At 40.2% G+C, this 72089-nt stretch overlaps 2 protein-coding genes and 1 long non-coding RNA gene across 3 annotated transcripts; 1 reads left to right on the top strand and 2 right to left on the bottom strand.

Annotated features, from left to right (window-relative positions):
• Positions 1–15094: 15094 nt before the first annotated feature.
• LOC104244039 (monothiol glutaredoxin-S11-like) lies at positions 15095–15683 on the top strand. The gene has a single exon (XM_009799338.2). It carries the CDS (start codon positions 15221–15223, stop codon positions 15524–15526), a length of 306 nt encoding a protein of 101 aa, XP_009797640.1. The 5' UTR covers positions 15095–15220; the 3' UTR covers positions 15527–15683.
• Positions 15684–44050: 28367 nt separating this feature from the next.
• LOC138877076 (uncharacterized) lies at positions 44051–45477 on the bottom strand. Its single transcript, XR_011402389.1, has 2 exons — positions 45056–45477; positions 44051–44281 (listed from the first exon to the last, which is right to left on the bottom strand). It is a non-coding gene; the product is annotated as an uncharacterized lncRNA (long non-coding RNA).
• Positions 45478–46647: 1170 nt separating this feature from the next.
• Positions 46648–51131, bottom strand: LOC138877756 (uncharacterized). The gene is made up of 4 exons (XM_070157392.1): positions 50779–51131; positions 50316–50679; positions 49893–50036; positions 46648–46677 (listed from the first exon to the last, which is right to left on the bottom strand). The coding sequence occupies exons 1-4, from the start codon at positions 51129–51131 to the stop codon at positions 46648–46650; spliced, it is 891 nt and encodes a 296-aa protein (XP_070013493.1).
• Between the last annotated feature and the right edge of the window lie 20958 nt (positions 51132–72089).

Below are 72089 nucleotides of genomic sequence, written 5' to 3' on the forward strand. Positions count from 1 at the left end.
CCGCTCACGTGAATTTCATATAGCAAATAGGTCAAGGGTCCCTAATCCCTCGAGTCATAGTTAGACACGATATTTACCTTGCTCCACGGGCCATAAAATGCGCAATTACCACTTTTCTTCTAGTATCCACCTCCAACCACTCGTATCTAGTCACAATTAACTCAATAACATCAATTATTGCTAAAGGAATCAACTACAATGCATAAATTTAGATTTCCAAAACTTTTCCACAAAAAGTCAAAAACCGACCCCGGGCCTACTTCCTCAAAACCCGAGGTTCGGACCAAAATTCATTTACCCATTCACTTCCGAACCTGGATATATATTTGATTTTGGAATCCAACCTCAATTCGAGGTCTAAATCCCCAATTTTCCAAATCCCTAGTTTCTACCCAAAAAACCCCCAATTCTACCATGAACACTCTAGATTTTAGGTTGAAAATTTATGAAATTTAATGGGTAATTGAAAGGAAGTGGATTAGAATCACTTACCAACACTTTGGGGAAGAAAGTAGCTTGGGAGAATCGCCTCTAGGCCGTCTAGCTTTTGAAAATTTGAAAGAATGGCTTAAGTCCCGTATTGGGACTGTTTAATAGCTGGGCGACAGTGTTCATAGCGTTCGCGTGGACACTGTCGTGTTCGCTAAGAGCAGAGCTTGCCAAGCTTACGCGACCACGAGTCCCACATCTTTACGAAGGCTAATCCCTTCCTGGCCTTCGCGTTTACGATAAATGAATGATTGACCCCTCCCCCAGGTCCCAATGTCTTCGCGTTCGCGTTGAGCTGGTCGTGTTCGCGAAGGGTAAGGCCCCCATCGCTCCGCGTTCGCGACCTAGCCTTCACATTCGCGAAAAAGAAAAAAACCAGCCATCCTAGTTTCTACTTCGCGTTCGCGAGAGTGCCTTCGCGAACTCAAAGAAGGAAACCAGAAGGCACCTGAAACTGCAAAAAAATCAGAATGAATTGAACACCAAATCGAATGAAATTTTCAAGAAAGATTTAAAACTTCTATTTTCTCAACCGGACGTCCGAATCACGTCAAACCAATTCCTTTCTCACCAGACGAGTGGCATTTATGATAGCTTTTTTGGGTTTCGTAATATTCCCAAGGAAAGATGGCAATATTGATTTGAAAATAGCAGGCATCGTCAGTACTTTGCAAACCATGGGGAAAAGCACTTTAGCACCTATGATTGTGGCTGATATCTTCAGAGCTCTCACTGCATGCAAAGCTGGGGGCAAATTGTTTGAGGTATGTAACTTACTGTTACAGATGTGGATGATTGAGCATTTGTGCCCACGCTCTCAGTTATTGAGTTATGGTTCGGCTGAGAAAACTTGTATAGGGGAATTTTGTACGAGAATCAAAGGGGCCAGTCTACCTGAAGGAGTCACGGCTTGGGCATTATTATTTAGGAACCTCAAGGCTAGCCAGATACAGTGGGTGCTTGGGTGGTTGTCTGTCGAGGAAGTCATATATATGCCAGCAGCCCGACCGCATTTTTTGTTAATGGGACTCAAAAGCATACAACCTTATGCACCGTATCGGGTTCTGAGGCAACTCGGTAGATATCAAGTAATACCAAGAGATGAAGATTTGAGTACCCAAGTGGTCGAAATTAGTCCTGACGGTCGATTCCCCGAGGAAGAGGTTCGTCAAATTTGGAGTGAGTGTCAATATCTGATGGCAAACACTTGTGTGTCTGATAGGGTCAAAGGGGAAATTGCTCCAGGGTATCACGAATGGTTCAGAGGTGACGTGGCATATGGGAGACCGGCTAAAAGACCTCATCTCGAAGATTTTGCTAAGTCATCCCAAGAGCAGTGGGATTGGTTAGCAAAGGAAGAAAACTATCGAGTTGAGATTGGTAAATTAAAGCAACAAGTCGAGAGTCTGAAATTCGAGAACAGTGTACAGGTTGCCGCGGATCAAGGTGAAAAGAATAGACTAGCCAAAGAAAATGAAGCACTTAGGGCCCAGATCCGACAGTTAAAGATAACCATTGATAAGCAACCCAGGAGCCGGTCCGATGAACAATTGGTAAAAATATTTGAAAGCGAAGTCAGAGAACAGCGGGATGAGTTAGGGAAATCTGAAAAGGCCATGGCAGAACTTAAGGCCCAGTGGGCGACAAGAACCGAGGAGCGTAGCCAATACTTGAATCAGTTGAAAAGGGACCATGAGAAAATTGTTGCCAATTTAAAGAGAAAAGTGGTTGCCCTTGAGGGTAAAGCGGTTAGGCAGGCTAGAGACTTCGAAACTGAAAGCGGACATTGTTACAACTTGTTGGCCCAAATGGAGGCAAAAGTGCAACAGCTGCAAGACCAGCACTTACAAGACTCCCGAGCTTTAAAGACATGCAGCGATCAAATAAGACGCTTGCTCATAGAAAAGAAGCAGACAAAAGACAGGATTAGAGCCATTGCTCATGCTATTGTCAGGAGATGTCGGGTTTGTGAAGACATGACCCGTACCACTTTTATCTCAGCCGTGATGATCTATGTGAAGCGAACCATGAATGAGTTAGAGCAGCTTGAAAGGGATTTAGATCCTAGACCCGCGGTGAGGCCGAACGACGCCCCGCGGATACCTAAGTTTGAAGCACTAGAATATGCATAGTCCGTGTCTGTAAGTGTTTACCATTTCGAGTCAGTCTTTTGTACGTCCGTTACCTCTCTGAGTTGAGTATGTTTGCAGGTTTAGAGTTTTTTTGTCTGGTTTGATGTCAGATTACGTTTGTTAGTTTCTTTCCCAAAACAAAATGTCGAGTTTGTAAGAGTCTGTTTATTAATGAAATCGAGCATTTTATTTCCACCCTTGTCTTTACATTTATTTACACAAACTACGCTTGGTCTGATTCGTGCAGGGTCACGATACATAGGCAATCTCCATAGGATTCGACCATAACCAAAAGGAAAACAAAAGAATAAAAGGAAAATAGAAGAAAAACCGAAAAAGAGAGAGAGAAAGAAAGAGTGGAAAAACAAAAGAGGAGGAAAGAAAGAGCGGAAAAACAAAAAGGGGAAGAAAGAAAAGAGCGGAAAATCAAGAGAGAGAAAAGGAAAAGCACAAGAGAGGGATAAGGCGAAGAGAAGAAAAATGAAACAAGAAATAAAATGACCGGGATGACGCATGCAATCGAGCAAACACATAATAAAAAGGATTAACTGTATAAGTGCATTCATGCCAACGTGTGGTTACTAAATCTGTTAAGACCTAATCGCTAACAAAGTGGTTGTCTAAATGTGTGAGTCCCAGGCAGGTGGTTAGTTGATTGGCAATTCTGGCAACTCATCCATACAACACCCGGTCGAAAGATCAAGTAAAAATGACAGGGTAGGATTCGGAAATCAGCATTGTAGACCATTCGAACGAGGTTGAGGTAACAGATGTGGGTGCTATGAAAGAAGAGATGAGGAAATTAAAGGCACAAATGGCTGAAATGCATCGGGCATGGTCTCAAGGACATCCGGTACCACTATATCCTGCTAACCCATCTTACATCCCACCCCTGGCTCAAGCTCAGGAGCCTACCCCGCCCCACGCATCTTCAGCTTTCCCTTATCAGACCCAGGGTTATGGTACTACATCATACGCTCCCCCAGCTCCATCCTCTAAACAGAACCCTCCACCACCCATGGTTCCCGTCTTTGTGGCACCTCCCCCAGCTCCACTACATAGATCATCCAGTGAGCCGCTATTCCAAGCTCACAACACCCAGTATTACCCTCCCGAACCCACCTTCAAAGCGCCTGAACCATATACCTACTCTCCCCATTTTGAAATCCCGGGAGAAGTTGAGAAACCAGTTAAGAATGCAAAACAAGAAGAGGTGATCCGTAAAGTCAAAAGCCTGGAGCAATCCTTGAGGAACATGCATGGTTTAGGAAATCAAGTTAGTGTCGCATACAAATATTTGTGCCCTTTTCCTGATGTACAGTTGCCTGCGGGGTTTAAAATGCCGAAGTTTGACTTGTATGAGGGGCACGGTGACCCAGTAGCCCATCTGCGTGGTTTCTATAGCAAAATGAGGGGTGCCGGGGGAAAGGATGAGTTGTTGATAGCATATTTCGGTCAAAGCCTGAGCGGGTCAGCACTAGAATGGTACACAAGGCAAGATCCTGGCCGATGGTATACATGGGATGATTTGGCCCAGGCATTCATTGGCCATTTTCAATATAACCTCGAGATAGTCCCGGATCGTCTGTCATTGTTGAAACTAGAGAAGAAGCCTGGGGAAAGTTTTAGAGAATTTGGTTTCCGCTGGAGGGAACAAGCTGCAAGGGTTGACCCTCCCATGAGGGAGAGTGAGATGGTAGATTATTTCTTGCAAACATTGGAACCTACCTATTTTGGTCATCTAGTGACATCTGTCGGAAAGTCGTTTAATGAAGTGGTAAAGATGGGAGCCATGATTGAAGAAGGGTTGAAATCTAACAAAATTTTGAGCTACTCGGCGTTGAAAGCAACCACCCAGGCCATCCAAAGCGGCACTGGTGGTGTGCTGGGGAAGAAGAAGAAAGAAGAAGTTGCTGCAGTTGAAGCTAATGTTTGGTCCAGGCACAATAACCACCCACCCTACTACAACCAACCCAGACCCCACCACCCAAACTATCAATATACCCTATATGGCCCACCGCAACACTATTATCCACCACCAGAACTACACTTTTCTATTCACCACGCCCAGACCTACACTCAGCCCCAGTGCACTCGCAATGGCGTGCACCGAACCCCCAAAACACACATCCACCCCCACAAAACACCTATCCACCTCCCAGGGCTAACAAACCAGGAACCAACTTCCGCCCAAACCAAGCTTTTAGAAATGAGAAGGCCCTAAGCCGAAAAACATTTACTCCACTGGGAGAATCTTACACTTCTCTTTTCCACAGATTAAAACAGTTGGGGATGCTGACCCCAGTTGAATCCAAAGCACCAAATCCTCCTCCCAGAAACCTGGACCACTCTGTTAGTTGCGAGTATTGCTCAGGGATGTCAGGGCACGACACTGAAAAGTGCTGGAAATTGAAAAACGCAATCCAAGAGCTCATTGATAATCGCCGTATTGAGGTACAAGCTCCAGAGGCCCCAAACATCAATCAAAATCCGTTACCAGCACATTATGAGGCCAACATGATTGAACTGATACATAAGGGGACGGATCCTAAGAAACCTTCGCAGGTGGTTATGATAATCCGTTCTACGGAAACCAAAGAAAAGACAGTGAGTGCAAGGCCAGAGGTTCAGTTAAAAGCAATAAAAGACAAGCCAGTGTTAGTAATGGGGAAGGGACCGTTTGTGTCTGAGAAAAAGCAGGAGCCAGTCAAGATAGTGGTGCCAGGGTCAGTATCAGCGCCCGTGGTGGTTGTGAAGGGAGCTTATGTAGAACCAGTTGTCATAAAACCGGTAGTCCAGTTACCTGTGGTTGATAGCAAAGCCATACCGTGGAAATATGACAAGGTAGTGGTGATATACAAAGGAAAGGAAATTGAGGAAGAGAGTTGTGAAGCACAAGGACTAACCCGGTCGGGACGTTGTTTCACTCCCGAGGAGTTGAGAAAGGCTAAGGGCGCAAAAGACAATCCAGTGCCAGTTAAAAAGGCTGTAACGGAAGAAGAGGCAGAAGAGTTTTTGAAAAAGATAAAAGGGCAAGATTATTCCATTGTTGAACAACTGAGAAAAACACCGGCCCAAATCTCGCTGTTGTCGTTATTAATTCACTCTGAGGAGCACTGCCGAGCTTTAATGAAGATATTGAATGAGGCTCATGTGCCTGACAAAATTTCAGTGAACCATTTGGAGACAATTGCCAACAAGATCTTTGAAGTGAATAGGGTAACATTTTCTGACGATGAATTGCCTATGGAAGGCACAGAACACAACAAGGCTCTCTATTTGACGGTCAAATGTGAAGGTTCAATGGTTACTCGGACACTAATCGATAATGGGTCAAGCGCTAATATCTGCACGTTATCCACATTGAACAAGTTAAAGATTGATGAGGATAGAATCCGAAAAAATAGCATTTGTGTTCGAGGGTTCGACGGAGGAGGAACAAACACGGTAGGGGATATTGTACTCGAATTGACTATTGGCCCAGTCGAATTCATGTTGGAATTTCAGGTGTTGGATGCTGCAGTATCATATAATCTGTTGTTGGGTCGACCATGGATTCATGCAGCAAAAGTCGTGCCCTACACACTGCACCAAATGATCAAATTTGAGTGGGACAGACAAGAAATTGTGTTACATGGGGAAGATCCCACATGCGCCATGAATGACGCCATTGTACCCTTTATAGAGACCAAAGATGATAAGGGTCCATAGGTGTATCAGATCCTCGACACGGTTCCGGTGAGCAGGGTGCCTGAGGGTAAGAGCGTGCCACGTCCCAGGGTGTCAGCTGCGACCGTCATGGTAGTATCAGAAATGCTGAATAACGGGTTCGTGCCCGGGAAGGGTTTGGGGGTCGAACTTCAGGGCATTACTCAACCGGTGTCTTTGCCTAAAAATCTGGACACCTTCGGGTTAGGGTTCAGACCAACAACAGTAGATGTCAGAAAGGCCCGTAAGTTGAAGAAGAAAGCTTGGGTGCTCCCTAAACCAATTCCTCGATTGTCCAGGTCTTTCGTCAGGCCGGGTATCAAGAAACAGTCATTGGCAAAAATATCAGGTTCGTTAATCGAGGCGGAGGGGAATTTGGATAAGGCGTTTGAGAAAGTCTTTGCTGAAGTAAACATGGTTGAGACCGGGGAAGGGTCAAGCAGAGCAGACATACAGTACATCGGACCACGTGCTAACATCAACAATTGGGAAGTTATTCCTCTTCCAGTTCGGAGGGAGTCGTGGTAGTGGGTTTTGTTTTCCCTTTTGTCACCTGGATTATTCCAGGATGTGTAATCCAGTTGCTATGTTCCGTCCGTTTGGATGAGTTAAAACCTTGTTGTCTTTATGTTTAATGAAATGCAATTTTCTTCGTCCCTAATTCTCTTTCCATTTTCTTTTCTTTTCTTTCTTTGTACAGTTCTTTTTATGCTGATATCAATAACATGACATGCATGAGGAATCTTCGGCCCAGTGTTAAAAGCCAATCTAGTGCAGAAGTAATAATACAAGAGATCGAGTATGATGATGGGCTGGATTGTAACAATGATGAAGCTTACGAGGAAATTATTAAAGAATTAAGTCATTTTGAAGAAAAACCCAAACCTAACCTAAATGACATAGAAGTGGTTAATCTAGGGGACCAAGACAATGTACGGGAAACTAAAATAAGTGTTCATTTGGAGCCACAACTCAAGGAGGAGATAATTAAAGTGTTGCATGAGTACAAAGATATTTTTGCATGGTCATATGATGATATGCCGGGTCTAAGCACCGATTTGGTGGTTCATAAGTTGCCCACTGATCCAGCACTTCTCCCTATCAAGCAGAAGTTGAGAAAGTTCAAAACGGACATAAGTGTGAAGATCAAAGAAGAGATTACCAAGCAGTTTGAGACAAAAGTCATTCAGGTGACACGGTGCCCCACCTGGTTAGCTAATGTCGTGCATGTGCCAAAGAAAGATGTCAAGACCAGGGTGTGCGTCGATTATCGAGACCTTAACAAGGCAAGTCCAAAAGATAATTTCCCATTGCCCAACATCCATATACTGATCGACAATTGTGCCAAACATGATATTGGCTCTTTTGTGGATTGTTATGCGGGTTATCATCAGATTCTAATGGACAAGGAAGATGCAGAAAAGACGGCATTCATCACGCCGTGGGGAACATATTGTTATCGAGTCATGCCCTTTGGTTTGAAAAACGCTGGGGCAACTTATATGAGGGCCATGACAACCATCTTCCATGATATGATACATAAGGAAATTGAGGTATACGTGGATGATGTGATCGTGAAGTCTAGACAGCAATCCAACCATGTCAGAGATTTGAGAAAATTCTTTCAAAGGCTTCGCAGGTACAATCTTAAGCTCAATCCTGCGAAATATGCTTTCGGGGTGCCATCTGGGAAGTTGCTGGGATTTATAGTCAGCCGGAGGGGTATTGAATTAGACCCGTCAAAGATCAAAGCTATTTAGGAGTTGCCACCTCCAAGAAACAAAACCGAGGTGATGAGTTTGTTAGGACGATTGAACTATATCAGCAGGTTCATTGCTCAACTCACGGCAACTTGTGAACCAATTTTCAAGTTGTTGAAGAAATATGTCGCGGTCAAATGGACGGATGAATGTCAGGAGGCTTTTGATAAGATAAAGGGGTATTTGTCAAACCCACCTGTGTTAGTTCCGCCAGAACCAGGGAGACCTTTGATTTTATATCTGACAGTTGTGGACAGTTCATTCGGCTGTGTACTGGGGCAGCATGATGTTACGGGCAGAAAGGAGCAGGCTATCTACTACCTCAGTAAGAAGTTCACATCTTACGAGGTCAAGTATACTCATCTGGAAAGGACATGTTGTGCCCTAACTTGGATAGCACAGAAATTGAAACATTACTTGTCATCCTACACCACTTACCTTATATCTCGCCTGGACCCGCTGAAGTATATTTTTCAGAAACCCATGCCCACAGGAAGGCTTGCCAAGTGGCAGATCTTACTTACAGAGTTCGACATTGTCTATGTGACACGGACTGCCGTGAAAGCACATGCATTAGCCGATCACTTGGCGGAGAACCCCGTCGATGAAGATTATGAGCCTTTGAAAACTTATTTCCCTGGCGAAGAGGTGATGCAGATTGACGAATTGGAACAAGCTGAGAAGTCGGGATGGAAACTTTTCTTTGATGGGGCTGCAAATATGAAGGGTGTAGGAATAGGAGCAGTACTTATTTCGGAAACAGGTCAGCATTACCCCGTTACAGCTCGGCTTTGTTTCTACTGTACAAACAACATGGCAGAATATGAGGCGTGTATATTGGGATTGAGATTAGCTGTGGATATGGGTGTACGGGAAGTCTTGGTCATGGGTGACTCGGACCTACTGGTACACCAGATTCAAGGGGAGTGGGAAACACGGGACTTGAAGCTTATACCGTATCGGCAGTGTCTGCATGAGCTTTGCCAGCATTTTCAGGCCATAGAATTCAGGCATATCCCGAGGATTCATAATGAGGTTGCTGACGCTTTGGCTACTTTGGCGTCAATGTTGCACCATCCAGATAAGGCTTACGTTGATCCGTTGCAGATTCAGGTCCGCGATCAGCATGCTTACTGTAATGTGATAGAAGAGGAAATCGATAGAGAGCCGTGGTTCCATGACATCAAAGAGTACATCAAAGCGGGAATATATCCAACGCAGGCCACCAGTGATCAGAAAAGAACAATTCGACGGTTGGCAAGTGGGTTTTTCCTTAGTCGAGGGGTACTGTACAAAAGAACGCTAGATCTCGGTTTGTTGATATGTATAGATGCACGGCAGGCCACAACTATCATGACTGAGGTGCATTCCGAAGTTTGTGGACCGCATATGAGTGGGTATGTTCTAGCAAAAAGATTCTCCGAGCGGGTTATTATTGGCTCACGATGGAGCGGGACTGTATCAGTTTTGTGCGTAAGTGTCATCAATGCCAAGTACATGGAGATTTGATTCATTCTCCACCATCAGAATTGCATACGATGTCCGCACCATGGCCTTTTGTTGCATGGGGCATGGATGTTATTGGGCCAATTGACCCAGCAGCATCAAATGGGCACAGGTTTATCTTGGTAGCTATAGATTACTTTACCAAATGGGTGGAAGCCAAGACATTCAAGTCTGTGACTAAGAAGGTTGTAGTCGACTTCGTGCATTCAAATATCATCTGTCGGTTTGGGATCCCGAAGGTAATCATCACAGATAATGGGGATAATCTTAATAGTCATTTGATGAAGGAGACATGTGAGCAGTTTAAGATTGCTCACAGGCACTCTACTCCGTATCGTCCCAAGGCAAATGGTGCGGTTGAAGCGTCTAATAAAAACATAAAGAAAATACTCCGAAAGATGGTTGAAGGATCTAGACAGTGGTATGAGAAATTGCCTTTTGCATTGTTAGGATATGGCACCACCGTGCGTACCTCAGTAGGGGCGACTCCTTATTCGTTGGTATACGGTACCGAGGCAGTAATACCCGCAGAAGTGGAAATCCCATCTTTGCGAATCATTGCAGAGGCTGAGATCGATGATGATGAATGGGTGAAAAGCCGTCTCGAGCAGTTGAGTTTGATCGACGAGAAAATATTGGCATCAGTATGTCATGGCCAACTGTACCAGCAAAGAATGGCGAGAGCATACAACAAGAAGGTACGTCCAAGGAAATTTGAAGTCGGGCAATTAGTACTGAGGCGGATCTTGCCTCATTGGTCTGAGGCAAAAGGAAAATTCGCACCAAACTGGCAGGGACCATTTGTAGTAACCAGAGTGTTGTCTAACGGAGCATTGTATTTGACCGATGTGGAAGGAAAATGTGTAGAAATGGCCATCAATTCCGACGCGGTCAAAAGATATTATGTATGATTTCTTTATTTTTCTGAATGTGTCTGTCTGTATTTGGCATATCTTAAAGATTGAAATGATGAAGGCATTTTGTCCTGCTATCCAAACACTCTTATCCTTTGTTATCCCCCTTCGAACCTTATTTTTTTTTTATACCCCTCTTTCGGAATCAGCGGCACTATCAGAGAACACAGGTGCCAAACACAAAGGAAAGAAGAGAAAAACAAAAGGAAAATAAAGAAAAGAAAAGAAAAGAAAGGAGAGAAAAGAAGTAAAAGAAGAAGAAGAAAAAAAAAGAAAGAAGAAAAAATAAGAAAAGAAGAAAAGGAAAAGAAAGAAAGAAAAGCGAAAGAAAAGGAAAGAAAGAAAATCACAACGACAAAGTTGAATACAGTGAACTACGTTTGACTTGATCCCCGAAAGGGTACGTAGGCAGCCTTACTCCGAGGTTCAGTCATATCAAACAAAATCCAAAAATCCCCAAGCAAGAAACTGGGGCAGAAATTGTGATTGTTATGAAAGTTGGATTCCGAAAGTTGTAATTTGAACCCAGTCGAATTGTTTTGAGCCTTTCATACCTTTCTTTCTAACCCAATCCAAAAGCCTACATTACGGTCCAAAGAAAGACCTTCTGATCAATTTTTGATAAATGCCAAATCGAGCAGGTAGCGGTAATTCGTGGCAACGGCCACACTCTGGTTCAAGCAAGAAAGAACGAAAGCAAAATGAGAGAGTCTTATTGGTGAAAACTCTCACGGGCACCGTAAGGCGACGAGAGCTGAGAGAAAAATAAATGAGAGAGTCTTATGGGTGAAAACCCTCGCGGGCACCTTGAGGCGAAAGTGAGTTGGAAGATAGTTAAAAGGCAAAAGGTTTGTGGGTGGAAGAATGTTTCGAGGTACCGCAGGAAAACAAGGGTAAGGTCTGGGTAATTCAAGCAATTGATGGAAGTTTCTGCGCAGCAAAGTATGGCAATTGAAAATTGGACATTTGGACAGATTGGGCCGGTTAATCCAAAATGCATGTCATGACCATGGGTACCAGCTGTCTCGCTCAGATAAATTTCTTTTCCTTCTCTTCCTAAAAACAGTCATCTGGTTTTGGATTCTTCTTATCCTTAATTCAAAAATCGTTGCATTTCATTTTCTATTGAGGGTCTTCATTTAGCAGAGATATTCCAGTACTAGTTTTGGCCAAAGCGGGCAGAAGGGACTTCAAAGCTCACTACCATCTTCCGAAATTGTAAAGCACAACGTGGTCAGAGCATGTCAAAAACAACATGATGTAAATGGAATAGGGGAAGTCGCCGGAAGTTGCATTGGCAGAATATTTGGGAAATGTTATGGGAAATGTGAAGGTTCATGCAAAAGGGTCGGAAAGATGAGACAACAATATGGGTATAAAAACATTCAGGTGGTCAGAAATCGGGGAATTAACGGATGTCTTATCGGGGAAATGATTGGGAAAACAACAGCATAAGGGGTGTAAAACACTTAGGTCGCTGGATGACGGGAAATTTTAAAGTTGGTCAGAACGTCAAGCGGTTCAGAAACAGCATGTGGAAGTCAGTCAACACAAAGCATTGCAGGGGAAGAGTTTTTCAGCAAAATGCCATCAACTAACCACCATTTTAAACTAACGAAATTTTCTTTGATTGTAACAGGGGCAGAAAGTTAGTCATTGAAAAGGGAATGGCAAAGGGCGGTTTGATTGAACACAAGGTAATCTTGAAGGCATAAGGGGAATCAAATTGGATCACAAAGTTGGCATGATTAAAACAAGTGTAAGTTGTCAGGACCTTCCTGGATAATAGGATGTAGGTCAGATACCCAAAAGTCAGGAGTCCGCCTGGAAAACAGAGACATGCATTTTTTAATTTTAGCAGTCAGGAGTCCGCCTGGAAAACAGAGACAAACCTTTTAATTTTTGGCAATCAGGAGTCCGCCTGGAGAACAGAGACATACTTTTCAAGTTCGAAGTCAGGAGGTCCGCCTGGAAAACAGAGACATACAATTTAATTTTAGCAATCAGGAGTCCGCCTGGAGAACAGAGACATGTATTTTTGAAATTTAGCAATCAGGAGTCCGCCTGAAGAACGGATACATACAGTTTTAACTTTAGCAATCAGGAGTCCGCTTGAAGAATGGAGACATACAGTTTAAATTTAGCAGTCAGGAATCCACCTGGAGAGCGGAGGCACACAGTTCAAGTTTTGGGAAGTCAGGAGTCCGCCTGGAGAACGGAGACACGTATTTTGAATTTCAGTGGTCAGGAGCCGCCTAGATAATAGAGGAGTAATTTCAATTTTAAGTTCGGAAGTCAGGAGCCCACCTGGATAATAGAGGAGTAGTTTCAATTTTAAGGTCGACAGTCAGGAGCCCGCCTGGATAACAGAGGAGTACATTAGAGTTCAATAAGTACTCGTCATCTCACATATACGCCGCTCACATGAATTTCATATAGCAAATAGGTCAAGGGTCCCTAATCCCTCGAGTCAAAGTTAGATACGACACTTACCTCTCTCCACGGGCCACTAAATGCTCAATTACCGCTTTTCTTCTAGTATCCACCTCCAAACCACTCGTATCTAGTCACAATTAACTCAATAACATCAATTATTGTTAAAGGAATTAACTACAATGCATAAATTTAGATTTCCCAAACTTTCCCCCAAAAAGTCAAAAACCGACCCCGGGTCTGCGTGGTCAAAACCAGAGGTTCAGACCAAAATTCATTTACTCATTCACTCTCGAGCCCGGATATATAATTGATTTTGGAATCCGACCTTTAATTCGAGATCTATATCCTCAATTTTTCAAATCCCTAGTTTCTACCCAAAAACTCCCAATTCTACCATGAACACTCTAGATTTTTGGTTGAAACTTTATGAAATTTAATGGGTAATTGAAAGAAAGTGATTTAGAACCACTTACCAACACTTTAGGAAAGAAAGTAGCTTGAGAGAATCGCCTCTAAGCTGTCTAGTTTTTGAAAATTTGAAAAAATGGCTTAAGTTTCGTATTGGGACTATTTAATAGCTGGGCGACAATGTTCATCGCGTTCGCGAGGACACTATCGCGTTCGCGAAGAGCAAAGCTTGCCAAGCTTACTCGATCGCAAGTCCCACATCGCGTTGGCGAAGGCTACTCCCCCCTGGCCTTCATGTTCGCGAGCTCTTGCTCGCGTTCGCGATGAAGGAATAACTGACCCCTCCCCCAGGTCCCAATTGCTTCGCGTTCGCATTGAGCTGATTGCGTTCGCGAAGGGTAAGGCCCTCATCGCTTCGCGTTCGCGACCTAGCCTACGCATTTGCGAAGAAGAAAAAAATCAGCCACCAATTTCTACTTTGCTTTCACGAGAGTGCCTTCGCAAACGCGAAGAAGGGAACCAGAAGGCACCTAAAAATGCAGAAAAACTAGATTTTTCGAAGTCCAAAGCATCCCATAACCTATATGAAACTCACCCGAGCCCTTGAGGCTCCAAACCAAACATGCACAAAAGTCCTAAAACATCAATTGAACTTGCTCGCATGATCAAATCGCCAAAATAACACCTAGAACTACAAATTGAACACCAAATCCAATGAAATTTTCAAGAAAGCTTTAAAACTTCTATTTTTTCAATCGGATGTCTGAATCACGTCAAACCAATTCCGTTTCTCACCAAATTTCACAGACAAGTTATAAATATTATTTTGGACCTGTACCGGGCTCCGGAACCAAAATACAGACCCTATATCAACAAGGCCAAACATCAATCAATTCTTAAAAACCAATAGATTTTCAGACTTTTAATTTCGATATAAATTCATAATCCAAGCTAGGGACCTCGGAATTCGATTCTGGGCATATACCCAGGTCCCATATTTCAATACGGACCCACTGGGACCGTCAAAATAGGGTCCGAGACCGTTTATTCAAAATATTGACCGAAGTCAACTAAAATTAACTTTTAAGGCAAAAATTCTTGTTTTTATTAGTTTTTAACATAAAAGCCTTCCGGGTCAATAGCCGGACTACGCACGCAAATCGAGAAATGCTAGAATGAGGTTCTAAAGGCTTCGAAACACAGAGTTTAATTCTAAAACATAAGATGACCTATTGGGTCATCACACCTAGAATAAGCAAATAATTCGTATTATATCTCTATCTAATAGTTAGATGAAGCTTCATATAATTTAACATAGTATTAAAGCACAGATTGGCGCAAAATTCAAATTTCACCATCGAATCATTCATCAATGATATTATATTCGCGTGTTTGTTAAACAAAAGAATCACACTCTCACGTAAACATGGATCACTGGCAAACTTATAATAAATTAGTAAACTTTATTCAATTAACAGTAGCCTCTGACCCCACCAAATATTTTATTCGAAAAACGTGCATGACCACACAGAATATATGTATCGTCCAACTTGCTCATTGTGTGGAACGAAATAGTGAGTATCAATTTTTCAAAAAGTTACTTTTGCTCAATTGCAGTCCAGTTTTCGGGAGCATCTAAATAAAGCTCACAATCTTTTGAATGTTCTTTTTCTGGTCTAGGCTTGTTATCGTATCTTTTCTTTACGTATAAATAGACTCACCATGATCACCCCCATTTTCAAGCAACCAGCTAGCTCTGAGTTTGGAAAATAATTGAACCCTTTAATTTTTCCAGCTCTTTCTTGCTAGCTAGTTGCTTCTTGTACTCCTTAACGTACGATCATCAAGTTGAGAGTTCGAGTTATCAATGGACAAAGTACGACGCTTGGCAACAGAACATGGAGTAGTAATCTTCAGCAAGAGTACATGTTGCTTGTGCTATGCAGTGACAATCTTATTCCAAGATCAGCTTGGAGTAAGTCCATATGTTCATGAAATAGATCATGATCCAGAAGGAAAAGAAATGGAAAAGGCGCTATTGAGGATGAGTTGCAATGCTTCTGTGCCGGCAGTTTTCATTGGGGGAAAATTGGTTGGTTCTACCAATGAAGTAATGTCACTCCACCTTAAAGGCTCTCTCATTCAACTCCTCAAGCCTTACATGCCTAATTAAAATTAAAACCCTCCATTTCAAAGTTTGTCATTAATGAATATTATTAACTAGGAACAAAGAAATAACTAAGATCATTTTCTTGGTCGACGAAGTTGTTGTCTACAAATGTTATATGTAAGTGGTTGTGATTATGTGTAATGTTATTTGATTTTCGTTAGTGATCTCTTATTAGATAGAATAACCATTTGTCTGCGAAAATGTGGTGTGTTTTCCCTAGTTCCAAGAATGCATTACCATTTGTTTCCTCAATTGAAAGAAGTTATTACTAACATTATATTATTACTTTAGGATAGTTTTCTTCTCAGAAACTCTATTTCTTGGGGTGAAGGATCAACATCACAAGAGTATGTAGGAATCAGGATATGAATGGAGAATCCTTCCCTGCACACAATTAAAATATATATATATATATATATTAAATAAAAAATCCTAATTCCTACACGAAAACAAGCAATACCCATATTATATGGGTAATGTAATAATAGCACTTTAATATTCACTTTATTTAGAAAAAAGTACGGGAAAAATAAAATAATTTATAATCGGTTTTGATCAAAAGGCAACTTGGTCTGTAATTGGCTGAAATTAAGTGGTTATATTTGAGGAAGATCCTTTGGGCGGTTATTGCTACTATTAAAAAGTTCAAAAATATCATGATTCACTCTGTAATACCGAGAAATATCACATTAATTGAACATTCTTTTGAATATAAGCCTTATGTTATTCGACGTTGATAAATAGACACCACTTTCGCTAGCACTTTGGATGCACCATCATCCTCTGCTGACGCCCTGGATATACCGCCGTAACACAGTCATTAAAAAAATGACCTCTATTTGAAAAGAGTAAGGTAAAGAAAAGAAAACCATGATAGACTAGTTGGAATATCATAGGGTTGGCATTATAATAGAGCAACCAAAATAAAAAGACGCACTTTAACATAAACTTCACTTATACTTTTTGCTAGCAGCCCTAAATTTTCTATTCCAATGTACATTTTCTTCCATAAATCCTCGTTTTTATACTAATGTTTTTTTTTTTTGGATCATCACATGGTATGTGTATATACCATCTATAAATGCATAGTTCACAAAATGAAACTTCCTAGTTTTATAGGAGATGTCCTTGATACATGCACCTTTTTATAAGGTGCCTAAGACCAAGATCGAGGAATTTTAAATGCACTAAACAGGTCCGGTGGGATGTAGAGCCAACAATCAAATGCGTGGAAAAAATTGTATAGCTACAACATCAATTGCAGTATCAAGGAGAAGTGCAGGGGTTAGATAGGGATTGCAAACGGACGGTGGAGGTGCTTGGCGGGGTTTCTCTCCAGAGTGACTAAAAGAAAATTTTATATTGGTTCAAAAAAAATCCATTTTCTTTAAATAAATAAAAATAATGAAGAATTTCATGACTTTATTGACTTGATCATGAAAATAATTTTTTTTATTTCTTATGACACTTCTAATTGTTAATTGGATGAAGTTGAAAAGGGTATGAATGGACGTAGATGCTTACTTTATGACATGCTCAATTATCACTTAATTTAAATATGTTAGGCTCTTTAATCATTGTTGTAAGAAGCAATTACTAATTCATGATCTGGTATGTATAAAATAAAAACTTCATTCTCATATCCTTTCATGTGAATTGTATTAACTAAAGTGTTCTAAATCCAAGAATTGAAATAAAAGTTATATGTACGGTAATTATTTGGATTGAATATTTTATGAAACTTTCAAATATTTTAAGGTTTATCACTATTGAACATGTATAGAAACCTAACAATAAAGTGAAGAATATGTAATTTACGAAATTATTAAATGTATTTTATCTTCATTTATTATGTATCATTATTTATTCTAAATCATATTATTCAAGATGTTTGTATCACAAATTTAAAGTTATAATGTTTTTGTTTCATACAAATGTTCTTCGCTGACCACAAGATTTGTTTTCTTTAGTTTCATAAATTGTTGGTTCTTTGGTACATTATGGTGAGAAGTAAATTGACAAATGCAATTTTATTGAAATAATTAGATTTTAATTCGTTCAAACAAGTAAGATAACAATTGCTATATATAATTAGTTTCCGTTAAAATTAATCGCACATTGCATCTCTTCTAATACTAGTTGACTAGGATATGAAAGGAGAGAAAACATAAAACAAAAAATCCTCACATCTAAGCTAAGTTTAAAACAAGCCCATCCTCACTTCTTATTCTAATCGTTTACAAGGGTTACTTGACTTGTCTTCATTAATTGAGAATGTGGTAAGTGTGTTCTTTCATACGGTTTAAACATTTAGGTGGGATGATAATATAATTCAACATGATATTAGAGCAGATAGAAAATTTGAGTTCAAATCTCAGTGTCACCCCAAAAAGTAAAAACATACTCGTATTTCACATGGTTGACTCATGAAGAAAAGGAGATGTTTTCCTTAGTCAAGCCTTAGTCTAAATCGGCCAACAGTACGCCATTGTGTTCCCCTCTCTCTATATAGATGTAAATAAATGAAATTTCTAATTGTTAACCATATTCAGTATACAAAGCACCAGAGATAATTCCTGCAAAGTAGCATCCCATTGCTTTATCAATACTTGCACCAAAAGTAATGAATCTGATTCCACGATCACTCTATTATAACCATTCACCATGCATTTTCACAAAGCTATTATAACAGCTCAGCTCACTAATATATTCATGTTCAATTCGAGCATAGGTTCACACATCTTTAAAATGTATCACTAAAAGTTTAAGGCTATGCCCGCACTAACCCATGCTTATGCAAAACCCCACTAAACCCCGGATTACCTCTAGTTAACTTTGTTGGCATTAGGTTAATTAGTCCACTAATCAACTTTGCCAGTGGTATTAATTTCCAGAATCTGCACTATCATGTAGTAGTATATATACTTCATAATGGAAAGAGTACACAGAATATTATCTCAACGTGCGTGTAAGACAAACTGATGCTTTTGGCTTTGGACATTGTTGCTCCATTTGCTTCAAGTTGGAAAAGGAAAATAACAATGGTCCACTTTTTCGAGTATTCTTTCGGCAAGTCGTACTCGTACTCGTACTGTCAAAGTAAATTGCTTTTTGCATCAACGGAGCAAAAGAAAATAAGGGGATTTTTTTTTTTTTTTGTCAAAAGGCTTTTTGCTGTGATATTACTTTCCTTACACGACCATTTCGTACAGTTTAATTGGGTCATTGTGATTATGGGTTGGTTCAACTTGGAAAATGAAAAGATTTATACAAGTTATTTATACATATGGTCACCACTTTGTGGGAAATCTCTAAGTAAATTGTAGTTTTGTTTTTCACTTATTCTTTATTTATTTTCTCATCCGTACTTTTTGTTGTAACTTTAAAGAAATAAAATATTCCACTTTTGGAGTATTTTATAAGGAAATATTTATTCTTCAACTAATTTGCTTCCAATAGAAGGAGAACCTTAAATAGTTGATCTTCACTTCGTGCCCCTTAAATTTTGTTTACATAATTAAGTTAAATAATCATTTGAAAATGATACTACAAGCCAGTTGGCTAGCTAGAACTGCTGGAATCAAACAAGCACAAAAGATATATAGGTCCCCTCCCACCGTAAACGTGAATAGAAAAAGTTTATTGTCGCTAATATATTACATTTGAGTCGGAATATTAAGATGCAACCACTTTCAATCTAGTTTCTACTCCAATATAATTTTTATCCTCTAATCCCAAAGTCTACGCATATAATAAGTATATATAAACATCTTGTTTCGAAATATAGGTATAAATTATTGAACTATGAGTTTTGCATGACTATTGTATATCAGTTTAACTCATGAGCAAACTATTAATTTATTCGATCTCTTTGATGTGTCTTTGCATAATATATAGTCATTTGCCAATCTATTGTGTTGTCTCCATAAATAACTACAATTAAATATGTTAGATATTTGTCCTGATTTTCTTATCATAATTGGGTTTTCCTATTCCTTGAAGTAAGGACAACGTATTTACCATAATTGATTTTATCTTTACGAAAAAAAAATATAATTCTTTCATATTTGGCTAATCCCTTTTCTTGGAGGAAAAAGTTTCGACTTTTACAGATTAAAGATCCTTCCTTCTCATTTAATAGCATCCACAATGTAGTCATAAAGGGTTTGAGAGTCTTATTTGGTATCAGAGCGAGGTTCAAGACAGGTTCATCTAGGCGGGTTTAGTTCTAGCTGCAATGTATTTGACAGTAATCATGATTTTTGTTTGAGAAATTCCATCCGAGTGCTACTCATGTTGAGAAAAATTTCGTGGCAGAGATTTGGAGATGCGACTTGCTGAAGATTATGTGAAGAAGGTGGATCAAGTTTATTTTCTCAAAAATATTTAGGCCAAGGGAAGAATTATTAGATGTTTGTCCTGATTTTCTTACCATATTTAATTTTCATACCTCGTCATGCACATTGCCTGTGCTTGTTATTTCCCAACAAAATAGGCATTTGTTTTGGTATACAGTAACACAGTTTTTGGCTGGGATCCAAAGAAGAAGTATTTGAGTGGGTGGAAGCCGTGGAACTAAACGCGGAGGGATAAAAATTGTTGTCTTCTTTCGCGAAGGAGATTAAACACAGAGAGGAATATACCTATGTTTAGTTGTGGTTATAAGAAGTAAGAGAAGGATAACAGGTCATTTCTCCCATTTAGTAAGGAAGTAATACTTGAGAGTTCTTTCAATGCTATCTGATATCGTAAAGAAAGAAGTATATATGTTTAACTTATATTCAAAAAAATATATATATAAAACAATCTATATACAATTGATGTAACTTAAACTTGCTGCACAAAATTGATTGTGTTATTCTTTAAATTACTAATTTCACTAATTAATGAGTATGTTACCTTTAATTTCTTTTAATTAGTATAGTTGTGTAAATTTTTTACACTTTCATAGTAATTTTGTCACGACCCGAAATTCAACTAGTCATGATGATACCTAACCCAACCCGCTAGGTAAGCCAACTAACAATTATCCAATTCCAATAAAATCAATAAAACAATTAAATAGAGGAGTTAACTGAATCTTATACATCCCCAAAGAACTTGTTGTACAAATCATGAGCTTCTAAGAATAGAATTTACAAAGCCGGTATAAAATAAATACATCATCTATTCAAAAAGTACATAAACAGTCTTTATGAGTCTAAGGCAACCAGGAACAAGAGGCAGCTGCAACCGGAACGCATATACGTCTTCAAATCCAGCTCCAGTCGAACACAACAACATCAACAGTCAACATCTGCACGCAAGGTGCAGAAGTGTAGTATGAGTACAACCAACCCCATATACTCAATAAGTAACAAATCTAACCTTAGGTTGAAAGTAGTGACGAGCTGGAACAAAGGTCCAACACTAATAGCCAACAACAGTTCATAGCAATGTAAAGCACGTAATAAAAGAAGTAACTCAGAATTTAAAATGCTCAGCTTGTTCATAATCCCGAAAATAGTTCTGCTCTTCAAGTATATCAGTGAAAACCCAAATCCTCTACGAAAACGTCGAAAAATATGAGATAGTTTGAAAACTGTAATTTTTCTCAAAAAAATCCTTTCAACAGTAAATATGATGTTTCATTTTCTCTCTAGGTAGCAAGTGTAAAATACCTCTCGATGCCCATATGTCAATATATGTGAGAAGTCATGAATGGAGTGATACCGTGCAGCATGAGGAAAATGCATCTCTATGCTTGTATGTCATGTGCATGTCAAATGCAATGCGGCTCAGTGATGAAGCCATATGCATACTCTCAGAGTATCAATTTACTCAGTCCTCCCAGTCACTTATTCCTCACAGCCACTGAGTCATCACATTCACTCAATCCCCCCATTCACTCGGTACTCGGCACTTACACTCAGTAGATACATGCGCTCACTAGGGTGTGTACAGACTCCGGAGGGGCTCCTTCAGCCCTCAGCCTCACTTAGTCATCAATCTCTCCAGTCTCTCGGGCTCTCAATGCCATGAAATATCAGCCCAAAAATAATTATGTGATATATCTGTAAATAGTAACAGAGACAGAGATATAATATGCATATGAATGCGTATGACTGAGTATATAATGCAATGAAAGCAGGTAGCTTAACAGCAGAAATGACCTCAGTGGGTCCCAACAGGATAAGCATGTAGCCTAGACATGGATCACATATCAATAGCTCAAGTACTTAGAAATTTCATGGTTACGGGTAAGATCAGGTAACCACACAATACCACAAAAATAACAAAGTCACAATTCACACGGTATACGCCCACACGCCCGTCACCTAGCATGTGAGTCACCCTAATACCAATCACATATCACGTAATTCGGGGTTTCATACCCTCAGCACTAAGTTTAGAAGTGTTACTTACCTCGAACAAGCCAATTCCAATACCGAGCAAGCCAAGAGATGCTCCAAAATACTATCTGGCGCGTACCGACCTCGAACAACTCAAAAATAGCCAAAAGCAACTCAAATACATCAAATAAAGCTCAAGGAAATAATTTCAAATGATAATGATCAAATCCTTAATCAAAACCCAAAACTGGCCAAAAGTCGCACTCAGGCCCGTCCCTCGGAACCCAACAAAACTCACAAAATCCGGCAACCCATTCAATTACGAGTCCAACCATACTAGTTTCACTCAATTCTGACTCCAAATCGATGTTCAAAACTCAAAATTTATATTATGAAACTTAAGCCAAAACCCCTAATTTTCTCTTTAAAATTCACAATCTTGTTACTAAAAATGAAGATAGATTCACGAAATATAATCAAAACTGAGTAGAGAACTCTTACCCTATTTCATATGGTGAAAATTGCTTCAAATATCGCCTCAATCCGAGCTCCATAGCTCCAAAAATGTAAAAATGGCCAAAATCCTCGAAATAGAGTACTTTATACTTCTGCCCAACCATCGTCGCATCTGGGACACACTTGGCTGCTTCTATAGCGTCGCTTCTGCGACAAACATTACACTTTTGCGGCGAAGCACAATAGAAATGGACCTCGCACCTGCGGAAAAATATCTGATCCTTCGACATCGCAGGTGCGACACAAGGACTCACATCTGCGCCAAAGCCCGCTCCCGCGATCAAATCCCGCATCCGCTCGCACGCAGGTGCGTTACAAAAATCTGCTTTTGCGGTCTTCCTCACCCAACTCTGACCTTGCATCTGCGATGACCCTACCACTTTTGTGGCTCCACACCTGCACTTATGACTCCGCATGTACGGTTACACCAGAACCTCTGCCACCAGCCTTAGCCAAAGTATCCAAAATGCTCTGAACCTCATCTGAAACTCACCTAAGCCACTTCGGACCCCGTCCAAGTATATCAACAAGTCCCATAACATAACTCGGGCCTACTCTAGGCCTCAAAACACACATAAGAACATCGAAATGATGAATCACACCTCAATTCAAAATCAATGAACTTTGAAACTTCAAACTTCCACAACCGATGCCGAAACCTATCAAATCACGTCCGATTGACCTCAAATTTTGCACACAAGTCACATTTGACATTACGGACCTGCTCCTACTTCCAGAATTGGAATTCGACCCCAATATCAAAAAGTCCACTCCCGGTTAAACTTTTCAAAAATCTAACTTTCGTCACTTCAGGCCAAATTCAACTACGGACCTCCAAATTACAATCCGGACACGCTCCTAAGTCCAAAATCACCCAACGGAGATAACATAACCATCAAAACTCCAATTTGAGGTCAAATACTGAAAATTCAAACTTGGTCAACTCTTCCAATTTAAAGTTTCTTAGTTGAGAATCTTTCTTCCAAATCAATTTTGAATAGCTTGAAAATCAAAACCGACGATTCACATAAGTCAAAATATATCATACGGAGCTACTCATGCCAGTAAACTACCGAGCTAAGTACAAATGCTCAAAATGACCAGTTGAGTCATTACATCCTCCCCCACTTAAACATACGTTTGTCCTCGAATGTGCCCAGAGTTGTTCCCAAAGCTATCAAATCGGCGTGTAACCTTACCATGCACATACCCGGGGGTGATTCCATGTCACCCTACCCCATATAGGTTTGATAAGACAATATAACTGAAATTTCTTAATTCAACCTAGCCCATAAGCCTTAGAATCCAATTTCTAACATCCGAAATTTTCTATAAGATCAGAATCTTGCATCTACACTTTGTATAAGTCTAAACAAGTTGTACCAAGCCGTAATCATAACCCAAGATGCAATCGCATGATATACCACATAGCTCAAATACTCGTAGTAATGATTTCTAATCATAGTAGCTGCTTAAAACCACCCAATACCAGTAATAAGCCTCATATCAAACAAAACCTCGTTCTAAAACCTTTGTACTCTACCGATGATGAGAGAAACATGTAGAAACTCTTAACTACTCATCAGATCAGCAAGTCATGGAGCTCCCTCTCCTTCGATAAGAATTATAGCAAACTTCTAAGCCGACTTTCGATATTATCCTTCCAAATTGTCACGACCCAAGTTCTCCCTCCGTGAACTGTCGTGATGGTACCTAGTCTCTGCGATTAGGTAAGCCTAACAAAAACCTCGAAAATGAAATAAAAATACGAAACTAACAATTAACAGGAAAAAATAATAAAGGAGTTTAAAATGTCGCTCGACAATTTAAGGTAATAACACTCTCTCAACTAAACATAACACTCCCAAAACCCAGAATCTCATGAAATCACAAGCTACAGAAAGTACGTAGTGTATCTAATCTCACGAAAGTCTAACAACTAAGAAAATATAGGAATGTTTGTAACTAAAGGAGGAATAGAGAGGGACTTCTAGGTCTGCGGACGCGGCAGATATACCTCGAAGTCTCTGGATCGCCTCGCCTTACTGGAATTATGGCTGAGAAGTAGAACCTGGATCTGCACACGAAAAAACATATGTAGGAAAGGGAATGAGTACACCACAGCGGTACTCAGTAAGTGCCAAGCCTAACCTCGGTCGAGTAGCGACGAGGTCAGGTCAAGGCCTTACTGGTTTTATTTATATGTATAAAGATAAGCAGTATGAAATATTATAGAAAAGAAAATTCGCTAACAGTCATTGAATGAAATCACAGGAAAAGTGTAACTCAATACACAGATAAAAGCAGCAGGGGATCTCCCGGGATACCGTCCCGTAGTCCCAATGTAAATGTACAGAGGATCTCCCGAGATACCATCCCGTAGTCCAAATCATAAATGTGCAGGGGGATCTCCCAGAATACCATTCTGTAGTCCCAAAGTAAATGTCCAGTACAAGGGGATCTCCCGGGATACCGTCCCATAGTCCCAAATGTAAACATACAACCAGTCAATACACATAACAGTCTCAAGAAAGAAATCTACAGTTCTATTCAAGTTCTTATCAAAGAGACAAGTAAATTCTACCCTAAACATGTTTCATAGAGTCCAAGTAGGCAGTTAAAGCAAATAAGGCAGTTAAGGCACGTAAACATGCTTTTTTACACTAAAACAAGAGGCTGCAAATATTAATATTGCTCAATTTACAGGACAACATAGATATTTACTTAATAAAAATGGGAATTTTTCAACAATTAGCACGTGTACGAACTCAACACCTCACGTACATGGCATCCATATAACAATAGTACCAAAATCCTAAGGGGAGTTCACCCACACAAGGCTAGGCAAGCCACTTACCTCGAACCAAGCTCAAAATCAATCTGATATCACGTTCTTGCCACGAGTATCCAACTCCGAATGGCCCAAATCTAATCAAATTAATTCCATAACATAAATATAACTACAAACAACTAATTTAGCTAATGAAATCAAAGCTAAGGCAAGAAAATAGAAAAACGCCCAAAAATCCTCCCCAGGTCCACATCTCGGAATCGGGTAAAAGTCACAAATTATAAACACTCATTCGCTCACGAGTCTAACCATACCAAATTCACTCAAATTCGATACCCAAATCTCGATCAAAATCCCAAAATTCAGCCTAAGAACTTTTCTCAATCTCCCCCAATTTTTCACCCCAAATCCGAAGTTAAATGATGAAATTAAGCTTAGATTAATGGGATATAATCAAAAAGGAGTTAGGAATCATTACCCACAAACTTCCTTCGAAAATCTCTCCAAATTTTTCCTTCGAACGAGCTCTCAATCAATTGTTTAAGTTATGAACTCAAACCCTCGTTTTGAACTTTAAATTCTGCCCAGATACGACCTTAATCGCGATCTCGTAAACTCCCTTGCGATCGGTGAAGAATAACTTCGCTGGCTCCCAGGCTTGTGCTACGCGAACGCGTAACTCCCCACTCGAACGCGATGCCTACACTGCTCAGTCCTACGCGACCCCGGTTGACTTCACGCGGTCGCGAAGAGAAACTCTCCACTCCACTGCAGCCTCGCTTCTTCTTCGCGAACGCGGCGTAGCCCACGCGTTTGCGTTTCACCCTTCCACCACTACTACGCGTTCGCATACCACTTCCCGCAAACACGATGAACAAAACTCCCTCTGCCTCAGCTAAACCTACGCGATTGCGAGCCTCCTCACGCGATCACAAAGAAGGATTGTTTACAACAGAAATATCAACAAATCTGCCAACTTCTTTAGTCCAAAAATGACCCGTTGAGCATCTGAAACACACCCGAGGCCCCCGGGACCTCAACCAGGCATTCCAACCAATCCTAAAACACTTTATGGACTTAGTCGAGCCCTCAAATCACACCAAACAATGCTAAAATCACGAATAACCCTCAAATCCAAACTTAATGAACTTTAAACTTCAAAATTCTACAATCGATGCTGAAACCAACCAAACCACATCCGATTGACCCCAAATTTTGCACACAAGTCATTTAACACTACGGACCTATTCCAACTTCTGGAATCGAATTCTGACCCCGAGACAAAAAATTCCACTACCGGCCCGAAACTCCAAAAATTCAACTTTCACCAATTCAAGCCTAAATGAGCGACAAACCTCCAAAACAGAATCCCCTAAGCCCAAAATCACTCAACAGAGCTAACGGAATTGATGAACTTCCATTCCGGAGCTGTCTTCACACAATTCCGACTACGGTCTAAATTCTAAGGCTTAAGCTCTCATTTAGGGACTAAGTGTCCTAAAACACTCCAAAACACAAAACGAATCATCCCGGCAAGTCACAATAGCATAAATAAACACGGGGGAATCAGTTAATACGGGATCGGGGTATAAATTCTCAAAACGACCAGCCGGATCATTACACAAATATACCACAATCAAATCCGATAGTACCCATCCTAGATCCATCGACCTCGTCTTATCAAATACCATCTACTCTATAGACATGTCACACCAATACAACCTTAAACCACAAACCGTGCAATCCGTGTACCAATACGAAACAATTCGATGGTATTCAAACATGGAAAGATGTCTCAAATAAGAGAACTGCCGCGCAAGCTCAACAAGTACCGCCACAATGCAATGCTAAAAACCCATCACACACCGTAGAAGCATAACACACGAATCCAACACAAAATATCATATCTCAACATAACTCCGCTACAATGCGTAACCCCATCCAAACACTAGTCCATATGAAATATCTCAAGCCACCCTGCTCACAATCAATAACCACACGCAATTCGATATCAAGTACCCAAAGTACATTACCACAACTACGGAGAAGTAGATGACACAATGCCACACAAAATCCGTAAGAACATAATCAATATACAATCGGTCATGACCCAAACCGATGGGCCGCAACGGGCACCCGCTACCTTACTCAACCGAGTACCTACATAACGTATCTTTTCATGGCATACTATCATAGATAACCGAGCCGGAAGGCTTCTATGAGATAAGTAGAATGCAACATGTGATACCAACTTATACACAAGACATACGGGCCTATAAGACCAAAATAACCACTCGTACACTAAACATAGGCCGACAAGGCCATACAATATTTTATGTACATGACGTCTGTCTACAAGCCTCTAAGAATACATAATTTTAATAAAGGTTGGGACAAAGTCCCGTCATACCAAACAATACACGTCTAAATCATACTAACCAAACAAGCAACTCCGAAGCAAATGGCGCGCACTAACATCCTACTTGGAGGGCTCTCAACCTGTCTATCGGGACCAGCGGGCATGAAACACAGTGTCCTCGTAGTACAAATAATGTACCGAGTATGTAAGGAATGAAAATCAGTAAATAATAGCATGAGAGAAATATGGAGTAAAAGACTCGACATGTACGTTTGCACAGCTCTGTGAATCACTTAATATTATAATGTCATGCATATGCATATAAATGTCATACCATGCATGGGTATATATGTTCATAACATCATCAAGCCTCTGAGGGCATCCCATCATATCATCTCGGCCACTATAGGGAAATCATCAACGTATACCAGTTAATCAAGTGGTGGTGCGTATATAACGCAGTAACCTTTTCCCATATCCTATATACATATAATATACATATATACGCGTATATAACGCCATCTGGTCATGGTTCAATGTACATGAATGCAATGCATGAAAAGTACGTCAATAAAATCTTTCGAAGTGTCATAAGACCATTATCAATTAGGTTGCCACCTTTCCATTCAATTGTAAGAGTCATGAAATATGGACAAGGCCTTGCTGCCATGTGGGGTTGGGGTGGGGAAATTTTAATCTTATCCTATAATCAATAATTAATTAGGTAATATCCCGTTATCTGGTAATTAACCAATTACCCGCATAATTCAGAATTATCTCAAATTACTTAAAATTTTACTTATTTCTAATACACTTTATACACCTTACTATCATAGACATGTGGTACCTGGTACTAATCCATAAATACCTGGTATTTTAGCACGGGTCGTATTTTATACCAAAATGAATAATTTCGACGAAACTCATTTTCCTCGATTTGCTTACCCTCTCACCTTCACGAATTTACTTATCCCTTGTTTGAAATAGAATAATACCTGTAACCTCAAAATAATCTCATTCTCGTGCTTGCATCGATTAACTTTACGATGAAACCTTAACGTCCGAAAATGCGGGATGTAACATCTTATTCCCGAGCTTCTATCAATTTACTTATATCGTACTTTCACGTACGAAAACATGGGGTGTAACATCATTTTCCCCCTTTGGAACATTCGTCCTCGAATGTTGATTGATGCACTTATTATTCTCATAGCTTATGTCTTTCAAATACTTTTGTACTTTCCTTGCCATCTAGGCAACTGTTCTGAGAATAATTCCGAAGGCCAAGGCGTTCCCTGCTTTAAGCCTCTTTCTCACATCACGACTTGTGGTCAGAATCCTTTCAATCTCGTAATTGTTGCTACCTTTTTATCATGCAGTCTATACGACTCTGACCTTTAAATGTGCCTATGCGAATCTTCTTCCCTTTTTCCTCCAGTTTTTAGCCAATCTCTAAGCCTTTCACTTTCTGAACATATACATAACTATAACAAGGTGCTCCTCTGGGAACCTATAGGTATAGTGAAGTTCTTCGCTCGATACTTTGTTGAACTTGCTAATATTACTATATCTTGTTTCATAGCCCCGGTTATCCATCCGTATGACTTTACTGCATCAAGGTAGGTTATACTATATCATAACTCTTACTTCAATTATCATTACTGAGGTGTGCTACCAAACTCCAGGTTACTTTTATTGCTTATCCTATATGTATAAATCTCAGTCCTTTAATGCTTCTTCATTACCGTTCATATTAAGAATGATGGCCTAATCTCATGTCATACTTTGTAAGTTTTACCCATCCTTTGTTTATATACCTTAATACCAATAACTTGACCTCTTATATAACACTGCCGCTAGGGCTCACGTCTCATCAGGGAACATCCACTTGGGGGTGATACCATGCTTCCATAGTCATACTTCATAGCATCCCAACATGATTCATCTTATAGGGGGTTATTCTAATCCCGTGCCATCTGTGAAATCTTTTTTTTTTCTTCAAATCATTACTCAATCGAAGGCCCAAAAACCATCCTTTATTTATTACAATTACACCCTCATTCTACTATCAGCGCAACATTCCATTTCTTGTCACCTTCTTACTCGCCCTTTCTTGTCCTTACTCCTGTCCTCTTAAAACCTTGTCGCTTTACCATACTTTAGCTTGCGACTCATACATGTCTATTTATACTACTCGCAACCTTCCTTCAACTTACTTGTGCCATAGATTTCCTAATGTTATTTTGGAACATCAAGCGAGACATCACATTGTCTCTACCTCTTCTTTACTCTCTCTTAACTAGATCTCTCGATACCTAGAAACCATAGGCCAGAAGATATTGCACTAACGATGCCGCTATTATTCCTGGATACTGAATCCCAGCACTTCTAGACTTTTATCTGAAGTATGGGTTATTCACAATCTTCTACACCTGAGTATCTCGTACGTTGTTCACCTTTACTTTACTTACCTTAAAATCTCACATCACATCTTCTATCTCTTTCATGACCTCTCTTCCACATAGGTATAATTCGCATCCCCAACTTGAACTTCTATTATAATACATGCACCTCTTTACACAATCTCGTGAGAGCTTCATACTAACTTCTTATGAGTTTGGGCACTTCCAACTGGCTTTATTATAGAGCCGTTATAGAATATGGCTACTGTACTATTTCTCTTGTACCTCTGATATTAAGAATGATTCTACAATGTTCTCAATCATGATGTCTGTAACTTTCTGGGTCCAATAAGTAGACTGCTAATTTACTTAGTTGATGTAACTCTTTAGTTTCCTCTTCCTTCTGATTAGCCTTTATATAGGCTTAAGCTATCTTCCGATCTGTGGCTCATGGAATTTAGTTATTACCTTAGCCTTTTATGGCGCTATGGAGAACCATGATATAATCTTCTAATGATTCAATCCTTTGTCTATGACCTGGACCCAATTCCTTCTTTTAACTTATACCGGAGTCTTCTATGGCTAATCATTAATCGAATAATTCCTTTCGTTCCATTTCAGCTTTCTTCAAATGTAAGCAATTGCTTTTCCTGGTCTTTTTGCCTCCTTTTGCGTGCATAATTAGCTTATCTGAGTTCTCACGCATGCTGAAGTTTTTGTGCAACTAATATGGTTTCGAATATTACTTTTGGTTTTACTCCCCGCTCATTTAGCCATGGTAGGTGCAACTTTCTTTTGGAGTGCATACAATTTTGTAGTTAGATTGTTGTTACACAACTATTTCCTCTTTATGTCACTGTGCTTTGGTTAAAGCCTTCTTTCTTATTTCCTCAACTAGTCTTTCATTGTAGTACTTAGGGGGGGATCCTCTGACTCTTGTAAGGTTGCGAGCTTATCACATCATATGCCTGACGGAATGTTTGATGTTCTTCCTCACATTTATAATTACCTGTAGTTACTTATTTACATGCCCTTGTGCTTGTAAGGTTGCCTCTGAACTAATATTTTGATTGTCTTCCCAGTGACACTCTCTTTTATTTCCCATAATATTCATACGGTACCTTTAACTACCCCCACTCCTATCTGAATATATCTCAAGTATTACAATGACATTACTGCGAGGCTGAATTTACTATATTGGATTTTACTATACTTATCTTGCAAGATCTGTTGATTCGTCTATAACCTCCTGTCTAGCCATAACTAGGCTTTTCCTGAATCAACTGCTAACTAGTTGTTATCCCATTCTCATATCAATATTCCGTGTAATCTTTCTTGGGTTATTTTCTTTGTATTAACTTACCTCTCGCACTGGCTCCTTATCTATCAATAACATTTCGGGCAAGAACCCTTACTTCCTTTCCTTGACGTCGTGTTTGCATAATGTTATGGAATCGTAGCATATATGTAGGCTTTGGATAATTGCAATCTCATCTTTTTTTCATTTTTTTCGCATTCTTCCTTTACAATTCCATAATTAACTTTGCTCACATTGCTTGCTTTAGGGAAGCATCTTCTTGAATGACCTTTCTCTGAATTTCTTATGAATCTTTTTATGTTGTCCATTCTATTATCACTGGAACGCAATCTGAAATTCTCATGATGCCGATCATTATCAAATTACTCAGTCCCTAATTCATATTTAGCTTACCTTGTTCACCAGCCCATACTGATTTCTATTACTTTGGGGTCTAACTTTTCCTTCTGGCAGTCGCGTTGGAGTCACGAACTTATTTCTCGAAATGAGGATACAACCTTATGGCCTATACTCTTTTGTTGTCTCTTGGCCTAGCACCTCTCATCTTTTCCTTCCCTCGATTATGACTATGTAACACTATCATTTCATTTTTTTCTACCGTTGTCATCCATGTATCATATCTCAATCATAACGCTTCATTAACTCTCTTCTTATTTCCCACTAACATCTATGTCTATCACTTTATTCTGAAAAAACGAACAAGATATTCCTTTGCTCTTAGCTCCCCTTGCTCCATCCATTGGCTCTTCGAGTTGCCTAACATTCTCTCTCTACTAGGGACGGGAGCCATACTAAGATAATATTTATCCCTTTCAATGCTTCCAGTGCCTATCTTTGTAGTACTCATATCTAGCCGTACTATTTTAGAGTGCACTATCTGGGTGCCTCACAAGGAGATCTATTAGCATATTTGCACTATCCTTCGGAAATGTCAACTAACGCAAACATTCCGTACCCTATTTTAGGTTACTCTAACCCCAGCCAGATCCTGATATTCGCCCTTCTATTATACTATTTTTGTTAACTTCCATAGGATATAAATGAGATGGGTGTGGCCATTTATACATACCTCTGCTACCATTGAAGGTAACTCAAAATTCTTATATCTCCCGTCCTAATTGGTAAATAATGAAAGTCTTCATTAACTGGGAGTCTCGTACCCTTCTTCAACTTGCTTCTTTTACTTGTTGAGACTTGTACTATCTTCTGAGTCACTTATTGCCTTTCACCGTAGGGGTGGATATATATCTTTACCTTAAGGCTCCTTATCAAGAGGCTTACACGTCTTAGTACACACATGATCTACTGAAGACCTTACATTTTCTCATCATAAGCATTATGAAAAATCGAGTTCCTTTGACTCAACTCTTCCATATCTGCATTCAATCTCTTAGCAACTGGAGGTACCATCATATTACGCATAAAATAAAATCTACGAGTTTGAATTCTTATAAATGGGATCTACCATACAATCTAGAGTAAGAAAAAAGAGTAACAGTCCTAAATGCCCTGTAGCCTCCTACTTATAAGTGTGGTGCATGTCACACCCATAAACAAGACTCTACTAGACACGACTTATAGACTCCTTAGGACAGAACTGCTCTGATACAACTGTCACGATCCAAATTGATAGGCCGCGATGGGCACTCGGTACCTTACTCAACCAAGTACCTACATAACGTATCTTTTCATGTCATACTATCATAGATAACTGAGCTGGAAGGCAGCCGTAAGATAAGTCGAATACAACATGTGATACCAACTTATAAACAAGACATACGGGCCTATAAGACAAAAATAACCACTCGTATATTGAACATAGGTTGACAAGGCCATACAATCTTTTACGTACATGACATCTGTCTACAAGCCTCTAAGAATATATAATTTTCATAAAGGTCGGGATAGAGTACTTCCATACTAAACAATACTCGTCTAAATCATACTAACCAAACAAGCAACTCCGAAGAAAATAGAACGCACCAACATCTTCCGCTGAGCTGATAGTCTACTTGGAGGGCTCGACCTGTCTATCGGGACCTGCGGGCATGAAACACAGCGTCCCTAGGCAAAAGGGATGTCAGTACAAATAATGTGTCAAATATGTAAGGAATGAAAATTAGTAAATAATACACATGAGATAAACATGGAGTAAAAGACTCGACATGTACGTTTGCACAGCTCTGTGAATCACTTAATATTATAATGTCATATATATGTGTATAAATGACATACATGCATGGGTATATGCGTTCATAACATCATCAAGCCCCTGAGGGTATCCCATCATATCATCTCGGCAACTGTGGGCAAATCATCAACGTATACCAGTTGATCAGGTGGTGGTGTGTATATAATACCGTAACCTTTTCCCATATCCCATATACATATATATATATATATATATATACGCGCGTATAACTCCATCTGGTCATGGGTCAATGTACATGAATGTAATGCATGAGAAGTACATCAATAAAATCATTCGAAGTGTAACAAGACCATTATCAATTAGGTTGCCACCTTTCCATTCAATTGTAAGAGTCATGAAATATGTACAAGGCCTTGCTTCCACATGGGGGTGGGGTGGGGAAATTTTAGTCTTATCCTATAATCAATTAATTAATTAGGTAATATTCCGCTACTTGGTAATTAACCAATTACCCGCATAATTAAGAATTATCTCAAATTACGTAAAATTCTACTTATTTTTAATACACTTTATACACCTTACTATCATGGCCATGTGGTACCTTGTGTGGTACTAGTTCATAAATATCGAGTATTTTAGTTCAGGCCGTATTTTATCCCAAAATGACAAATTTCAACGAATCTCATTTTCTTTGATTTGCTTACCCTCTCACCTTCACGAATTTACTTATCCCTTGTTTGAAATAGCACAATACTTGTAACCTCAAAATAATCTCATTCCCGAGCTTGCGTCGATTAACTTTACGACGAAACCTTAACGTCCGAAAATACAGGATGTAATATCTCATTCCCGAGCTTCCATCAATTTATTTATGGTGTACTTTCACGTACGAAAACATGCGGTATAACACAATCAATCATTCAGCACCCTAATACACATCTCGCTCAAATACTGCCATAAGGCCAATAGAACTGCACCATGTGCACGCATAACCAACGAATCACAACTCCTCGTAGCATAGAAGAGTAACTCACAGATCATAACTGAATACGAATAAGCTCAACAACAACCGAATGGCACATTCCTCAACAATAGCAGTATGGAGCCAACCAATCCGACTCGGTGTAGAATACACATCCTAATTGGCCTACCATTGGACCTCCAAATCAACTCTGGTCACCCACAAATAGATAAATAACCTTCTGAAAGTCCACAATGACTAAATCATAACATATACTATCATCTGGCTAGCTTCGGCCATGACTTCACAGTCCACAACCATGAAACAATCTGCTCCTAAGAACTCCTAGTGTCCAAATCTATAGAACACACGACTCATTATATCTGATCCCAACTCCACCACCCGAATGTCTAACACATCTCTCATACACGATTATCCCACGAGGAATACTTCTATAATTCTTCCGTGCCACATAGTAAAATTGAATATCAGCAGTCGATCAACTAGGAGGGTGCCACAATACCAATGAAGTATCCATAAATCAAAACACATTGCGCTTTCTGAAATGTACACTCTCCTCAAGAAATACCAAATAGTAATACCATTCACTTAGTCATATGAAACCGTTCATACTGTCTAATAATTCATAACCTTCCTTCAAGACTGAACTGTGACCTTACACATGCAGATCTTAATCCCACACAACCCACTGTATCAATCATGCCATCATATGAAAAGTGCGAGAATCTCATAATCCACCCCGAGGCACGAGCAAATTATATACCCAATTAGCTAGGAACCTTTCATTTGATCTCATCCAGGAGAAAATCACAATACGCAACATGTTCCTCACGCTAGTAGGAAATATCCACCTCGAACCATGATAGAAATCATTGAGAACTCTTCGAAACCCATTTCCACATAACCAGGCCATCAGAACTGAATCATTCTGACTCAACCAAGCTAGTATGTCGCCAAACCCAAGATTATTGCCACAAAATGCCTGTAAAAGCTCATTACATCATAATTACCCAAAGAACCGATCATATCCATTATTGTGCTGATCCAATCTACTACTAAACTGTCTCATTTCCCGAGTTCCTTCCGAATTACTCTCAAGTTGACACTTCTCCTTACTTGGACACCACGAACCTTACCTAAAACTCACCACAAGAGGTCCTAACATAAAACCACATGCCCTAAAGCCCATGAGCCATTGTATTCTCTCTTAAGCACCCCAAAAGTACCACAACCGAGATATCCACTCTGAAGAGACCTTCTGTGAATTTAAAGATATTTCTTTTACATTTATGATACTGGGATATAGAATCCATAGTGATACAGAAATACCGCAAGTCCCGACACTATCCGATGCCAATCTCAGATTCTAGCCATATACAAATCCGTGGAGTTCTCAATTGTTACATATAAACCTTGAATCCATTAGAACCATTCTCGAGTATCTCCCACTCTGCTCAAACCTCAATTGCACCGCCCAAACGGGTCGAACGACCTGTGCCCCATCAGCACGACAATACCCAATTAAATAACCCCACCTTAATGCAACCAAACAAATTCCTACTCCATGCACGCTACATCCTTCACTAATAACCACTCAATCATTCCATGATTCCCATGTACCCATAGAGTGTAATACAACCCGTATCTAGACATTCATTTACTCGAGTCATCCTTGAACTCAACCTCTGCAAGTCATAACTGATTCACAAATATACCTCAAATCGAAACCAATACAACACTAATCGTCCAATCAACTTGTCGATAGCAAACTCCCCCACTTGGCTCAAAGTCATGAAATAAAACAACTAATAACTTACAATAACCATACCCCATTACTGACATAATACCTCAGTGAGATTCCACTAAATCCTTCTTAAGCTCATGTAACACAAATCATCTAATACCTCAAATCATCTGCAAATCTCACATTCACTCTTGTAACAGTCAAGCCAACTTTCAGAAGCGATCCAAACTCAAATTGCAACATATATAATTCACCAGTAAAAGAGGACTCCCTACGAAACAACATAGAGATCATGCAACCTCAGGACACCTCGCAGGAGATAACTCACCTGTTTTGCCTCAAACTGACATCTCTTTATACCCTTCCACAACCACAACTACTACTCCATCACTTTATCTTCCCGGGTTTGAACTCATAACATGACATGAAAATCTACTTCACTCCAGAGTTAAACAAAATGAAAGATCCTTCAACACACCCATAACTTGAGACTATACGTCAAATCAAGACAGAAATCAAGCACCCAATAGTCCTTTTTACATATCAAGCAAACTCATCTCGTCACATTCGAACAATCTGAACACTTCCCGCAGTCACATCATACTCGTTATATAGCCATCCAACCACTTATCGAGCCACAAATTCCACTAATAGGGACACTACCGAACTTATAAGTCTAAAAGCACGTGCTCACACAACTGAAATCCCCGTGCTCAAGCTACAGTCAAAATTTGGCCTCAAGTCCTCCAAACAGGCCCATAATCAGCACAACAAAATCACATCTCGCACCTCATCTATGGAATCACAAGCCGTCGATGCACAGCTGATATCGAGCGCTCATGTGCGCATATGAATGCATGGAAGGAATTCAAAGAGTTACGCTTCAAGCTGAATCAATGTTGCACAATAAAGAAAGAGAGATGGGAAGTATATCCTAAATGTCCTGTAGCCTCTCGAAGATAGGTATGGACGTCTTCATATCGATCCGTAAGACTCTACTAGACACTTGCTCATGACTTGTAGAACCTATGAACCTAGAGCTCTGATACCAATCTGTCACGACCCGAAATCCAAATAGTCGTGATGGCACCTAACCCAACCTGCTAGGTAAGCCAACTAATAACTATCCAATTCCAATGAAATCAATAAAATAATTAAATAGAGGAGTTAACTGAATCTTATACATCCCCCAATAATTGGTAGTATAGATCATAAGCTTCTAAGAATAGAATTTACAAATACGGTATAAAATAAAAACATTATCTGTTCGAAAAGTACATAAATAGAGTCTTTATGAGTCTAAGGCTACTATGAACAAGAGGCATCTGCAACTGGAATGCAGGTACGTCTTCAAATCCAGCTCCAGTCGAACACAACAACATCGGCAGTCAACATCTGCACGCAAGGTGCAGAAGTGTAGTATGAGTACAACTGACCTCATGTACTCAATAAATAACAAATCTAACCTTAGGTTGAAAGTAGTGACGAGCTGGAACAAAGATCGGGTCCAACACCAATAGCCAACAACAGTTCATAGCAATGTAAAGCTAGTAATAAAAGAAGTAACTCGGAATTTAAAATGCTCAGCTTGTTCATAATCCCGAAAATAGCTCCGCTCTTCAAGTATATCAGTGAAAACCCAAATCCTCTGCTGAAATCGTCAAAAATATGAGATAGTTTGAAAACTATAACTTTTCTCAAAAAAATCCTTTCCATAGTAAATATGATGTTTCATTTTCTCTCCAGGCAGCAACTATAAAATACCTCTCGATGCCCATATGTAAATATATTTGACAAGTCATGAATGACGTGATACCGTACAACATAAAAAATGCATATCTATACATGTATGTCATGTGCATGTCAAATGCGATGCGGCTCAGTGATGAACCCATATGCATACACTCAAAGTATCAATTCACTCAGTCCTCCCAGTCACACAGTCCTCACACTCAGTAGGTACCTGCGCTCAGTAGGGTGTGTAGAGACTCCGAGGGGCTCCTTCAGCCCAAGCGCTATAACAAGCCAATCATGGCATAAATCAGTAAAACATGCTGCGGCGTGCAGCCCAATCCCATATATATCCTCACCATCAGGCTCTCGGCCTCACTCAGTGATCAATCTCTCCAGTCTCTCGGGCTCTCAATGTCATGAAATATCAGCCCAAAAATAATGATATGATGCATCAGTAAATAGTAACAGAGACTGAGATATGATATGCATATGAATGCGTATACCTGAGTATGTAATGCAATGAAAGAAGATAGCTTAACAGCAGAAATGACCTCATTGGGTCCCAACAGGATAAACATGTAGCCTAGACATAGATTCTAGCATGGATCACAGCTTAATAACTCAAGTATTTAGAAATTTAATGGTTACAGGTAAGATTAGGTAACTACACCATACCACGAAAATAACGGAGTCACAATTCACACGGTGCATGCCCGTCGCCTAGCATGTGCGTCCCCTCAATACCAATCATATATCATGTAATTCAGGGTTTCATACCCTCAGCACTAAGTTTAGAAGCATTACTTACCTCGAACAAGCCAATTCAAATACCAAGCAAGCCGAGCGATGCTCCAAAATGCCATCTCGTACGTACCGACCTCTGAACGGCTCAAAACTAGCCAAAAGCAATTCAAATACATCAAATAAAGCTCAAGAAAATAATTCCAAATAATAAAGATCAAATCCTTAATCAAAACCCAAAACCGCCCAAAAGTCACACCTGGGCTCGTACCTCGGAACCCGACAAAACTCATAAAATCCGATAACTCATCAATTACGAGTCCAACCATACTAATTTCATTTAATTCCGACTCCAAATCGATGTTCAAAACTAAAAAAATCATATTATGAAACTTTAGGCCAAAACCTCAAATTTCCTCTTTAAAATTCACAATCCAGTTACCAAAAACGAAGATAGGTTCACGAAATATAATCAAAACTGAGTAGAGAACACTTACCCCAATTCATATAGTGAAAATTGCTTCAAGAATCGCCTCAATCCGAGCTCCATAGCTCCAAAAATGTAAAAATTGCTAAAACCCTCGAAATAGAGTACTTCACACTTCTGCCCAAGCATCATCGCATCTACAACACACTTGGCCGTTTCTGTAGCATCACTTCTGCGACAAGCATTTCGCTTATGCGGAGAAGCACAATTGAAATGGAACTCGCACCTGCGGAAAAACATCCACTCCTGCGACATCGCAGGTGCGACACAATGACTCACATCTGCGCCAAAGCCCGCTCCCGAGATCAAATCCTGCATCTGCGCGCACATAGGTGCGTTATCGGCTTTGGCGGTCTTCCTCACCCAACTCTCACCTTACATCTGCGATGACCCTGCCTCTTTTGCGGCTTCGCACCTGTGCTCATGGCTCCGCAGGTGCTTTACACCAGAACCTCTGCCACCAACCTTAGCCAAAATTTCCAAAATGCTCTGAACCTCGTCCGAAACTCACCCGAGCCACTCGGGACCCCATGCAAATATACCAACAAGTCCCATAACATAACGCGGACCTACTCGAGGCCTCAAAACATACGTAACAATATCGAAACGACGAATCACACCTCAATTCAAAATCAATGAACTTTGAAATTTCAAACTTCTACAACCGATGCCGAAACCTATCAAATTACGTCTGATTGACCTCAAATTTTGCACACAAGTCACATTTGACATTACAGCCCTGCTCCCACTTCCAAAATCGGAACCCGACCCCGATATCAAAAAGTCCACTCCCAGTCAAATTTTCTAAAAATCCAACTTTTGCCACTTCAGGCCATATTCAACTACGGACCTCCAAATCACAATCCGGACACGCTCCTAAGTCCAAACTCACCCAACGGAGCTAACGGAACCATCAAAATTTCAATCCGAGGTCAAATACTAAAAAGTCAAACTTGGTAACTCTTCCAATTTAAAGCATCTTAGTTGAGAATATTTCTTCCAAATCAATTCCGAATAACCTGAAAACCAAAACAGACGATTCAAATAAGTCAAAATATATCATATGGAGCTACTCATACCCGTAAACTATCGAGCGAATTGCAAATGCTCAAAACGACCCGTCGGGTCAGATACAAATTTGTAACCCCATATGGCTTCCCTTCCATTTGTACAAAATAATTGGAAGTAAAGCATTAACCTTTCAGTGATCTAAATAAATTAATTAGTTTCTTTCTGCGGAGAACCTGCAGGATTAGGACATGAGATTTGAAAAAGAGAATTCACTCGTATCTTTCTCTTGTTGAAGAAGAGTTGTCTTATTAATGCATATAAGGTTGAGTTTATTCAAGCCGGAGTCTGAATTAGCGATAGAAAAGTAGTTTGGTTTGGCGCGGATCAATATTTGCCGACGAGAATATTTTGTCACTTTCCGTATGTTTCTTTTGGGTACTTTGACTTGCTATTCTCTGAAGCGACAAAAAAAAAATGTAACAAATTTTGACTTACTTGGAAATATATGTCCTGATTCTGCTGAATTTTAATGTATTGTCAAATTCTTAGATGTATTTTCTCATTCATGACAATATCGTCTTTCTTTCAATGCATCAGGCATCGATTTCTGTGTTTGGTGGCTGTATATCATTAATTTCGCTAGATTTCTTATTGCATTTTGAGTTTTCATTCTTCAAAACAACGCAGTTCTATTGTTTGCTAACTGATTGAAATGAATAATTACAATTAGAAGTGCCAAAAAGCAGTTTTTTGCGACAAAATGTCATCGATGACTTACCAAAACTTTACCCCTTCAAATTTGGATGGGCCTAGTTTGAAAGCTGTCGGTTACTCGTCCTATAGCACTTGGATAGTACGGGCATTTGCATCTATACCTGTTTTTCGGGTCACGTTTTAACTTATGTCCGTTTTGCAAAAAAAATTGCAAATGTACCCATTTTTTCGTGGTACTTCAGCATACGGGGCTGAAGTAGCAAAGACAATCACGCAAAATTTCAGCATTTTAGTAGCCGAGCCTGAAGTAGACCAAGTGTGCTGAACTTAAGCATTCTAATGCTGAAGTTTTGTTCTTTATTTGCCTATCTTAAGCATTCTAGTGTTGAAGTTTTGTTCTATATTTGATGAACTTGTTTTTGTTTGTAATTGTTGAACTTAAACATTCTAGTGGTTAAGTTTTGTTCTCTATTTGCTGAACTTAAGCATTTAGTACTGAAGTTTTTTTGTCATAGATAAGCTTTTTCAAAAACTTCAGCAGAAAATGTTAAAATTATTTAGTTCAATTATAAAAATTTCAGCACTAAATAAGCTGAAGTTTTTTTTTCCTGGATAAGCTTTTTCAAAAATTTCAGCAGAAATGTTGAACTTATTTAGTTCATTTGTAGAAATTTCAACTTATTTAGTGCTAAACCTTTTATAAAAAATAAAAGTTTTAAAACAATTCAAGAAAATTCAGCTATGTAAAAAGAACATAAGAAATTTATATACAACAAAACAAGGATTCACGCAGTTGTCATAATAAAATTGCACTATTTCCATTTTCTTTATTCCTACTTCGTGATGAAGAAGATAACCGTATAGTGCATAGTACCTAACATTTTCACCAACCAATCAGATTGTCGAGAGCATGTGGAATTGTGCGATAGTCAAAATAGTCAGCTCATCAACTAGGTGAACAATTCAAAAGCACTCTCATAAAAGAAATATATTAAGTTTTCATGAGATTCATCGCACCATCACCGGCACCAACAGCGGTAAAAGAAAGAAGAAGAAGAAGAAGAAAAAAACGAAGAAGGAAAAGAAGAAGGAGAAAAGGGGCTAAAATTGTTTAAAAAGTAGGTACAAATTAAAACTTTTTAAAAAATGGGTATAGATTAAATGGGAGCGACCAAATAGGACGCCTCGTGGAATTTTTACTGGATAGTATCCTCTGGGCTATGCTGACATGAGATTTAAAATTTTAAAGGAATCTTTACACAAATACAATTAAACATAATATATATATATATATATATATATATATATATATATATATATATATAAGGAATTATATTATAGTATATACTACCAGTGAAATTTTTTTGACACCATGAACCTACTTTAATTTGTTGTACTAAGTTATTTGTCTTATTTTATAAGTTACTAATCTCACTTATTATATAAAGTTACATGTAATTAATTTTTAGGTATTTGAGAGTGCGAAAAAAAATCTATATTATTAATATATAGAAATTAAACTTTTTAAAAAAAAATCGTATGCACACACTACTAAAAAACAGGCTAATTTCGTCCAAGAAATCCGACCGAAATCGGTCGGAAATTGAGAAAAAGTGACTGATTTCTGATCGCTTTTAATTAATCGAAAAAATAATGGTCGCTAAGGTGTTAATTAAATTTTATTTATTTAATTTTCAAATGCCGACTGAAATCGGTCGATATTAATTAAAAAAAATTAAATCTATTTTTCAAATACCGACCGAAATCGGTCGGAATTTTAAATATAAAATAATTTTATAAATCTTCCAAATATATATTTTCTTCCAGATAACTTATTTCGGTTGATAAATTAAGTATATATTGTCACACCCCTTTTCTACCCCTCAAAATAATAATAATATGTGTATGGGCCAAAGAGTTTTTCCAATTAAAGTGACAAAATTTGAATAGAGATTATTTTATTGTTCAGAGTCGCCACTTAGAATTGATTTTTTTCGGTGTTCCAAGTCACCATTTATTTGGATCCCTAGTCAAAGGAAGGTTTGACTCTATTTTAATCGGTCCGCGGAAGGTTTGACTCTATTTTAATCGGTCCACGAAATAAAGTTCGGGTAAAGAATTCTGTTGACCGGGGAGAAGGTATAAGGCATTCCCCGAGTCCCGTGGTTCTAGCACGGTCGCTTTATTGACTTAAACTTGGATTGAATTAATTTTGGACAAACTGTGATTTATATTATTTTCATGTTTTACCTATCCTCTTTTATCTCTTGATTATTAGAAAAATTAAAGAATATTTTTGAATGATAAGATGTCATAGCCACACTACGCAAGCGAATGCGTGATCGACGAAATTTATTATTTAGTCATAACGATGCTACGCAAGCGAATCCGCAGTCATGACAGACGACTGTTAGCACGTTATTTACTTTTGAAAAATTGCTGCAATTGTGTTGGAGGAAACATTAACCCTCTTTTTTTCAGAAAATTTATTAAATGCACTACCACGCTACGCAAGTGAATCCGTGATTATGACAAAAGATTTATAAATTAATTAAAACTATTGAATATGACATGAAATTGATGAATTAACTTATTAAAAGTTAAGCATCACGCTACACAAGTGAGTCCGTGAAGTTAAAGCGCACCTACTATTTGCCTAACGTTTAAATTAATTAAAGGGAAACTAGTTAATTAAAATAGTAGAAAAATCTGATATTATTATTATTATTTCGAGCTTTATAGTTGGGAAAAATTGTGCAAATAAATGTTGGACCAACTTTACCTATTTTAAAAGGAATGAGCCAACTTCTCGTTAAAAAAAATGGGCTAGTTTGTATGGAGCTTTTGGGTTGCTGGAATTTATTATTAAAATGGGCCAAGAAATGAATTTCAATTGGCCCAATGCTAAATAGAAGAAAAAGGGTAATTTTGTTGTTCAAAGGTAAATGGGCCAACTTTTATCTTTGATTCACTAAGGCCCAAAGTTGATACAATCTTAGCTCTTTACTTAGTTTGAGTTCATGACCATTAACTACATAGTCACAATTATATAAACGCCCACTTTACAAAAATAGTCATTTTTGCAAATCCAGCAAAATGGCCAGCTTCACAAAGATATTATCACAGCATTCCTAGAAGCATATGTTGGGAGTAAAATTTCAGCAACTAAAACGAACTCATGTTATGTGTTATACACCTAAAGTTATTCATGACATTTTTACTCGGATATAATAGCTTGAAAACATGCTTAAAAAATCCATAAACGACTTACATATCACATTCAAAAACTTACAACTCAATATTCAAGTATTATGAAGGACTATATTCACATTATCACATGCTTGATACATAACAATAACATACAAGCTCTTTTGTTGTCAAACTATTCATCACATCAAACACATTTAAATGGTGCAGCATGTTCAAGTTGTTCCCATTGCTGAAAATACGTACATTACGAGTCTTAAAGGATTACCTGGTAGCAAAAGAATAAACAGTAGTTCAGCAACTAAAGCAGCATAAAAACAGCAGCAAAATAGCAGCAAAACCAGTAGCAAATCCGTGTTAAAACAACCCGAAAACTTAGAGAGGGAACCCAGAAACGAACTCTAAAGAGGACTTATACTTTTCTAAAAGTTTGCACTCTAAGATTCACTCTCAAAGCTCACCATTTCAGCTTACTTTTCATGTGTTCAACTGCTGAATTTTTTTTTGTTTTTGTGACAAAGCAATTATAAAAAATGCCCCTGTGGAAGTGTGATGGAGTCCCCTCTATATATCAAAATAACCAGCTATTTCAAAAAATTAAAAATCAATCTTTTTGACAGATTTTTCTACAAAATCTGCTCTTAAATTCAAAAAGCAAAACTTTCTAGTTCAAATCTTGTCAAGTATTTCAAACAAAATCTGCTCTTCACTATTCAAAGATAAACTTTATTCAAATAATGTCCAAAGGTCTACATTTTCTTACCAAACAATTTGACCTTTGAGTGTTGTACTCAAAGAGTCTTGAAGCAGTAAACAAACAATCAAACAAGTATCATATACTCTTAAGTATTTTTCATTACCTCACTTTTATCAATACAAAACTATTTTACTTCTTCAACTAGTGAAAAAACAGAAAATTTAACATTTCAAACTTCAAAAACTAATGCTAAAATAATTAATAATAGACAAAAATAAAATCTAAAAATTAAAAATAAAAATAAAAAAATCAGCCATGAAAAAAGATAGTATTTTATCACTTTACACATGAAAAGGCCGAAAAAATGATGGTATGCCAAAGAGGGTGTTCCGGGAGGTCGCCGGATTTTGGTCGCCGGATTTTTGGGGTAGAATTGACATCAATAGCTAGGTCTTGAGGAGCTCTATGCATTGATGTAGGTATTTTGGGGTGGTAGTGGTTGGAGCTTCAAGAATTTGGGCAAAAAAGTGATGGGAAAGTTTCCTAGATCTAAAATTCAAGGAGTTTGAGGGATTTTTTTTAGGATTTGGTTTAGAGATATGGAAAGAGGAAGTTGTAGAGATTACGTGGTGTGAATTTGGAGGTGTTTGGAGGTGGTCCGCGGGCGGCGGCGATTTCCGGCAGGCGGCGGTGGGTGGAGCTGGGGCGGCGTAGAGAGAGTGAAGAGAGAGAGAGAGAGAGAGAAGAGAGAAGAAGGAGAGGGAAAGAAGAGAGAGGAAATAAGGGGGAAATGGGGAAGTATTTGGGGATTTTAGGCTTTAAATACCTAGGATGAAGATCAAACTAGGACCGTTGGATTAAATCAAGATGGGTGGATGAGATTGAATCTTGTCACTTAACCAAACGACGTAGTTTCAAGACAAAATTACGTCGTTTTAACTCTTCTTGGCAGCCCCCTTTTGGACCGGGTTTGGGCTCTTTGGGCTCAAATTTTGGGCCAATTTTGGCACAATTTTAATTAAATTACACTAGCCCAAACCCCACCTCATTTATCAAACCATTACTCAACTCTTAAAACCTATACATACACAAATAAGAACAAACACGCGCGCACACACACACACATACATATTATATATATATAAGGCGAAAATTAGGCATTTACATATATAATTTTTGTTATATTAGAAACCAATTGTCTTGGGCGGGAAAGCATAATTTCAAATATTCTGATCGAAGTCGGTCGAAATTTTTGAAAAATTTTAATAAAAAATTATTTTTGTAGATAATATACAAGTATGACTAGGTCTTGGTCAAATATTGACTAAGTTCCGACCGAAATCGGTCGGGATTTTTATTTTTTTGTCGTGGGACTACTATTTTTGTTGTCAGTATTTTCTTTGGCTTTTGCGACCAATTTATTTAATTTTCGACCGATTTCGGTCATTTATTTTTTTCGACCGACTTCGTTCGGTATTTCGTTGCTTCTGAGGTTTCCTACATATCCTTGGCTATAAAGGAATCAGGTCAGTGTAGTTTTGGGAAAATTTGGTAGTTGGGACTACCAGACACTGGAGTTAAGACTGTTGTTGCTGCTGCTGTTGTTGTTACTCTTACCGTTACTGTTTCTTATATCAAAAGAAAAAGAGAAGATCACTACATTTGTCTGTAAACTAAGAGTACAAAAATTCCTATCCACGTGTCTTCTTGAGTCAAATCTTGATTCTTGACCTGCTCACTTGTGTTGACCTTAGATTGGATCTTAATTCTTTTGAAGAAAAGATTATGACTCAATCTCGATGGCTTGCTTTCTGGATAAGAATTTGAGAAGATGAATCTTGAGAAGCTGGGCTGCTGACACATTATCAAAGCTAAACTCCGACTATCTTGTGATCGAAGGATTTCTTTCTTCTGATGAGAAACTGAAACTGCAAGCTTTAATCGTCACTTGTGCTATACGGCAGAGCCTGCAAAGCCATCAAAGACAAACAAAAACGAACAAAATTTTTCTGCCCCAGTCTGGCACTAGGAAAATTCTATGAGTTATTAGAGAAATCTGTAAATTATCTAATTTATTGAAAAGGCAGATAGAAACAGTAGTATAAACTAGCTGAAAGAGATAAAATTTGGTAATGAAGGATAGTTTAACCAGGGATCGGTACCTTGTGCAACTGAAAAGAAATGTAATCATAGGCTGGTACCCTCTCTTACTGGAAGGAAATAGAATCGGGTGTTAGCACCATGTATTATCGATAAAGTGTTGAATCCCTCTAGGAGAAACAATTCGATCTGAGTTAAACTGTATTTAAACAACCTGAGCGAAGATTACTTCTACCCGGAACTACGAACTAGATCCCCTTAGGCGAAACGGTTCTACCTGGGTTAAGCTACGTAAAACATCCTGAGCGAAGAGTACTTCTACCCGGAAACCATGAGCTGAATCCCCATAGAAGAAATGGTTCTACCTGGGTTAAGCTACGTAAAACACCATGAGTGAAGAGTACTTCTACCCGGAAACTATGAGCTGGATCCCCCAAGGCGAAACAGTTCTACCTAAGTTAAGCTTCAGAAAACACCCTGAGCGAAGAGTACTTCTACCCGAAAACTATGCGCTGAATCCCCATAGGAGAAATGGTTCTACCTGGGTTAAGCTACGTAAAACACCCTGAGTGAAGAGTACTTCTACCCAGAAACTATGAGCTGGATCCCCCTAGGCAAAACGGTTCTACCTGAGTTAAGCTTCAGAAAACGCCCTGAGTGAAGAGTACTTCTACCCGGAAACTATGAGCTGAATCCCCATAGGAGAAGTGGTTTACCTAGGTTAAGCTACGTAAAACACCGTGAGTGAAGAGTACTTTTACCCAGAAACTATGAGCTGGATCCCCCTAGGCGAAATGGTTCTACCCGAGTTAAGCTTCAGAAAACACCCTGAGTGAAGAGTACTTCTACCCGGAAACTATGAGCTGGATCCCCCTAGGCGAAACGGTTCTACCTGAGTTAAGCTTCAGAAATAGGAGGTGTGAACAATAGTGATGCATGCTGAAAATAAAAGAAAAATGGAGATTTTAAGGATCTTACGTTTGGTGACATTCGTTCACTTAGGACCGACATTCTGCACTCCTTTGTTCCTACTTTAAACAAAGAAAAACTTGTGAGTTTTTAAAGAGGAAGTTGGTTTGTGTCCTTGATGCCCTGAGTAGCTTGATTCACGACCACTGCTATCGAAGAACCGATTCTGTCAGTGTGGTACCGAGATGTTATGCCACTTTGTATCATTTTCTAGAGACCTTGGCTTCACAATAGTGCCCCCAACTGTTTCATACCCAGATGTCCATGGTACCGCTACCCTTGTCTCTAAGGCAATGCATTTTTCTCTAAAATCAAACTCAGTTGTCTTACCCCAGTATCCGTTTGTGTCCGTAGTGCTCATCAACATTTCTCATAAAGCAGGTCTTGCTTAGGCGACCTTTTCAGCTCTTTTTTTAGACACTTTGTTTGTCTTATCGAATGAGATCAGAGATGGATTCGTGCCTTCATCAATGCCATATATGCCCCAAATTGTGCTCGACATTACGGGGAAGCTGTAGCCAGTTGTGCAGCCCTTTCTTTGCTTCGATTTTGATGCAGGATTAGACCGAAGGGGACTCAAAGAAAAATTATGGGTAAAAACAGAATAATAATTGGAAGCGAAAAAGAACTGTGCTTAAACAAAAGGTGTCCCTTTCGGGAAAAGGAATAAGGAGACTTATCTGGAGGTATGTGCCGACTTTAATGAATCATGACATGCATTTTGGACTGGATGTCTGATCTGTCTAAGCTGTCTAATTCTCAAAATCCGCCGCAAATGTTCATCTTGAATTTGTCTTGGTTGTGCTCATGCCGGAGAATCAAAGACCCTTATTCGGCTAGTAGCGCCCATTGCAGGTTTTCGCTAACTAACCTCTCTCATTTCTCTACTAACTGTCACCTTATGATGCGCATCTGGGTTTTCACCAATAAGACTCTCTCATTTCTCTGCTCACTATCGCCTTATAGTGCTCGTACGGGTTTTCACTGATAAGACTCTCTCATTTCTTTTTTTATTGACTAAGATACTGTATGATGGAGGTTATCCAATGCCTTTGGCATGGGGACTTCAATCATTCTTAAAAAACATCGATCAGAAGTTCTTGAAAGATAAAAAGGCGAAATGAACCTTGAACTGAATTACAACTTTTGGAATCATTTTTACAGAAAAAACCGTGAAATAAAACAAACTTCTGCCCCAGTTTTGGAGTATTGGGAATATGGATTTTTTGTTCTGATGGGACCAAACCCAGGGTAAGGCTGTCTACGTATCCTTTCGGAATCAGGTCGGACGTAGTTCAATGACTCGGAGATTTGTTGTTGTTGTTTTTTTTACAAGTACACAAGTTCCAAGAAGTGAGAAACAAGGAAGACAAATACGGCTCAAAAGGATTAACAAAAAGGGTGACACCTATTTGGAATAGCAAGCAAATGATAGCCTTCGCCACTTCAATCTGAGAAAATCAATGCGTGAAAATTCTACAATGGGTATATATCAGACATAATATCTTTTGACTGCATCTGCGTTAATAGTCATGTCTGGTACCCGTCCTTCTTCATCTACCAAGTGCAAGGCCCCTTTTGGTAACACTTTCTTAATGATGTAGGGTCTTTGCCAGTTCGGGGCGAACTTTCCTTTAGCTTATACTTGGTGTGGAAGGATGCGTTTCAAAATCAATTGGCCTACCTCAAACTGCCTTGGGCGCACTTTCTTATTGTAAGTGCGTGCCATTCTTTGTTGGTATAACTGGCCGAAACATATTGCTGCTAACCGTTTTTCATCGATCAACATCAGTTGTTCTAATCGGGTCTTGACCCACTCAGTGTCTTCAATCTATGATTCCACAATAATTCGGAGAGAGGGAATTTCGACTTCAGTGGGTATTACAGCTTCAGTTCCGTATACAAGCAGATACGGAGTTGCGCCAACAGATGTGCGAATAGTCGTACGGTATCCCAAAAGAGCAAAAGGCTACTTTTCATGCCATTGCCTGGAACCTTGGATCATCTTCCTAAGAATCTTCTTGATGTTCTTGTTTGTTGCTTTGACTGCTCCATTGGCTTTTGGTCGGTAAGGGGTAGAATGGCGATACATGATTTTAAATTGTTCGCATACCTCCTTCATCAAATGACTATTTAGATTGGATGAATTGTCAGTGATAATGGTCTTTGGGATACCAAAGCGACAAATGATGTTGGAGTGAACAAAGTCTACCACTGCTTTCTTGGTGACTGCTTTGAAAGTGACGACTTCCACCCACTTGGTGAAGTAATCAATTGCAACCAAAATGAATCTATGCCCATTTGAAGCCTTTGGCTCGATCGGCCCAATAACATCCATTCCCCAAGCAACGAAAGGCCAAGGAGAGGACATGGGATGCAACTCCAAAGGAGGCGAGTGAATCAGGTCACCGTGAATATGGCACTGGTGACATTTGCGAACAAATCTGAAGCAATCTCGCTCCATGGTGAGCCAGTAATACCCTGCCCGTAGAATCTTCTTCGCCAAAACATATCCATTCATGTGAGGTCCGCATACCCCTGAATGCACTTCACTCATGATCCGCTTTGCTTCTGTAGCATCTATGCATCTCAACAAGTTTAAATCTGGGGTCCTCTTGTACAAAATTTCCCCAATCAGGAAGAAACCACTGGCGAGTCGCCTTATTGTTCTTTTTTTATCTCCTTTGGCATGCTCTAGATATTCTCTTGTTTTCAGGAATCGTTTTATGTCATGATACCATGGTTCACCATCTGGTTCTGTCTTGATTGTATTATAGTAACCGTGTTGATTCCGAACTTGGATTTCTAGTGGATCAATATGAGTGTTGCATGGATAAGGGAGCATCAAGGCTAGAGTAGCCAATGCATCGGCTAGCTCGTTGTGAAATCGGGGAATGTACCTGAACTTGATAGATTTGAATCTTTTGCTCAAGTCTCGCACACATTGTCTGTACGGAATAAGTTTGATGTCTCGAGTCTCCTATTCTCCTTGGGCTTGCCTGATAAGCAAGTCAGAATCTCCCATAACTAATAGTTCACGCGCATGCAGATCGATGGCCATTTTCAAACCCATGATACAAGCTTCATATTCTGTCGTATTATTAGTACAGAAGAACCGAAGTCGGGCCATCACAGGGTAATAGTGTCCAATAGGTGAGATGAGGATTGCCCCGATCCCAACTCCTTTCATATTGACAGCCCCATCAAAATACATTTTCCATACAGGGTGATCATCTGGAACCACTTCCTCTATCGAGTTGACCTCTTCATCCGGGAAGTATGTGCTAAGTGGCATGTACTCATTATCAACTGGATTCTCTGCCAAATGATCTACCAAAGCCTGTGCTTTCATCGCGGTGCGAGTGACATAGACGATGTCAAACTCTGTGATCAGGATTTGCCATTTTGCGAGCCTGCCAGTGGGCATTGGCTTTTGGAAGATGTACTTCAAGGAATCCATTCTGGATATGAGGTAAGTAGTGTAGGCCAAAAGATAATGTCTCAACTTTTGAGCGACCCAAGTCAAGGCACAACATGTCCTTTCTAAAAGGGTGTACTTAACCTCATAATCGGTGAACTACTTGCTCAAATAATATATTGCTTGTTCCTTTCTGCCTGTTGCACCATGTTTCCCCAGAACGCATCCAAAGGAATTATCCATCACTGATAAATATAAAAACAAAGGCCTACCAGGTTCAGGTGGGACTAGTACATGGGGTTTTGATAGATAATCTTTGATCCTGTCAAAAGCCTTTTGGCAATCATCTGTCCATCTGACAGCGGCATCCTTTTTCAGTAACTTAAAGATGGGCTCGCACGTGGTTGTGAGCTGAGGAATGAACCTACTGATGTAGTTCAACCTCCCGAGCAAACTCATGACCTCTTTTTTGTTCTTCGGGGGTGGCAGATCTCGAATGGACTTTATCTTAGATGGATCCAATTTGATGCCTCTCCGGCTGACTATAAAATCGAGGAGTTTCCCAGATGGGACCCCAAATGCACACTTGGCTGGATTAAGCTTAAGGTTATACCTACGAAGCCGTTCGAAGAACTTTCTCAAATCACACACGTGATCGGCTTGTGTCTTTGATTTTATGATGATATCGTCGACATATACTTCAATCTCTTTGTGCATCATGTCGTGAAAAATGGTGGTCATGACCCTTATGTAAGTTGCCCATGCAATCTTTAAACCGAATGGAATGACCCTGTAATAATAAGTACTCCATGGCGTGGTGAAAGCAGTCTTTTCTGCATCATCCTTATCCATTATAATTTGGTGGTACCCAGCATAGCAATCCACAAATGATTGGATCTCATGCTTTGCACAATTATCTACAAGAATGTGGATGTTTGGCAAAGGAAAATTATCCTTTGGACTTGCTTTGTTCAGGTCCCTATAGTCGACACAAACTCTGGTTTTTCCATACTTTTTTAGCACGGGCACAACATTTGCCACCCAGGTGGTGTATCGGACAGCTCTGACCACATTGGCGCTTAGTTGCTTTATTATTTCTTCTTTGATTTTGTCGCTCATGTCTGTTTTAAATTTTCGTTGCTTTTGTTGGACTGGTGGAAAATCAAGATATGTAGGAAGCTTATGAACCACCAGATCAGCACTTAAACCCAGCATATCATCGTAAGACCAAGCAAACACATCTCTGTATTCAAATAAAAGTTGAATCAAGATATCTCTAGTTTTTTGTTCAATGTGAATGCTTATCTTCATTTCTCTAACTTCTTCAGGACTTCCGATATTAATCGTCTCAGTTTCATTGAGGTTTGGCTTAGGCTTGTTTTCAAATTGTTCCAACTCTCTTTTATTTCCTCAACAATCTCATCTTTCTCATATTCAACCTCTTGATGCGTTATTTCGATATTAGACAACATTTCAAGATTTGGGTATGAATTCCGCATGCATGTCATGTTATTAAAGCCGGCATTAACAAAACTGAAATGAAAATAAAATGACAGGAATTAGGAAAAGGAAAAGATAGGAAACTTAATAGGAAAATGAACTGCATTTTATTGAATTCGAAAGGATAGAAGGGTTAACACTAAAACAAAACAATCATCTTGAGATATTTGGATTACAACCCTAAAAGTAACCCAAAATACAAAAAAGAAGCTGCAAAAGCAGACTACCAAGACTCCTTCCTTGTGGGGAGAGGAGTTTCTTTCTAGTTGGTGAGCATGGTGTCTGGGTCAATTAGTTACACATCGACACGACTAGTGCCTTCACCAGCCTGGATCATATTCACTTCAGAAAACATCTCACTGAGGCCATGGCAAATTTCATCATTGTTTGCATGCGCCGAGGAATTTTGACCCTCTCGGAGTCGTGGCTTGACAAAAGTGCAGAAAATATGAGGGATAGGTTGTTGCAAGACCCATCCACTCTTTTTGCGGTGTTTGGATTTGTTTTTGTCTGGTTGTGTTGGCCTGAAGCCTAATCCAAAAGTACCCCGGTTGCCTAACGGAGCAATAAGCTCTGAAATTCCTTGCAATGATGCCCCCAAACCTTTTCCTGGCTCATAACCTTTTCTCATCATAACCGTAGCCACCATTACAGATGTGGCGGAAAGACGAGGATGCAGAATGGGCTTTCCTTCCTCGACATGGTCCACAACAACCACTTTAAAAGCCTGATAAACAATGGACTCAGACCCTTCCTTGGCCTCAATACAGGGGATTAATGGGTCTTTATAAATGGAAGACTCGTCTTCTCCGTGAACAATAATTTCTTGCCCGTCATGTTCGAATTTGAGCATTTAGTGCAAGGTGGATGGCACAGCTCGGGCTGTATGGATCCATGGCCTTCCAAGAAGAAAGTTATAAGAAGTAACCATGTCCACTACTTGCAAAAACAATCTCAAAGTCCACCAGCCCAATCGTCATGGTGAGGTTGATTTCCCCCATGGTATCTCTCGCTGAGCCATCGAAAGTCTGGATGCGAACATTGCTGGGTCGGATTCTGTCCGTATTGTTCTTCATGCTTTGCAAAGTAGAGAGAGGGCATACATCTACACTTGAGCCTCCATCAACCATGACTCTCTTTACATAATGCCCCTCACATTTGACTATCAAGTTCAAAGCCCTATTGTGTCCGGCTCCTTCCTCGGGAAGTTTATCATCGGTAAATGAGATTCTGTTTACCTAAAAAAATCTATTGGCCATATTCTCTAACTGATTCACTATGGTCTCTTCTGAGATATGTGCCTCGTTCAGTACCTTGATTAGTACACGGGCATGCTCTTTGGAATGTATGAGCAGAGATAGTAGAGAGATTTGGGCAGGAGTCTTTCTTAGCTGGTCAATGATTGAGTAATCCTGAGCTTTCATTTTCTTCAAAAACTCTTCTGCCTCTGCTTCAGTGACTGGCTTCTTTATTGTCAATTGGCCTCCTCTGATTTGCTTGGCCTTCATCAACTCTTCTGGAGAATAACACCTCCCCGATCGAGTCAAACCTCCAGTTTCCCCCACTTCCTCTATGATTTCCTTGCCTTTGTAGGTCATCACAGTTTTGTTATAGTTCCAAGGAACATTTTTTGTGTTTGTCACATGGGGTTGCACGACAGGTTTGATTATGATCGGCTCTGTTATGCCATTCGTACCGCCCCGATTCTACCTTGTGATGGGGTGGCCTCCAAGGACATACAACTTTGGACTTGGAACATTGGAGCGAACCTCTAATCTCGAGACCTTGGGCACAAATAAAGTTACCTTTTCTGAGTTTGGGGCGCCTTTCACAATCAACGGCACATCTCGGCTTGGTCTTACTTCCAGACTTGTTCCTTCTTGAATTGCTCCCACTGTCATTTATGTTTGGTCGACCGGCTTGTATTCCTGATCTCGGCCAATCATTCCCATGAAATGAACATCGTTGTGTTCCGGCAACGGGTTGTTTGTCACATTAGAAGGGTCCTCGCCATTCGTTACTACAATTAATTTTTTCAGAAATGAGTCTTTCTATGGCTCCTTTCAGAGTCCAACAGTCATCGGTGCTATGCCCCAGGGCACCTGAATGATATTCACATCTAGAATTTGCTTGAAATCCATGTGAATTCGGATGCATGTGGTGGGGAGCGATGGGTCCAATCATGCCCATTTGCTTCAGCTTCTGGAATAGACTAGAGTATGATTCAGCCAATGGAGTGAATTTTTCTGCCGGCCTCTACTCTCGACCATAATCTTGCCTGGGGCTAGCATTGTAGGGTGCCCAAAAATTTTGTTGCTGAGGTCGGGGGCCCCTTGGAGCTGGTGCCCGTACCTGCTGATTGGGAGGTCGAGCATATGATTGAGCATTTAACACTATATATTGTGGTAGGCCCACAGAGTATTGAGGAATTGGCGGGGGATAGTAATGTTGAGGGTAGTTGGATCGCCCCTGCTGAACTTGCACATAAGGGTGCGATGCCCCTCTTTTAACTTCCCTAGATCCCGAGGTCATCATAGAACCTTCATCTCTCTTTTTCCTATTTGCAAAACTTCCCGACCCATTTTGGATCGCTTGGGTGGTGGCTTTGAGAGCAGCCTAACTTACAATTCTGCCAGTCTTTAGGCCATTTTCGACCATTTCCCCTATCTTGATTGCTTCAGCAAAAGGCCTACCCATTGCAGACATCATGTTTTGGAAATAATCAGGCTCTTGAGCCTCCAAAAAGACAGTGATAAACTCATGATTATCCATGGGCGGCTTAACTCTGGCCGCTTGTACCCTCCACTTGATGGCGTACTCCCTAAAGTTTTCCGTCGGCTTTTTCCTCATATTGGATAGGGAATTGCGGTCTGGTGCAATATCAATGTTGTACTAGAATTGCTTGATGAAGGCCTGGTCCATGTCATCCTAAACATGCCAGTGAGAGATGTCTTGGTCAATGAACCATCCGGAAGCTACCCCCACAAGGCTTTCCCCAAAGTAAGCCATCAGTAGCTCTTCCTTTCCTCTTGCACCCCTCAACTGGTTGTAGTTCCTTTTCAAGTGGGCGATAGGGTCGCCGTGTCCATCATATTTCTAAAATTTTGGGGTTTTGAACCCTCGTGGCAAATGGATATGAGGGAACATGCATAGATCACTGAATGAAACACTTTTGTGACCACCTAGTCCCTGTATGTTCTTTATATTTTGTTCAAGACTTTTCATTTTCCTGGCCATCTCATCTGGCTCAATCATCGTGGCAGGCATTTCATTTTCCACTGGTGATTCGTATCGAGGAGTCTGATTGTATGGAGTCGAGACCCCAAAAGCCATATTCGGAGAATAGTATTGTCTATCATAAGCATGATATGGTGGCTCATTATTTGGCCTCGTCACAGAGGTGATGGAGAGATTGTATATACCAGTGCGCCAGACACGACGAGAGGGATGTTCCTGACCGGTGCGACTGGATGTCGCATATTAGAGGTACTGGGGGCAGCATGGAGGCTGTAGTTTGGCACATACCCTTGTGGTAGAATGGGGTCGCTCGTTGCATGGAGCGGTGGTTGAGTAGCCTAGGGTATGGTGTAAGTTCCATCTTAGGGACCCTGGGGTGGAGGTCGACCGGAAACCCAAGCTTGATATACATCTGACAGTTGTTGTCTCAATTTTCTTATCTCCTCAGACTCTTGCTCAACTGACTGACCCTGCGGATTGTCACTGACCAACTCAATTTCATCACTGTTATCCATTACTACTGGTCCCTTAGATCTTGTGAAGTAATGATGTGCTACCAGATTTACCACAAACCAACCACCTTAAACTTACTGGTTTAAGAGACAACAAACGTGTTAGGGTTAGGCATTTTATAGATATGAATTACACGTAATATGTCATGCTTCTAACATCGCCACCATTTCTAAAATGCTTTTGGAAGGCTTCAATGTTTCATTCCGGCCTATCAGCTTGTTGCTTATTGACACTGTTATTTCCTTCTTCTTCTTTTTTTCACTCGCCTTATTTGATCCCTTACTTTAGAGCCATTTTAAAATTAATACTTGATCGAGCCTTTTGTGGGTTGCCTACGTATCATGTCACCGCATGAATTAGATCATTACGTAGTTCAGATATGCAAGACACTTGATTTTTTTATTTTTTATTTTACAAAGCAAACATCAAAAACTTTTTCATTGATTTTTGATATAATATTTTGATACAAGACTCAAAAATCAAGAGTTACATAAAGATAAACGAGACCAAACCTGACTCAAATAGTCTTTTTAGAATAAAAGTCAAAACAACACCAAAAGACTCTTATAGATTTAGAAACAACAAAAGCATACTGAAAAGGACTGATAACTAAAATAAGACTTTGATCTCTGCAGTAGAATCCACCAGCATTAATATAATCAAGGTTCTTGTTCCTGCGGCTGACCCCCAACATTGTGGTATATCCTCTCCAAGTCTACAGATATACGACGAGCAACGTTCAATGATACTTCTGCAAACCGCTCGGGCGTCATGCCCTGGCAACTCCTGCATGCTCTTGAGGTATATATGGCTAACTCGAGGATCTTTCCCTTAATGTATTCCTGATCCACGTGCAGCTCTTGATTCTGCCGACCACGGGTCTCATCTAGATCCAGCGCATCACGCTCGCGGTCCAAGGCCATATCTTTCTGGCGCCGAACTTCTAGCGACTCCGTTTCTAATTGATTGATCACCTTTTGGTAGTGGTGTCTTTCTATTTCAAACTCGCGATCTGGCTCTCTTTTCTTGACTCAACTCCCCCTATCTGATCCCTCAGACCTTGGATTAATGGAGCAAAACCTCTACGTTCATGATCACGGACTACCCTGAACTGGGCTTCTTTCTCTTCTTGCTGCTGAGCGGTTGTGACTATGTTCTTCTTTCTAATTTGGGCTTTGAGTGCTTGCTTCTCTCGTGCCCACTGAGCCTTTTCCCGCTCAAAATCAGCTTGTTGTATGTTAATGGCTGTCTCCAGAATGCCCTTATCTTCTTGTAAAGTGTCAATACGAGATTGGAACTCTTGCGCCACTTCCCTTCTAGTTTCTCTAACTCTGACCTCGATCTCTCTCTCCTAATCAACTATGTGCCGTATAGATCTCTCTGTCCTTTGCTCGGGGTAGCCTGGTTGTGAAACCACTCAAGGTATGCGAGGCTTACCTCTCCACGTTCACGATCAGCTACCATCTCGCCTAAATCGGAAAATCGACTACCAAACCAAATCTTCTGTGCATATGACTCCCTTGGAGGTTCCTCTCCCTTGAATTCCCACATGAACGGGCCTCTTTTGCTCTCTCCCTAACTGGCACATGACGCGTAAAGGCGCGTAGGGTTGGAAACCCCTAAAACCCATGAGTATGAAGAATGGGCGATACGTCGACATATGCATGACCCTAGCAGAAGGGAACCAGTAATAGTTCCAAGTGATTCTATAAGCACTCAATGAACCAAGTAATGTCCGCGAAGCCCTCACCCCCTATGGAAGATTACAACTCGCAGCTCGGTCTGGGTGACATCCAATGTAATTCAGCCAATCATCATTGAAATTTACTACTATTGGATGATGATAAAGGTGCTCTATGAACCACATCTGTAGCAGAATGTTGCATCCCTCAAAGTAATCTTCACCTTCTTGACAACGGGTCAAAGCCCGAAAAATATCTCCCAAAATCATGGGAAGAATGGTATGATCCTCGCTACTTTGCAAATACGAGACTACTGCAACCAATCGAATTCTGATGCGCCCACCATGCTCCGGAAAGACCATGATCCCTAGAAATGATATCATGAACGCGAAGATTCTCAACTCCCTCCAAGCGTCGTAACTCAACTGGTTGACGAATTCTGTGCCCGAGAAGTTCTCAAACCCTTTCTCGTCCCCAAATCTGTCATAAAAATATTCCGACGGAACCCAACCTTCGTTTAAGCAAACCATTGGAATTCGACGAAGGCATAACTTCTTTAAAAAGTTGTTCACACCAACTTTTATCGGAGCAACAGGCCTTTTCCTACGAAGGTCTCTCCCCAATCCGGTGTGTCACACCTCCTTTTTGCGCGCCCCGCCCCGAAGGGTTAAATGCGCGAGGGGAGTTTTTCCAATTTAAGTAACAATATTCGAAATGAGATTATTTATTTAATTCAGAGTCGCCACTTGGGAAAGGTTTGGCTTTTGGTGTCCCAAGTCACCGGTTTATCTTGAATCCCAAATCGAGGAAATTTTCAACTTTTCCAAATGAAGTCTGCGAACCAGAAATTCTAAGTAAGGAATTCTGTTGACCCGAGGGAAGGTGTTAGGCACCCTCGAATCCCGTGGTTCTAGCACGGTCGCTTAAATTGTTATAATGGCTAAATATCTGATTTAAATACATGTTATGACTTATGTGCTTTTATTAAGTTTAAACCGCTTTTATTATTATCATTTATATTTTATAGAATTGCAACGTCGTGAAAATGCATCTCGAACCACGTCACAATCAATGCACCCGTGGTTATTAATACATTTCGACTCCGTTGAGATTTGAATTTTGGGTCACATAAATGCGCACCCGAAATTAAGAATGTAATTTCAATTGAGTCGTGCCTAAAGAGCCTAACGTGTTATTATCTTTGGGGAAGGCAGTGAAATTCACTAAACAGTCCATCCCGAATTCTAAGTATTTATTATGGTTAATTATTGAGGGCCCCGCAATTTACATTTTTTTGTTTGGCGAGGCACGTCTTATTTTATGAAAGGATAAACCTAATGGCGACTACATTTATTGTTTATCTTTGAGAAAAATGAAAGAAGGAAAAGTACACGCTGATTAAATTACATGCTTGACCAGCTTCGGACTCTTATTTGATTATCTGATTAGTTGTTTATGAGACGTGAATTGTTCCTTGCCTTATTTCATGGATGAACATGCCTTTTAATTTACTAGAGGATATCAATATACAAGATTAATAAAACTGCCAAAACCTACGTTAAAACGTTCTTCAAATATGAATTTAAACTAACTTATTTAAGCTAAGTCAATAGAGTTGACTATCGGAAACTACTACTAATAGGGTTCGAACGTGGTCATGTAAACTGCCTAACGAGATCTGATAAAGTTAGAACTTAAAAGATTAAAGCTACATTGTATTCTGCAGGGTTTAAAACGTTCTGCCCTATATGTACAAAATATAGCTGAAGGAAATCTAATTATCCGTATGCCAACCACTCACACATTCTTTATCATACAACCAACTAGATAACTGAAATCACAATTTTAAACACACTAAACTTCAATTAAGTACAGGCTAACCTATGTATTCTTCAATAAGTTGCAAACTAAACAGGTTACACAAATCTAATAATGTTTATAAAACTGTAAATGCAGCAACGAACAATTAAACTCCCGAGTATCTTTTATTTCATGCTTTCATTGTTACATCAATGCGGAGTTCGAATGTGTACCTGGATGTTGAATGTAATACAAGAAGCAGGGAAGTCAGTAGCAATAGGAGCAATACCAAACAACAGCAGTAACAGCAGGTAACAAACAAGGACAAATCCCAGTGCGAGATACAACTATAGCCGATGAAAAATGGCAAAATGACAGCAGCAAACAATGCAGTAGAAACCAAAGCTCCAAGACAGACCAAATCCAGGAGGAACAACCAATGCGAACCCAACCAATAAACTTAGCTGATACTTGAAAGAAAACAGAATTGATTGAACAGGTTGAACAAACTGAGAACCAAACAAACACTAGGAAGAAACAGTTTCTGATTTTTTGTATGTTTTTCTCTCTTGTATGTGTGTCTGTATATGCCTCTCTGTTTTTCCTCAAAGATGTTTTCCTCTCCTTTTAAAATCCAGTGTCAATTTTCAGTCTCCAAAAATCTGTCTCAGTTGCTCAAAAATCCAGTCCCCCTACTAATGGAAGTTCTTTTTCCATTTATAGCCTAACATCAGGCTATCTACAGCCCGTTAAAACACATCAGAAACCTTCTCTTTCTTGCTGTTTTTCCATTCAACATTTTAAAATATGAAACATTCCCATGAGATTCCTGACAGCCCTTTTAATTGGCTTATTAAACTAAAAGCAGACATGGGCAGCAGGAATATAACCTAACAGCACATGCTGTCAAGTTATTCTTCATCTTAACAATGGCCTTTATGCACATGTTGTGCACAAGTGCACATGCCCCCCAATTCAGACTGCAGTTATAGATAAAGACCCTTAAATTTCTGATTCAAGTACAACAACTATAAGTAGTTAAACTCAATTCCTAATTTGATTTAAGTAGGATTTCAACAGAAAACCCAATCAAATTATTATCATTCAAAGCTTTGAACTTATTGACGATGTGTATCGACTCGACTATACTAATTACAACATATACAATCGAAAGCCATGATCAGAACTCTAACAGTATCAACATACAATTCAAATTGTACTGACTAAACAAAAGTTGTACTGGTGAATCAATTAATCAGTCAATTTCAAAGTTCAATTGATTGCACAGCTCATACACATATACACATTATCAGTGAATAGAAGACAGACTCGATCAAACACAGAGGTGGACAACAACAGTTGATAAAATTTAAAAGACACAAATTAAACAAAACATTTGGCCATACGAACAGACCTTTAACAACACATGTACTGAATCGAGGAAAGAAAAACACACCTACCTTAAAGTCCTTGAAAAAATCAGAAAACCAGCTCGTGTTTGAAATGAACCTTCTTGGGGTTGAACGGACTTTAATCGAAGTGTTCTCAACTGAGAACACTTCGATTAAGGTCCATTAGACCCTAATCACTTGTCTTAAACGGACACAAACCAGGCATGAGAACTTCTAGGGTTCCTAAGGGTAGATTTGGGTTTTGGGTTTCCTTGGTTAGATTCGGACCAAACCAAGCATGGTTTGGTCACGAGGGAGGTCCGGGGACTGTCTGGTATGAATCTAGGGTAGATCGGTGTATGTCGAGGTTCGACTCGAATCTTCAAATGATGATTCGAGAAGGTGGGGGGGGGGGGATTCAGGCTAAGTGGTTGATGGATTCATGTTCAGGGTGTCAAGGTGGTCCTAGGGTGTTAAGGTGGGGGTCACCGGCGTCCATGCCGCCGGGTTTTTGGTGAGGGGAAGGGGGGACGGCTCTAGGGTTCCGGGGTTGGGTCTGTTGGAAGGGATGAGGACGAAGGAGGGGTATTTGGATAGGGGGTGGGGTATGGGTGGAAAGCTTATATATGGGGTGGATGGCCTGATCTCAGCCGTTAGATCAATTGAGATCAACGACCTGGATCTGGAGGTTTAAGTGAAACGATGTCGTTTGCTTTCATACTGGGGTGGATTAGGTTGGGTTTCATTGGGTCGGGTCTGATAACGGGTAAAGGAGATGGAACGAGGGCTGTTAGATCAGCCCCGCTTGAACGACTGAGATTAGACGGCCTTATACGGCGTCGTTTGGGTAAATGATTGGTCTGATCTGGGCCGTTCCCCTGAATCAATCAATGGCTCAAAAGGATGACGCCTATACGGCGTCGTTTGGGGCATCTCGCAGAAAGCCTGGTTGGACTGGGTCATTTGTATGAGTTTGGGCCTGATTTCATTTGAAATTATGGCCCAAATCCAATGTTTTCCTTCTTACAACTTAAAAAATAAAATTCCTAATAAAATCATACCAATATTAATTAATACTCAAAACAACAATTATCACTCACATTGACATTTAATTAAAATAAAATCACTTAATGACAACAAGAAATAGAATAAAAGACGCATATTTTTTACGATTTTCCTTTTAAAACCAATTACGGTTCAACTACACACGACACATTTTTTTTTGTATTTTGGTTTAATAAAAATAACATGGGCAAAAATCATAAATAATTAACAACATACCACGTAAAAATCCAAAAATTGTACAGCAAGACCGATTGCTATTATTTTTGTTTCTTTTGGAGTGATTGTCGCGTAAAACAAAAATCACGTGCTCACAGCTGCCCCTCTTTGTTCGGAAACACGAAGAGTTTTCGTGCAAAGATAAAGTGAGCGGATATGAGCGATTTTTGCCTATTGGACTACTCCGTGTGAAGCATGTTTTGAAAGATCTGACCGAATCTTTGCTTCAAAGATTTCCTACATATCCTGGGCTAAACAGGAATCAGGTCAATGTAGTTCGGGAAGCTTTGGTAGCTGGGACTACCATGGGACTGCAATTCTTGTCATTACTGCTGTTGCCGCTGCTGTTGCTGCTTACCGACTCCCTTATTACAAACAAAGGAAATTGAAACTGTACTAACTACGTATGCATGTCAACCGCTAGTTACAAGATTCCTATCTATGATCCTTTGGCGACTTGATCTTGGGTCTTAGTTGATTCTGCTTGTAGACTCCGATCTGAATCTTGATGCTTGCAAGTTGTAGGCGACTATTTATTTCTACGATACTGAGTAAGACGGGGTTGGTAGAATTCGGGACCTTGATCAAACCTTTGAACGATCCGCCCTTCGCCTTTCCGAATATCTCGGCACATCTTCTCTTTGTCTTTTTCTTCTTTTATTCTGAGTTGAGACTCATCTTGTGGGTCGTCTCCATCCATGTGTCTCGAGGTCAGACCTGCGGGGAAAAACAAACGAACAAAATTTTCTGCCCCAGTTCTACTAGGAAAATTTCGTGAGTTAGTTGCAGGGAGGTTTACAAAGTTGATGAAGGGATTGGACCACAAAATGCAACTTCGGGATTGGATCCCTAATATTGCCATAAGGTAAAAATGCTCATTTCAGGGTTAGAGCCCTAATACTGACTAGCTGGGGAGAAGTTCAGTTTAGAGTTGAAACCCTAATACTGACTAACTGGGGAAAAGTTAAATGAAGGGTTGGGGCCCTAATACTGACTGAATGGAAAAGTTCAGTTTAGGGTTTAAAACCCTAATACTGACTGACGGAAAGAGTTCAGTTTAGGGTTTAAAACCGTAATGCTGACTGAATGAAAAAAGTTTAGTTTAGGGTTTAAAACCCTAATGCTGACTAAAGGAAAGAGTTCAGTTTAGGGTTTTAAAACCCTAATGCTGACTGAAGGAAAGAGTTCAGTTTAAGGTTTAAAACCCTAATGCTGACTGAATGGAAAAAGTTCAGTTTAGGGTTTAAAACCCTAATGTTGACTGAAGGAAAGAGTTCAGTTTAGGGTTTAAAACCCTAATGCTGACTAAAGGGAAAGTTCAGTTTAGGGTTTAAAACCCTAATCCTGATTAAAGGGAAAAGTTCAGTTTAGGGTTTAAAACCCTAATGCTGACTGAATGGAAAAAGTTCAGTTTAGGGTTTAAAACCCTAATGCTGACTAAAAGAAAAGGTTCAGTTTAGGGTTTAAAACCCTAATGCTGACTGAATGGAAAAAGTTCAGTTTAGGGTTTAAAACCTTAATGCTGACTGAAGGAAAGAGTTCAGTTTAGGGTTTAAAACCCTAATGCTGACTGAATGGAAAAAGTTCAGTTTAGGGTTTAAAACCCTAATGCTGACTGAAGGAAAGAGTTCAGTTTAGGGTTTAAAACCCTAATGCTGACTGAATGGAAAAAGTTCAGTTTAGGGTTTAAAACCCTAATACTGACTAAAGGAAAGAGTTCAGTTTAGGGTTTAAAACCCTAATGCTGACTAAAGGAAAAGGTTCAGTTTAGGGTTTAAAACCCTAATGCTGACTAAATGGAAAAAGTTCAGTTTAGGGTTTAAAACCCTAATGCTGACTAAAGGAAAGAGTTCAGTTTAGGGTTTAAAACCCTAATGTTGACTGAATGAAAAAGTTCAGTTTAGGGTTTAAAACCCTAATGCTGACTAAAGGAAAGAGTTCAGTTTAGGGTTTAAAACCCTAATGCTGACTGAATGGAAAAGTTCAGTTTAGGGTTTAAAACCCTAATGCTGACTGAAGGAAAGAGTTCAGTTTAGGGTTTAAAACCCTAATGCTGACTAAAGGGAAAGTTCAGTTTAGGGTTTAAAACCCTAATACTGACTGGCTGGAAAGAGTTCAGTTTAGGGTTTAAAACCCTAATGCTGACTGAATGGAAAAAGTTCAGTTTAGGGTTTAAAACCCTAATGCTGACTACAGGAAAAGTTCAGTTTAGGGTTTAAAACCCTAATACTGACTGGATGGAAAAAGTTCAGTTTAGGGTTTAAAACCCTAATGCTGACTAAATGGAAAAAGTTCAGTTTAGGGTTTAAAATCCTAATGCTGACTAAAGGAAAGAGTTCAGTTTAGGGTTTAAAACCCTAATGCTGACTGAATGGAAAAGAGTTCAGTTTAGGGTTTAAAACCCTAATGCTGACTACAAGAAAAGTTCAGTTTAGGGTTTAAAACCCTAATGCTGACTGGCTGGGGACAAAGTTCGAGGATACTAACTGACCTCTTTTTTGAATTTTCTTATTTTAGTAGAAGATAAAAGGGAATCTCGTGGAAACTTACCTTTCGAGTGGATTCCTTATTGCCAAACTGTTTCTTGTACTCATGTACCTTCTTCGTTGGGTGACACCTGCTTCTTGCACGGTTGTCTTGGATTATACCTGTTTCAAATTCTCAAACAAAAAACAATTGTTAGTTCGGAAATGGCGGTTGGTTCGGTGACCTTGATTGTTCCCATTGCTTTGTTGCGTCTTTATTTCTGTTGAGAAATCCTGTCATTGATTGGATTCAGATGGCGAAACCCTTTTGGACTGCTCAGGCTTGTATTTCCAAATTCCGTGATGATTTGCCTTGTAATGCTCCCCTTTTTGTGTCCCATTTTGCTTGGAGATTCTCAACGGGGATTTTATTAGGGATACTCTGTGGGAATTTGTACAAAGGGAAGCTCTGTGGGGGAATATTTACAAAGTGGATTCTTTGTGTGGCTTTTTGTACAACGGGAACATGCTGGGGATTTGTTTCAAAGCGGACTTTCCAGGATTTGTTGGGGTAAGCTCGCTGGGGAATTATTACAAAGGGACTCGCTGGGGATTTGCTGGGGAAATCCTTTTTTTATTATTATTATTAACAAAGGGAAGACCTTGTGGGGATCTGTACAAGAGAGAAAATCTGTGTGGATTTCGTTGGGGCAGACTCTTTGGGGAATATTTACGTAGTGGATTCTTTGTGCGGATTTGTACAAAGGGAAACCCTGTGGGGATTTGTACGAGGCGGACTTGCTGGGGAAATTTCTCTCTTTCCTCTTTACTTCGAACGCAGTCAAACATCATGATTCATCAGGTTTGGACAAACGTACCAACGAAACGAGGTGTTTTCCTTCATGAAACGGAATTCCGTGAAACCAAACCTGCCACCTGTCCTTTCCGGTATATCTGGAACTTGGGGTTAAACATGAAAGGGATTCGAAGAAAAACAAAGAAAGGAGAAAGCAAATTTCAGAAAAGGAGTGTCCCTTTCGGGACGAGAAAGACTTATCTGAGGAAGACAATGCTGGCTTTAAATGGACATGACATGCTCTTTGGACTGGACACCTGACCTTCAATGAACTTGCGTTTCCTCGAACCAAAACGGATCTGTGATCCCAAACCGGTGGAACTTTGTCGAGACCTCCTTGGGTGGAGTCATTCTTTCGGCCAACAGCGCCCTTTGCGGGTTTTCGCTGGCTGACCTCTCTCATTTCTCTTCCTGTCATCGCATGATAGCACTCTTTGCGAGTTTTTACTAAACAAGCTCTCTCATTTGGTTTCTCTACTCTCGTCGCCTCGCGGTGCCCGAAGGTTTTCACCGACGAGACTCTCTCATTTTATCTCTCTCAATTTAGAGTGTGCCGGCCTCCATTCGTGACGCTTCTTGGCTTCCCGCTATCTTTGGTAATTGATCTGAAGGCTTGTGCTTGGTAAAGAGAGGTAGATGATACTAACTTCTAAACCGCTTGACGTGCCCCGGTTTCAATTTCAGGGTAAATGGGATTTTATTGTTGGTGTGACTGAACCTCAGGGAGAGGCTGCCTACGTATCCTTTCGGAATCAAGTCAAACGTAGTTCAGGCCTCGATCAATGTTTTGTTTTGTTTGTTTTTTTTTTTTTTTTGTAACCGGCTCAAAGAGAGTTGATAGTGGGAACAAAACCTTCAGCATTTCAAATGTGTCAGGACCGCTGGGACGTCACTCAGACATAGTATCTTTTGACCGCGTCTGCATTTACTGCTGTTTCGGGATCATTTCCTTCAATGTCACCTAGGTACAATGCTCCTCTCGGCAATATTTTCCTGATGATGTATGGGCCTTTCCAATTTGGAGCAAATTTCCCTTTTGCTTCCTGGTGATGTGGCAGAATACGCCTCAGTACCAGCTGACCTACTTCGAAATTCCTGGGTCGGACTTTCTTGTTGTAAGCGCGGGCCATTCTTCGTTGGTACAACTGTCCGTGACAAACCGCGGCCATTCGTTTTTCATCAATCAAAGTCAACTGCTCCAATCGAGTCTTAACCCATTCGCTGTCCTCGATTTCTGCTTCAACAATGGTTCGAAGCGAAGGGATTTCTACTTCTGCTGGTATCACAGCCTCGGTCCCATAAACCAAAAGATAAGGAGTTGCTCCTACTGACGTGCGTACCGTAGTGCGATATCCCAACAATGCAAATGGTAACTTCTCATGCCACTGTCGGGAACTTTGGATCATTTTCCTCAAAATCTTCTTGATGTTTTTGTTTGCCGCTTCTACAGCGCCATTGGCCTTTGGCCGATAAGGAGTAGAATTCCTATGCGTTATTTTGAATTGCTCGCATACATCTCCCATCAAGTGACTGTTCAAGTTTGCTGCGTTATCTGTAATGATAGTCGCAGGAATACCGAAACGACAGATAAGATTTGAGTGTACAAAATCCACTACAGCTTTTTTAGTGACCGACTTGAGAGTGACAGCCTCTACCCATTTTGTGAAGTAGTCGATGGCAACCAGTATAAATCTGTGTCCATTTGAAGCCTTTGGCTCGATTGGTCCAATGACGTCCATGCCCCAGGCGACAAATGGCCAAGGTGCAGACATGGGATACAGTTCCGTGGGAGGTGCATGAATCAAATCACCGTGCACCTGACACTGATGACACTTCCGAACGAAGCTAAAACAGTCCTTTTCCATGGTCATCCAGTAATAACCTGATCGAAGGATTTTCTTCGCTAAGATATACCCGTTCATGTGAGGTCCGCATACACCTGCGTGTACTTCGTGCATGATCTTTCTCGCCTCCTCGGCGTCGACATATCTTAGTAGGTTGAGGTCCGGGGTCCTCTTGTACAACAATTCACCGCTTAGAAAGAAACCACTTGCATGCCGCCTAATGGTTCTCTTTTGATCTCCAGTAGCATGCTCGGGGTATTCTTGCGTCTTCAGGAACCTCTTGATGTCATGGTACCAAGGCTGAGTATTTGATCCTGCCTCGATTACGTTGCAGTAACCGTGTCTTTCCTTGATTTGGATTTCCAAAGGATCGACGTGGGCGTTGCCCGGGTAGGGTAGCATTGAAGCCAGAGTAGCAAGTGCATCCGCCAGTTCATTGTGACACCTCGGGATATACCTAAACTCTATTGATTTAAAACGCTTGCCGAGGTCCTCCACGTGCTGTCGGTAAGGGATAAGTTTGACATCCCGAGTTTCCCATTCACCTTGGGCTTGCCGGATAATCAGGTCAGAATCTCCCATAATCAGTAAGTCTTCGACATCCTGATCGATCGCCATATGCATGCCCATAATGCAGGCTTCATACTCAGCCGTATTGTTTGTGCAAAAGAAACGCAGTCTAGCTGTGGCGGGATAATGCTGACCAGAAGGCGAAATCAAAATTGCCCCGATCCCTACACCTTTGGCATTCACGGCTCCATCAAAGAACATCTTCCAAACATGAGCGTCCTCCGAGACCACTTCTACGGTGTTTACTTCTTCATCTGGAAAGTAGGTACTCAATGGCTGGTATTCCTCATTGACCGGATTTTCGGCCAAGTGATCTGCTAGCGCCTGGGCTTTCATTGTCGTGCGAGTAACATAGACTATGTCGAATTCAGTAAGCAAGATTTGCCACTTAGCCAGTCTTCCAGTAGGCATTGGTTTCTGAAATATATACTTCAAAGGATCCAACCTCCTTATGAGGAAGGTAGTGTGAGCTTGAAGATAATGTCTCAGTTTTTGAGCAACTCATGTCAAAGCGCAACACGTTCTTTCCAACAGAGTATACTTGGCCTCGTAGCCGGTGAATTTCTTGCTCAAGTAGTAGATCGCTTGTTCTTTCTTTCCGGTTATGTCATGTTGCCCGAGGACGCAACCGAAAGAATTTTCCAAGACTGTCAGATACAAGAACAGCGGTCTCCCTGGCTCTGGAGGGACCAAAACTGGGGGATTCAAAAGATATTCTTTGACTTTATCAAAGGCTTCTTGACACTCAGCCGTCCATTTGATCGCCGCATCTTTCCTTAACAACTTGAATATGGGCTCACACGTGCTTGTCAGCTGGGCAATAAATCGACTGATATAGTTTAATCTGCCCAACAGACTCATCACGTCTTTCTTCGTTCTTGGGGGAGGTAGATCCCTGATAGATTTTATCTTGGTTGGATCTAATTCGATACCTCTCCTGCTCACTATAAAGCCCAAAAGCTTGCCCGATGGAACTTCGAAAGCACATTTGGCTGGGTTCAGCTTCAAGTCATACTTCCTCAGTCTCTCGAAGAACTTCCTCAAGTCTTGGATGTGATTATCCTGCGTCCTGGACTTGACTATCACGTCGTCCACGTACACCTCTATTTCCTGATGCATCATGTCATGAAAAATGGCAGTCATGGCCCTCATGTAAGTAGCCCCAGCATTCTTCAAACCAAATGGCATGACCCGATAACAGTAGGTGCCCCAAGGCGTGGTGAAGGCAGTTTTCTCGGCGTCCTCTTCATCCATCAATACCTGATGATATCCAGCGTAACAATCTACGAAAGACTGTATCTCGTGTTTGGCACAATTATCAATGAGGATGTGGATGTTGGGTAGTGGAAAATTATCTTTGGGACTTGCTCTATTCAAATCTCGGTAATCTACACATACCCGAGTTTTCCCATCCTTTTTCGGTACTGGAACCACATTTGCCAACCACGTTGTATACTGGACTACCCGAATCACTCCCGTTTTCAGTTGTTTGGTGATCTCCTCTTTAATCTTGTCACTGACCTCAGTTTTGAACTTTCGTTGCTTTTGTTGAACTGGAGGACAATCAGGATGAATTGGCAATTTATGAACCACTAGATCAACACCTAATCCCGGCATGTCATCGTATGACCAAGCAAACACGTCTTTAAATTCAAAAAGAAGTTGAATTATCGCATCTCGCGTTTTCTTGTCCGTGTGAATGCTTATTTTGGTCTCCCAGATTTCTTCAGGAGTTCCTAAATTAACCGGTTCGGTGTCATTCAGATTTGGCTTGGGTTTATTCTTAAAATGTTCCAACTCTCGGTTTATTTCCCTAAAAGCTTCTTCTTCATCGTATTCTGGTTCTGGGTTCATTAATTCACAGTTAAATAGCTCGTTGTGATCTGGGCGTGAAGTCCGCAAGCATGTCATATTTAAAGCCGCATTATTATAACTGAAAGGAAAAATAACAAAAATCAGAAAAAAAGAAAAAATGGGAAAGCGATGATGATTTTTTTTATTTTCTTTGGGAAGTTGGAAGACAACAATGTTTACAACTTAGGAATTCAAAACAACAATTGAAAGGAAGAAAACGTTCAAGTTATGTCCTGGAGATAACTTGTGACACAGGAAAGGTGGCAGGACAGGTCTACCCGGACTTCTGTCTAGTCGGGAATGGCGTGGCCTCCCAGTTTCGAAGTTTGGCGTTCGGCCCCACGTACAGCATCTCAGCAGTGCTTGTGCCTTCACCTGGTTGAACCATGTGAGTCTCGTAGAGCATTTCTCTCATTGCCCCACATATCTCCTCGATTTCCTCAGCCGTGAAGATCTCATCGTCTTCTTCTTCGGTGTACCTTGGCCTGATGAAAGTTTCATATAAATCCGGCAATGGTCGAGGTAATTTCCAACCCTCATTTTTCCTTTTCTTTGCCCACTCTTCATCTCCTGGAGTGGGTTTGAAACCTAGTCCAAAAGGTTTCTTGGTGGTCGGCAAGGTGATGGGTTCTGTTATTCCCTGCAGGGTTCGTCCAAGCCCTTTCCCTGGCCTAAATCCGTGCCGGATCATCTCTTTGGCCACCATAATCGAGGCGTTAGACAAGAAAGGCTGGGGGCAAGGTATTCCCTCTTCATGCTGCTCTGCTAGTACAATCTCGAAAGCTTGATAGACCGTGTGTTCTCTCCCTTCTCTTGGTTCAAGATATGGGATGGATGGGTCCCGATAAATAGCATGCTCGTCTTCTCCATGGACCACGATCTCTCGGTCTTCGTACTCAAACTTCACCATCTGGTGAAGAGTGGAAGGCACAGCTCCTGCCGCATGGATCCAAGGTCTGCCGAGGAGAAAATTGTAGGATGTATCCATGTCGAGCACCTGGAAGGTTACTTCAAACTCGACTGGTCCTATGACCAACAACAGGTCTATTTCCCCCATGGTATCTCTCTTGATGCCGTCGAAAGCCCTTACGCAGACATTATTGGGTCGGATTCTTCCGGTCCCAATTTCCATTCTTTGTAGCGTGGAGAGCGGGCAAATGTCAACACCTGAACCTCCGTCCAACATCACCCTCTTGACATAGTAGTCTTCGCATTTAACTGTTAGATGCAGGGCTTTGTTGTGAGCTGCTCCCTCTGGAGGTAAGTCATTCTTGCTGAAAGAGATCTGGTTAATGGCGTATAACCTCTCCGTCATCCGTTCCAGTTATTCAACTGAGGTTTCAACTGGTACGTATGCTTCATTCAAAGTCTTGAGCAAGATCTTTTGGTGCTTGACCGACCTCATCAATAACAATAGCATGGACATTTGCTCGGGGCATTGGCGTAGTTGGTCTACCACTTCGTAGTCTGGCATTTTCATTTGTTGGAAGAAAACTTCTGCTTCTTCAACGCTTACAGGCTTCTTTGGTAGGAAGCGTTTCCGTGTGGCGTTGTTCAGCTCTTGGGTGTTTGAATACCTTCCAATGAGAGTACTTTCTGGAAGTTCCCCCGTGACTTCTTTACCTTTGTATGTTACCAACGTCCTCTGATAGTTCCACGTACTGTGGAGGGGTTTGTCATCGGCTTTTGTGGCACGCGTCCGATAACCACTGGCTCATTCAGCCGAGGTGGTTGAATCGTCCCCCGGACCACATAGGCCCCTTTTGGTACGTACATAGGTTTTGCCTTTTTGACCTCGAAGTTCTGCGGCTTCTCTGCTCGACCTCGTGGGATGTAAAGAACTCCATCCTTTACCGGTACCGCTTTCTTTTCCACCTTCTTTTCTGGCTCGCGCTTCGC

The sequence above is a fragment of the Nicotiana sylvestris genome, chromosome 9 (genome assembly GCF_000393655.2).
Source record: "Nicotiana sylvestris chromosome 9, ASM39365v2, whole genome shotgun sequence".
Lineage (NCBI taxonomy): Eukaryota > Viridiplantae > Streptophyta > Magnoliopsida > Solanales > Solanaceae > Nicotiana > Nicotiana sylvestris.

Coding starts and splice junctions, on each gene's coding strand:
- LOC104244039 (XM_009799338.2), top strand. CDS start 15,221: ATGGACAAAGTACGACGCTTGGCAACAGAACATGGAGTAGTAATCTTC.
- LOC138877756 (XM_070157392.1), bottom strand. CDS start 51,131: ATGAAAGCACAGGCTTTGGTAGATCATTTGGCAGAGAATCCAGTTGAT. Junction 50,037..50,315: donor TGAGTGAAGTGCATTCAGGG/GTATGCGGACCT, acceptor TACTTCACCAAG/TGGGTGGAAGTCGTCACTTT. Junction 46,678..49,892: donor ATAGTCATTTGATGAAGGAG/GTATGCGAACAA, acceptor ATGGCTTTGCAG/GCTCTGCCGTATAGCACAAG.